At 42.0% G+C, this 72,089-nt stretch overlaps 1 protein-coding gene across 4 annotated transcripts; it reads left to right on the forward strand.

Annotated features, from left to right (window-relative positions):
- The first annotated feature begins 2,358 nt into the window (after positions 1 to 2,358).
- Positions 2,359 to 39,657, forward strand: DHX35 (DEAH-box helicase 35). 4 transcript variants are annotated; one of them, XM_033153388.1, is made up of 23 exons: positions 2,359 to 2,443; positions 9,303 to 9,436; positions 9,775 to 9,867; positions 10,608 to 10,685; positions 13,656 to 13,760; positions 14,234 to 14,295; positions 15,319 to 15,388; positions 15,996 to 16,055; positions 17,850 to 17,962; positions 18,184 to 18,411; positions 19,696 to 19,792; positions 20,606 to 20,764; positions 21,622 to 21,832; positions 22,354 to 22,478; positions 24,131 to 24,185; positions 25,438 to 25,533; positions 26,765 to 26,859; positions 30,873 to 30,950; positions 32,355 to 32,484; positions 34,732 to 34,813; positions 35,381 to 35,452; positions 36,264 to 36,402; positions 39,423 to 39,657. In XM_033153388.1, the coding sequence occupies exons 1-23, from the start codon at positions 2,404 to 2,406 to the stop codon at positions 39,465 to 39,467; spliced, it is 2,367 nt and encodes a 788-aa protein (XP_033009279.1). In that variant the 5' UTR covers positions 2,359 to 2,403; the 3' UTR covers positions 39,468 to 39,657. The 4 variants fall into 4 exon arrangements, with proteins under 4 accessions (XP_033009279.1, XP_033009280.1, XP_033009281.1 ...); XM_033153389.1 differs by having other exon boundaries at positions 36,264 to 36,375; XM_033153390.1 differs by lacking the exon at positions 18,184 to 18,411.
- Positions 39,658 to 72,089: the final 32,432 nt, after the last annotated feature.

Consider the following 72,089-nt stretch of genomic DNA (forward strand, 5'->3'; position numbering starts at 1 on the left):
TTAGCCTTCGGCTGCAATCCTATTCATGCCTGCAATCCTATACATACATAAATGCTTGAGACTAAGTCTCATTGACCAAGTATGACTTCTGAGCCACGAGCATAGGATTGCACTGTTTTATTTGTTGTATATAAGTGAACACTATTGATTGATGACAGTGCATTTCCTAAATGGAGCCCAGTGTAATTGACTGAATGAACAGCAAGCTGAACACTGCAACACATTTACTTGACTGGAATGGAATGCAGAGGGTTTGGCAGCAAAATTCTAGCTTTTAGATAATAAATAAGGAAAAGTGAATCGCAACAGGAGTTGTTACAAACTAAGCACATTCTGGTTTATTAGTGTGAAGTGTTGCTTGGGAATTCTAAGAAAGCAAAAAACAAAAAAAACAGTTCAGGTCTGAAAGGTTGTCTGCTATCTTGATTCAAAATGACATTCAACTGTATCTAAACATGGATAAATCTCCTTGATCTCAGGAAGCATTATGCAAAATTTGGCTATGACCAAATTCTTAGAGAACAGTCAGCCCCAAAATATAGTAAGTTATTAGAGATGAATGAAGGCTAGACTTATGCTAGTTCCAAATCTGTATGTCATATTCTGGTTGCTCTTTCTACCTGCTCTTCTCAAATGAAATTTCAGTGTTGAAAGCTGCAGAGCTGAGTGGATGTTGGTCAATGCCCTTTTTAATTACCCTTTCATTTTGCAGTGAGTTTATGCCTGATTCACAGCAGAAGTAACCAGAGGTGTGGTTGTTTGCAAAGTAAGAATCTGGGAAACTGTTTGAAACCACTCCCCCATATACATAGCTGGAGCAACCCTGTTGCACTTTATTTTTTTATGAAGCCCTCCTTTAGTTTGTTGAGAACAGAATGCTGAATTTAATGGCCCTTTGGCCTGATGCAGTAAGGCTCTTGTGTTATTAAACCAAGACATTATAGTGAACAATTCTAGAGTGGCCTCTGCTATGTTTGCTTGCTTTACACATGCTGGGAGATGTTCTCTTATGAGAAAAGTACAGTTATCCCCTTTGTGCTGTCTAAACCGCTGCATCCAGGAACAAGTTTCACCCAGTGGTGTTTTTTTTTCTAGAAAAAGAGGTGCTGGAGCTCACTGTGAACTTCCGAGTTCCATCTGGAAAAAAAGCCCCCACCTTGTGCGAACTTGGCCACACAGGCCTAGTTGTAGCCGCACCAGCACTATTTCTGATTCCTTCCCACACCTCCTAATTGAGCGCATCTGCCTGGGGGGAAGGGCCATAGTGCAGTAGCATCCACCATTCCTGCAGAAAGCCCCAGGTTCGAATCTTGGCATCTTCTGGTAGGGCAAGCCATGTCCCTGGCTGCCAGCCAGGATCGGCGTTCGGCGGTGCTAATCTTGATGGATCGATGGACTTGACTTTCCCCGAACAGTGAGCTCCTTGTGCTCAACCTCTCTGTCTTGTCTGAAGCCCGTGGCGTGGCTCGGCCAGCCCAGCTTGACTCAGTTCCTCTCCGCCTTCGGGTGCCAAAGAGGGAAGGCGCCTCGGGCTGCGATCCAAGGGACCTGTTAAACGGGACGCAGTTGCCAGTGCAGACGCGCCGGGTGAGGAGCGCGTGGGTTGCACGTGGGATGAGAAGGAGCGACTTGAACTCAGCGCTCCCGGATTGATGCAGAGGACGCCCGTCCATCCCTCCAACCTTAGCCAACTTGGGAAACTTGGGAGGCGAAGGGAGAAGCCTTCCAGCGAGGGAAGCGGGTTCAGGGCTCTAAAAATTCCCTGTTTAGGACAGTTTTTAATGTTTGATCGTGCTTTTAATATTCTGTTGGGAGCCGCCCAGAGTGGCTGGGGAGACCCAGCCAGATGGGCGGGGTATAAATAATAAAATTATTATTATAATAAATAAGAAGGGAATGCTGCTTGGGTGCCTCGCTCATGGCGTGCCAGTCTCACTGCCTGCCACGGGACTCATGCGCCGCAAAAGGTGGTGAAAAGGACAAAATAAAGCGGCTCCTGCTCTTTATGGGATGCAGAGAGAGCCCGATTGGAATTGGTTTCCCAACGGAGTAAAAGACAGAATGCAACCAAAGCAAAGCGGCAGAGACACCTGATCCTTTATTTTGGATATACAACTGCACAACAGGATAGGGCTTTTATTAGGGCCGACTGCAAATACCACGCAAGGCTTTGCATTTGTTCATGCAGCAACGTACAAAAAGCAAAGCTCCCGCTCTTCCCCCTCGCAGCCAGCCTGGCTGCTGGGAAGGAGGCGGCGGTGGCTCGAGCCTGAGAGTTAAAGCAACCATGGCAACCCCGCATCCAATAGCAAAGCCCTCCCCGGCCACGTGATGCGCACTCCGTGGCCGCGCTGCTGCGGAGCGGGCGGGCTCCTTCGCTTCCTTTTGACCTTTCACCCCAAGATGGCGGCGCCCGTCGGTCCGCTGAAGTTTTGGAAGCCGGGTAAGGGCTGAACCTCTTGGGGAAGGGCGGTGGGGTGGGGGGTGGAAGTGCAAGAAGCTGAGGGGGGCGCCGGGGAAAGCTTTGGCGGAAGCGCCTCTTCGCGCGGCTGAAGGGCTCGAGGGGACGGTGGGCGGGGTCCGGGATGCTGCGAGGCGCTTTCCTTGCGGAGGACGGAAGGGAGAAAAAAGCCCGTTTCTCTTTCCTCTGGCGCTGCAAAAGATGCATTGTCTGGGGGTGGGCGGGGTGGATAACCATATCCCCAACCCCACCCCAGGCCGTGTATTCGCGGAACAAACCAAAATAAAAACACTGCAGGCGTGTGAGGCTCCTTGGACTTAACGGTCCTTCCTCGGGAACGTGGCGGCGTGAGAGGGGGTACTCTGCACGTGCTCGAGAGCACCTTCACCCGGGCCATCCTTACGCTTTTGCCGCTGGTTTGAAAAAAAAGGGGGTGCTCGAGTGAGCTCTGCTGTAAACGGAGCTTATAGCGCTACTCCCAGCCTCCTGCTGGGATATAGATAGATAGATAGATAGATACAGTACTTTTTTCTAGGGGGAAGCATATCCCTAAACATTTTGTGAACCGGGTTTGGCCTCATTGAGGGGCATTATTTCAAGATGAGTAAGAAAATGAGAGTACCCCTAAACATTCTTTTAGAAAAAAAAGCACTGGATAGATAACTAGATAGGTATAGTACAGGGATGTCCAACCTGTAGATGGTGATCTACCGGTAAATCACCGGGGTGCTCCAGGTTTGATTGCGGAGTGATAGGAAGTGATCACTGAGAAACAACTCTGGCCTCCCCCACCAAAAAAAAAGCTAAACAATCCTTGGCAAATCTCCCCCCCCCCCCATTTAGTTGCCACCTTTGGTAGATCACTGCCAGTTTTTTTTATACAGTACTGGGAGTACATCACAGTCTCTTGGGAGTTGGACATGCCTGGTATAGTATATTGCAGTGAGGGGGAGGATCTGCATTGGAGTCCTCTTTCAGTTTCACTGCTTCCTGTTAATAGGTTCTCAAAACCGCTTTGAACCCCCCCCCCCAATCATATGGTATATGCTGTATAAGGCAAAAATAGTCCTCTTCTCTTATGCTAATTAAACAATCTATGGCTTTTTAAACTCGGGGGCGGGGGTATTGTGTTTATTACTATGTAGTGTATTTTTGTGTTAACTGCCCTGTGATCCTCGGATGAAGCATGGTATAGAAATTTCGTATGAATGAATGAATGAATGAATAAATAAATAAATCATACTGAGCCTAGACGCAGCTTGATAGGCAAAGAACCTCGTTCTGGGTTCCCATTCCGAACCAGGCTCATTATGAACTCTGTTCTGCTCAGTGGAATTTACCTTGGGGTAAATGTACATATGCCAAGACTACAATCCTTATATTTAATTGTCATACTTCTACCCTGCCACTTGGAAGAAAGCTGTATTAAAAACCATGAGACTTTTTCTGTTTAAACCTAGCAGTGATCGGATTTGTATCTTTTCTGCCTGCAGTTTATCAAACAAAAGAATACTTGTTTCAACAGATGTTATCTAGTGCTAATGCAATGGTTCAAACAAAAGGGAGAAGTTTAAACCATATATGTAATTTGTTGCACAGAGCTGTAATAATAATATGGAATGTTTCCATATTGATCTCTGCACATTATTTTAAAAGGGCAAAATGTGAAAACAAGGGACATCTGTGAACTATTAGGAAAAGCTTGTGTGTGACTGAAAAAGCAACAAGGTCAACATTTTCCTCTGGTGAAATTAGACCCGGTCATCATTGGCTCATGGCTTATGAAACAATACAAACTTAGCAGTAAAGGGTTTCTGCAGTGCTAAGCAATCTGCATGCTACCTCTTTGATATATGCATGATGCTCTTGAGATGATTGTCCTGGCGTGAAGGATAATTAGCAGACAGTGTTTCACTGCGTGGATGAAATTTTATAGGTCTATTAATATTTATTTAAATTAGAGTATTGCTCACTTTGGTGTCTGGAGCTAACTTGCCCAAAAAATCAAGAACAGTGTTTGTAATAATAGTTTCTTTTAGTGTATATTTCTTTGTGCCTAGTCACAAGTTAATACACGTATTTGTTTGCACTATTTCTATCATAAGAAAGTGCTGCACAGGAGTGTAAGTAATTGGGAGAGTTATGCTTCCACTTTGGTAGAACAAATATAAATAATAGCCTTTAGACTGCAGTCCTATACACACTTACACAGGGGCAAGACCAATTGAACACATTTAAATTTACTGCTGAGTAAACATGCATATGATTGCACTGTTAGAGTTCAGTTGAACTTAGTGGGTCTCTTTTCTGAATCAACATGCAGAGGATCAGTGATGGACTCTGGACTCTCAAATTTGGTGCCCTCACTTGCGCTCCGTTCTGCAGCATTGTTGTGGCGCTGCACCCTAAAACTGCCTCTGATAGGATTGATCTTCGAGCTAGGCTAGGAAACTTAAATCAGGCAACTACTGTCCTATATCAACATTCAGCTTCATTGGATGCCCCCAAATTCTAGTATTATGGTAGAGAGAGAAAACCTTCACCAGACCTTGCCTAATTTTATCATGACCTTTACTCACCTTCTGTCTAACCTAAAAATAATCTTTCTTCATCTGGGAGTTGCTCCAGCACTTTTTTCTTCTCCCTCTTTTCAGCACCCTTTTCTGTTTAATATCCTTTTTCAGGCATAGCAACCGGAAATGTGATTAATATTTCTAGGGCAGTCAACCATATATCTGTATGAAGGCATTATGATACTACCAGATTTATTTTCAGTTCCTTTCCTAAAGATCCCTAGCATGATAATTGAATGTTTATTCCTATTCTGTTTTCTGTTCTCTAACCTGTTGCTGATTAGTAAAGAGCATTTCTTGCTTCACATTACGTGATTGCAATTTTTTTCAGGAGTCATTGGTGAGGGACTTCATCAAAGGTTTTTTTTAGAAGTTCAAGTACACAATGTTTTTACCAGATTCCCCCCATCTACATGGTCACTAACAAACTCAAAAATGTTATTCAGATGCTAGTTAGCCTTGCTCCAGCAAGACCTGCTCTTCTATATGCTTGGTAATTTTATCTACACATATTGACTGGCATTGAGGAAATTACTGTTGCTTTTTGAAACTGGCTCTTTTGAGCATATTATGGATGGTAAATTGAATCTGAAACTATTTTTGTTAAGTATTATACTGCTGTTTATTTACCACAGGCAATGTTGCAAATTAAACCTTCCAACATTTATGACCTTGACTGCCATAGAAACTATAATTTGATTGGATTTTAGGTTCTACCAATTCTTTTGTTAGTTACTGACAAGAACATTGCATTTGCAGAAGTGATGTACATGATTCATGCCATATATATTTATGATGCATCTTTGGACATTGTGTTGCTTCTATTGATCACCAGCATGAGCCAAGTTTTAACAAAGATTGTGCTTGAACTCTCAGATACTTTTAATTGGAACTGACGAGAAACAGGCTGGGAAGTAATGGCTCTTATTGCCTCTGCAGGAAATTTTTAGAAGTGACCAATTACTTCATTATTGCCTGAATTCATTTTTTGTATACCTGTAGAATATGGTGGCAGATGTATAATGAATGTGAAACATTAGCTATCAATTATGAGTTGTATTCAATTAAGCCCTCCTCAGTGACCCATTGAAATTGATAAAACCAAAGGTAGTTAGGTTTATTAACTTCAATGGGTCTATTAGCAGGACAAGTTTTGAATTCTGCACTATACCTGTATTGTCCCAATGCTGATACCTTTCGCAAGTAAGATCTAGTTTGTTTGAGGAGTGCTGGTTTCTTTGGGACCATTTAGTGCTGCACAGTTGAGTCAACAATAAGCCATGGCAATGATTTGTCCTTGAATAAGAAATCATCCAGAGATGATCTTCAGTTTGTCCAAAACATCATGGAGAACAGACAATTGAAGCATATTGGCTACCAAATGTGTTGGGATGCTGATGCGTAGTGAGGAAAGTCTCATGCTTGTCATTATGGGTATGCAGTTCTGAACTACTTTTGACAAATGGACGAAATCTTTGAAGTTTCCTAGGATTAAAATTTGCCATCACATCTGAGCTTAATGAAGTAGCAGGTTGGGCTGTAAACGAACAAACTACTAGCATGAGTTTGGCCAAACTGCGGGAGGCAGTGGAGGATAGGGATGCCTGGCGTGCTCTGGTCCATGGGGTCACGAAGAGTTGGACACGACTGAACAACAACAACAACTGAGAAGCCCGTGAATGATAAAAAGTGCTACTCTACAAAATAACAACTTGACCATGATGACATATATAACCAGACATACGTATGTAACCAGACATACATGTTTATGCTAACAGAAAACACACTGTTAAGTTTTACTCAGAGAAGACCCATTGAAATTAATTGACCTAATTTAGTCATGTTCATTAATTCAGTAGGAGTACTGTTAATAAACCTAGTCAAATACCACCCCATGCAAATATGTCAGTAAAAACAAGTTTTGGAAAAACTGAGTGCATGGGGACCTTTCAAATTGTGATTGCAAGGATATATACACACACATGCTACTTGAGTGCTGCTCATACTATCCTGGAAATGTATCCTGACTGGGCCTAAGTCAGCCTGGCATAATTAAAGGTTTTCATTTATTGTGTTCTGCAACCATATGGCATAGCTCCTACAAACTGAAGGGCATCTCAATGAACTTGCGTAGGGAAAATGCAAATTATGCATATCCATAATGATGGGGGTGTTGTTGTTTTCTCCTTGGAACATCAGTTGCATGATTCAGCACTTACAGCTGTCAGTAGCTCTTTAGTAATCTGCAGCAAATCCACAAGGATTAATGATATGGTTTTGTAAGGTAAATTTATTTCTGACTAAATGTTTGTAGTTTGTTTATAGGGACGCGGGTGGCGCTGTGGGTTAAACCACAGAGCCTAGGACTTGCCGATCAGAAGGTCGGCGGTTCGAATGCCTGCAACGGGGTGAGCTCCCGTTGCTCGGTCCCAGATCCTGCCCACCTAGCAGTTCGAAAGCACGTCAAAAGTGCAAGTAGATACCGGTAAATAGGTACCGCTCCGGCGGGAAGGTAAACAGCGTTTCCATGCACTGCTCTGGTTCACCAGAAGCGGCTTAGTCATGCTGGCCACATGACCTGGAAGCTGAACGCCGGCTCCTTCGGCCAGCAATGCGAGATGAGCGCCGCAACCCCAGAGTCGGACACGACTGGACCTAATGGTCAGGGGTCCCTTTACCTTTATCTAGTTTGTTTATAGTTGTTGCGGGCACTATTAAGTGAGCCTTCGGAAAGATAAAACATCTTGAAACATGCATCCTATGCGGGATTAAGTCCTTCTGAGTTGAGCAGGCTCTGTCATCCTCGGAACACTTTTTATAGAGCTAAGCCATACTGGATTCAGTGGAATTATTTCTTAATAAACATACATAGAATTGCTGCCTTCAGGTCCCTATTCAATAAATGCATTTGAGATTGCGGCCTTGCAGTTGGTTTCTGTGCATGCCTATTCAGAAGTAATCATTAATGACTTCAATAGGGCTTACTCATAAATAAATGCATAATTTGTTAGAGTGTGGTGAACTGTATTCCATCATTAATAAAGAGAAATGAGGGAGTGGGGAGGTTCTGTGTCTTATAGTTAGAAAATGGCATGTGCTAAATATGCTGAATTTTCTCCTTTTTTATTTTGCAAGCTTTTAAATTAAGGCTTGCCAACTTACCTAGAAAACCCCGTCACCTCTGCTTCTGAGCCTTTAACAGCCATATAGTGTGTAGAAATTAGCTGGGGTGATTGTACGCTATGAGAACCTGCATGACCCTCTGCTAATGTCACTGAATACACTAGTTGTTACAGACAGAGCCTCATTAAAGACACAGGAGCATGATTAGGAAAATGTTGGAAAACATTTTTCTAACCTTACTTCAATTATTAAATTGGTCCCAATAGGCAATCCTGCTGGTCTAAATGGTGTCTTGCTTCTTTTTAATGTGGATATTTCTTCCCTTTTCTCACCAGTTTCTCATTTTCAATTTTAAGTTGAAAGAGTTGTAAGAAAAGCCCTCTCAGAATGCACCCAAATTCAAATAACTAAAACCTTTTGGTTTAACATGTCGTGTTTAAGAGCTTTCCATGTTCACTCAATCTCCAGAATGTCAGGAAATTACAGCTGTTAAGGGCCTTAACTGACACATTACTTGGCAATATTTATATGGTGTGATATCCTTTCCTGTGGATGGTTCCAGCTTCATAACTACCTTGGAGCTGGATGGCTGCCAGCGGCAGACTCCCAGACCTAAGTTCCAGATTTTTCTCTTCACTGGAGTAGACACCTGGATCGTTTGCAACGGAAATTATGATTCTACATTACAAGTACCCAACTGACAGCCAATACCATCCACATAGAGTGACAGTGTTGGAAGGCTCTATTTAACTCAGTAAAACCTGTTTATATATAAATGGGGACAAGGTTTTATAGGCCTTGCATTCCCCACAGAGACACACACCCTGGTTATGTATAGATACTCAATCTTCCCCATGGAAGATAAGCTGGGCAGTGGGGAAAGGTGGGTGGGACTTCCTGGGGCTTGGTGTGCTGTACTGAGACTGGCTAAGGGCCACAGGCAAGCTATGCCTGGTGGTTTAAACAAACTAATTTTGAATATCTTAGAATTCATACTGGTTTGTAATTCTCCCTTGCATGATAGCCTTAGATGTTACAAAAGCTACAGAGGTTGATTCTGATAAGCTTATCTGTCCACTTCTTTGCATTTGTCTAAAAGTCTTGTCATCCTATTAATAGTGACATTTATTTATTTGGTCATACAGGGACAGAAGGGCCTGGTGTCAGCCTTTCAGAGGAGAGACAGAGTGCTGGTGAAAGCTCTAGTGTTTCAGTGATCTATAATCCATATGTTTCCCTTTCTATTGAACAACAGAGGCAAAAACTACCAGTTTTTAAGGTATTAATTTCTTTAAGTACTTTGCATTGAATTATTGTGCACATGATCTTCTGTGTATTTGTTTTGCAGTATGAAAAGTGATAGTGCATTTGCAACATAGAAAGTTCATTTCTCTGACAAAATACTTTTTTAGAATGTTCAATTATTTTGTACAGTAACTTTGAGTGGATGAAAATGCACACACCCCACTATCAGTTTAGGCACATGTTGGATTCAGTGGGCTTTAAGGAGTATGTGCTAGGTTGCTGTTTTTGCTCAAATACTTCTCTCAATTGGTGTTTTGAACTTGTTTTCTTCAGCCATTCTAAATCACATTTGAATGTCTATTTTTCTTTCAGCTTAGAAACCACATCCTTTATCTGGTAGAAAATTATCAGACATTGGTGATAGTTGGAGAAACAGGATGTGGGAAAAGCACTCAGATTCCTCAAGTGAGTATGAAATAATTCATTTTCCTTCATCTGTAGGAATTTATGCTCTTACCCTTCAACCCAGTACAGAGGGTAGTTTGCAAGTACAATAAAAGCAGAAGAATATATAAAAGCAGCATAAATGCAAAGAACAAGAGTCCAACATTGTATATATGGACTTCTGCTCTAATAATGGGACCTCACCTTTCTTTCTCCTGCATGCAGTCCACATTTTCTCTGGAGGGTCCCCTAGCACTAAAGCAGATTTTGAGGGCACCTAGAAGGCTGCAGAGGAGAGATGAAGAAGCTGGAAGTCCTGTTGCATGAGCATCTTAACATGGACAGCATTGGCTGCAGTACAGCATCTACAAAATGGATCAAATTAAATAAAAAAAGTTATGTGATAATAGGACGTCTTCATTAGGTGCCTGAAAAGTCTCTCTGAGGAAGGCATTCCAAAACTGGGGTACCACCACAGACCTCCCCCCCCTTTATAGCCCTCACATTTCCCCAGATAGTAGGAGAGCTTGTGAAACTCTTATGAGGATCATAGTGTACAACAGGGACATGTGGAGACAGGTGATTCTTCAGGTACCCTGGCCCTAGGCTGTGAACTTAATTAGATAGATAGGAGAGGCAGGAAGGTTCCTTGTGCTAACAGGAATTGTTGCACAGGCTTCCGTTAGTGCAACTATTTAACTTAGAATATAACTTAGAATTTTTATACCATCTGTGTTAATAACTTTGTTTCCCCATTACAGTATCTAACAGAAGCTGGCTGGACTGCCGAAGGGAGAGTGGTGGGAGTAACACAACCTCGGAGAGTTGCTTGTGTTTCAGTGAGTGCCCTCAGTTCAAACTGTTTGTCTACGTATTATTCTTTTGGGGAATGATACATGTTTTAACCTTTTGTATAGCACCTTTTGGGACACGGGTGGCGCTGTGCGTTAAACCACAGAGCCTAGGGCTTGCCGATCAAAAGGTAGGCGGTTTGAATCCCCACGACGGGGTGAGCTCCCTTTGCTTGGTCCCTGCTCCTGCCAACCTAGCAGTTCAAAAGCATGTCAAAGTGCAAGTAGATAATTTCCGTGCGCTGCTCTGGTTCTCCAGAAGTGGCTTAGTCATGCTGGCCACATACCTGGAAGCTGAACGCCGGCTTCCTTGGCCAGTAAAGTGAGATGAGTGCCGCAACCCCAGAGTCGTCTGCGACTGGACCTGATGGTCAGGGGTCCTTTTACCTTTACCTTTATAGCACCTTTTATATCAACTTTTGACACAACCCAGTGCATAGCTAAGCATTCCTGAATCTCATTAAAATCCATGTGGTAATGGGACCTTAACTGGGCTCCATAACTGATTGTCTTCTGATACAGAGTCTGACAGATGCTGACTTGCTCAAGGCCCTATGACTATGTTTTCAGTGAAAATCTTTGCAATAGGGTGTTAGCCCTGTTTCCCCTCCTTCCTAATGATGTGTGTAGTAAGAATGAAGTAATTTGTTTCTTTCCTCATCACAATTGAGCATGACTTTTGGTGAAGAATTCCTTCTTGTTTTGACTGAAACATTGAGCAAGTATTGGTGAAAGCTTCTTTCTCAGGGTTTGCTGTCCTACTTCCAGTTTTTTGTTGATGGGTTTAAACTGCCACATCCTGCGGGTCTCAATAGAAGCCATTTGCTGGAATAACATCATGGTCAAGCAAAAGATTTTACTTTGTGGAGTCTGCAGTGCACAGCAGTTTAAAACACATCAGCTTAAAAGTAGGAAGTTAGGGAGGTGAGAACAGCTTTGTACAGGATCCAAAGAAGCATGTAACCATTAAAACATGGTTCATATCTTTGTTTATTAACAAGGGCTTGAAGTAGGGTACACAAAATACTTAACATTTTTGGAGCCCTTGTTCATTTCTTGTGTGATTGTTCTTCGCCAGAAGGGTAGTTGTTATTGTTACTTTACAAAATATTGAACTTGAAGTTATGATGTGCAGGGTTTTTTAAATAAATAAATAAAATCCGCTATATTACAGGCATTCAGTTTAGAGAGACTTTCTGTGCTCCAGGCTGTGTATTTACACATAATTTGGATTTGCATTTTTATGCTTGTTTTTAGTTTGTTTCAAGGCTGCATAGATTTACCATATGGCCCCTTTTGATGAACAAATGTGAAACGTGCCTGGATATTTAAGCCTTTGGCACAGAAGCCTTTTTATGGATCCAGTTTGTGCTTTCATTTATAGCACTATAACTAATTGAAATTGATTTTTAGAGTGGGCTGCTTATTGCTGATAAGAACATTGTTAGAGAAAGCAGTCTTGAAGAAACATAAGCATGACATGGGGAGGAAGCCTAGTTCAGTTTTTGAGTGGCTGCAGAGGATTCAATTTTCAGTTTCGAGTGGCTACTGCAGATTCAATTTTCAGCCTGCCATCTGCAGTTAAGGGAGTTCAGGTAGCTGAGCTAGGAATTTCCTCTGTAGGAAAGTTGTTGCCAAACAGAGCAGACAGTACTGGGCTAGTGGACAAGTGGTTTGGCTTTGTACAACGCAGTTTTTCTATTCATATGAAGTGTGAGGGGTTTTAAGCTTGTTAGTCTCTCTCTTCAGTAAGCTGGAAATATTGGGAGTGCAGGAGATGAAAATATATTGCCTGAAAACATGGAGTCAAGAAGAAAGGGACAATGGGAAGATAATGTACATAGAAAAGGCTTCAGAACTTTTGTGCAACTTATGCTTTGGAAATAGCCAAGCATTCTAAAAATAGATCTGTAGAAGTGGTTATATTAGTCTAGTGTTCCAAAACAGGAAAGTTCTGCAGCACTAAAAAATGGCATAAAATTTGTTGGGTAGACCCCACCTTTTTGGGGTGCTACAAACTGGTGGTGTGTTTCAGACCCTTATCCTTGAGCAATGGCCTTCTGGGTTGAAAAACATAGTTGCATATGTTCATGCATTTTAATGTTGAGACTTTTGCCATTCAAAATTTTGTCTTTTGAATTAGGAAAGTATGAAAATTGAGAGGGCAGAAAGCTAGCTGTTATTCCATATATCCAGGAATTAAGCTGACTATGTGATTCCACCTTCCTATTTCTAACCATTCATCAATCCTTTGTTTTAATTCACATAGGCTGACAGTAAGCCAGCACTGTATAGGTGGTTCCTGAGAGGAGATGTTTTTATCTGTGACCATTTGAGAAGTCTTGTGGTGCATGCAAAGCACTGAGGGATACTAGGGAAAGTGTTACTACATCATGAAGTGCCAGTCTAACTGCTAATACAATTGCAGGCTGTTAAATCCTGGGGCTACATCTGGCACAACTAAAATTCATCCAGAGTCAAGTGGTTGATTGTAATTGACAGAATACATGTATTATAAATAGCCTGCCTGCTGTATAAATAGATTCTTGCTACATTGGTGTTCCAGTGTCAGCTTTCTGAGTTTGATGGTGTTTATAAATAATAAAAATATTATTTCTTTATTACTATTACTGTTTGGGCAATCAAAACCTTATGTCGAGTCACTAATATGAGTAGAGTTTTCAAATATAGGGGTTGTGCTAAACTGGTTCATTGTAGTCCTTGTAGAAGCACAGTAATTGCAGCTCCACTGATCCTAAAAGACCTGTGTCATACGAGGCATGCTTGTGCAGACGTTATATAATTGTCCAACAGGATTAGCTCAGTTTAGCCAAATTAGCTGAACTCAATTTTTAACTACAGACACATGTCAATTATTATTAATGAGGCCTGGTTCAAGAATTAAGTTTTGTTTGATGTCTACAGTTTTAAACCTCCTCCTCCTCCTCCTCCCATTAGATCGCTGGCCGGGTAGCTGAGGAAAGGGGTGCCTTGCTGGGTCATGAAGTTGGGTACTGCATACGATTTGATGATTGTACTGATCCACAAGCTACAAAGATTAAGGTAACATCTTTGAAAAATTGCCCGTGACCCCATAGGTGCAGAAATTTGTGTCCCTTGCTTTATCTTCCTAATGATGTGAAATGTATACCCATTTTTTTATTCCATACATAGCACTGTAGAAAGTGAAGTGCCATTAGAGATTCATAGGCTGAGAAAAAGCAGTAGACGCAAGAGAAACCTGCAAAAATGTACATGTTGCAGCACCTCTTCAGTATTCCAGACAGCTAGCCGTGCCCTTTTGCCCACCTAGCTTTCCGTTGTTAGATAAAGTTGCTTGGCACTTCTACACAATTTGGAGTTCCCATAATCATGCTGGTACCTTCTTGTATGTGGATTCTGCTTTCCTGACTTCATAGGGATGCATTCTTGGCTCTGAACTTTGGAAATGCAGGAAATTGTGTATCTGTTGCTGGAGTTTTGTGCTGCTGAAGTTGCTGAACAAGTCGTCGATTGTTCTTGTATCTGTGTTTTAGTTCCTGACTGATGGGATGCTGGTGAGAGAAATGATGGCTGATCCATTGCTAACAAGATACAGGTTAGGCTAACAACCCTTTTAACTGCTGTATACACTAATGATGTAAGGCTCCCCCCCTTTCCCTTTTGCTCACATTTATCTTTAGTTTGGCAGCAGTGATTAACTTTTTTCATTTTGCTTATTGTTCTGTAATTTGCCATGGATACTTATGGAACTTAATAAAACAATAAATTCTGAGCACCACCTTCTGTAATTGTGCATCAAATTAGGAGCAGCACCAATGAAGTACAGTGCCCTTGATCCCAGAGGAATACCACAATTTGTGGCAGATATCAGGGTTGAAGAAACTCAGTCCCAGGGGCTGAATGCAGCTGTCTAGGCTTCTGCGTCCAGCTCTTGGGCCTCTTCTCAGGCCACACACCCTTGCACCAGTCCTGCTCTCTGCTGTCCTTGACTGCATTTGCCAGACGCAGATGTGTCATTGAACTGTGTTAATGCCTTCTGCTTGTCCGGGCGGAAGATGGAGGGGTGTGTGTGTGTGTGTAGAAACCCCTGACTTTGGTGTGGTTGGAATGTAATGTGCTGAGCCGAGGAAAGAGTCATATTTGTTGCTCTACCCACTTTTATTACCTAGCAGTCACACCAACTTGTACCTCTATACTGATGTGCGGCCTCCCAAAGGTTGCTCATAAGGAAATGTGGCCCTTAAGCTGCAACTGGTTCCCTGTCCCTGGTATAAATGAACTTGCACACCCAATCTCCAGGCCTCAAATTTTGTACTTTTACCGTAAGGAGTCATTGGCTTAAGAAAAACTATCCCTAGCGTTTCATTACCCATTCCATTTTTTTCTCCACAGTCGTGTTTAATTTATGGTTATTGCAGCTCTGCTGGAGTTTTAAATTCAGCTGAGTCATAAATGTGTGACTTTCAAGATCAGCTTGCATACTACTTCCATAATTATTTGAATTGTGCCTGTTATATAATGTGTTACACTTGGTAAATTGGAATTTTTCAGGTGGACTTAATTTCAGCTTTCATTGATATCTCATAATTGTAACTCTGCTGTTTTCCTTTTGATTCAGTGTCATCATGTTGGATGAAGCCCACGAGAGGACCTTATATACAGATATTGCCATTGGCTTATTAAAAAAGGTTAGAGCTCTCTTTGTGCATCCTACCTGCATTCCCCCACAGTTATTTAATTTCAGAATTGAGCAAAAGGTTATAATGTTTCTGGAATTATAACCTGCTCAGAGTGTCTATTCAGTTGCCTGTGTTTGTGAGCCGATTACCTTGGTCCCACTATCAAAGAGTTTTCTGTTCTGTTAAGCTTGCAATGGTGCTAATTATGAGTTGATTTTCATAATGGATGCTATTCTAGAAGGAACAGTTCTGATGGAAACAGCAAGATGAATCCTACCATACTTGTCAATAGTTTGCAGGGCTTTAAGACAAACAGGACTAGCATCATTTCATAAAACATTTTCCTAAGGTTTGTTTTAGTATATCTAAGCATGATACACTGGTGGTGAGGATTATTTTAGGGGTAGCATATTACTTAAGCTCATACACCTACATGATTTTCAAATGTGAGAATATTTGGCTTGATTTGCAATGCATGGACTCTGAATAGGATAAGTCATTTTCTGAAAAATAGAGATACTTGATTTTTGCTATTGTTTTTGTATGCATATGAGACCAATGTCTGTGGTGATTAACCATAATTGAGCATTAAAAAAACCCCTGCTGTGTCTCACAGGTTCAAAAGAAACGAGGAGACCTTCGCCTGATTGTTGCATCAGCTACACTGGATGCAGAGGTAGAACTAACATATTAGATTCAAATAATTTCCCTGTTTTATTTCTGATAGAAAATGAAACAATTATCATCTTGTATTTCATTCTATAGAAGAGTAATGGGGAGCCTGTGCCCCCCCCCGATGTTGACACCTCCCATCATCTTTTATCACTGGCTATACTGACTGGGGCTGATGAAAGTTAGAGGCTAACAACATCTGGAGGTTCTCCTCTTCAGTAGAGTGTGGGACATGGTAGCCTAATCAACACATTCATGCAGAGGCAGACCAAACCCCATCAGAATGGATGGCAGTTGAACAAAGTCACTGTTAAGATTTTATGTTAACTCCCATTAATTTAGCGGGTCTCTCTCCCTACCCCCATTCAGTTTCGGCAGGGGAACTAATTTCTTAACAATGAAAATTTTGGAGGTGGTTGAAGGGGCAAAGGGTTTTCATCTTGAATTTTAATCTCATCCAGAGAACTTTCACAGCCTTCCATTGAGGTGAACATTTATGAAGCCACTAAGATTTGTATTTCCAATCCAAGTAAAAGAAAATTTGGATTGTATTGCCTACACTTAATATGCTGGTACTAATGTGCATAAAGTTTAAGCTTAATTGCTGTTAGTTTTGGTTTACACTACATGCTATTTCCCTGAACCCTGTGAAATGATTCCTTTTTAGAAGATTCTAGAGCAGATAATACCCAACTTGTGAAATTGTGTGGTCAGTTTATTTTAAAAGGGATTAGATTTATTCATATTTATGAAATAGTTATTGCAGAAGTTGCAACTTTTGCGTTCTTTCAGTTTGATCTGTTTTTTTCTGTTTTTGATTTAAAATCAAAAAGCTGTACCGTTTACATTGGTAACACAACTTAAAACTTCTGTTGTCAGCCATATTGTCTCCAAAACATTTGATAATTACTAGATTAAGCAAATTAGGAAGAAATTACAAAACCAAGGACACCTAGACTGGTTGCTACTTTGAAAAATATTTCAGCACTAGTTATGGGGAAATGTACTTGTTATTAGGTTATATATTGAGGTATGTTTTGTAGCAGCATAAAATATCAGAAGTTCACAAAGATGGATTAAATAATTGCTGGACTGCCCTATGTTCTGGGCTGGGGTGGCAAATCTGAGCCTGCAAGCTGGGTCAGACCTGCCCAAGTCATTCTAAGTGGCCTAGCAGGAACTAACTTTAATTGACCACCACCAGCAAAATCTGTGTCAGAAGTCTTCTCCCTCTTTGCGCATCCTGTCACCTACCTGCTTGCAGCAATACATGAGGGATTATAGGTGTCTTTGCCAGGTTACCAGGGATGTTTTTTTCCTCCCAATCAAAACACTGCACTAGGAGGAAAAGTTCTTCTTAAATCCCAGGACCAATGTATGCCCTTCCATATGTATGCAGATAAGTAAATGAAGCCTCTTGGAACATAAATTGCTCACAGTAATTCCAGAAAACAATTAGTTGGTGGTATCCAACTAATTCGTTCCATCAGTACAAGGATTTCCACTTGTGCAGTGGAACTCGCCACGTGTCTCTTAAATTTGATCTGGGGGTTTCCCCGGTCCTCCAGAACAGATGTGAGGAAGGCAAGGAACACTCACAGGGAGATGAATGTGGGAAGGTCCATTGCTCAAGTAGAAATCCTTGCCAGTGACAGAACGAGTTAGTTAGGTCCCTCCCTATGCTTATATTTTGAAAGTGAAAAGTAGCAACACCCTGCCTTTGGCTCCTGAGTTAGGAACTGGACTCTTTTAAATAATGCACTGATTTTCAAAAAATTGTTTGCTATCTTTGCCCTAGAAATTTAGGGATTTCTTTAACCAAAATGAGACCAGTGACCCAAGCAAAGATACCAGCATGATCCTTACAGTGGAAGGGCGGACATTTCCAGTGGATGTCTTCTACATTCAGAGGTCTGTTCCTGTTTAATACTCGTAAGTGGTGACTAGAGGAGCGTGCATCTTGTGACACCCGCTTGTCAACCAAAAGTCTGGGCGGGAAAGGGAAGCATTAAACGGACCTTAGGTATTATTTTAAAGAGTTGTCTTTACACGGGTACCGGCACGTTAAGGATGTAAACCTGAAATCTTGCTTTCCAATTGAATGTGTCTTTCTCCTATTTTGTGAGCAACAGGCGCAGACTTCAGTGGAGGAGGGCTTCGGGAACCTTCCCCCGTCCCCTTCTGCACCGGCCAGCTGGAGCAGACTTCAGACGAGTGCTACGGGGACTCGGTGGAATCTTCATGCTTTTCCTCCCCTGGAATCTTAGTCCTTCCCTTCCCCCTCCACAGAAGGGATATGGGCAAACCTGGCAGCACCTTCATGCCCTCTCTCCTCCTCCTCCACAGAAGGAGATGGACAGGTCCGGTGGCAGAAGTGGCCTCGTTTTTTTACCCCTGCACACACAGTGCTTGCTTTTGTGCTTGCGCTGGGCAAGGAAATGTGGGTGTCATAGGCGGATAATCATGTGCTTTGTGAATCGTGTGCCTTTATTTTCTTGCGACCTTACTATGTTTGTGTCAGGAATTTTTGAGGAATGCTCGAGTGATAATGGCAAAGCATTCTGGGAGAGTAGCCATGTTAGTCTAGGGTAGCTGAACCAGCAGACAGTCTTCAGGGCTTATTATATCATTAAATGCATGAAGCAGTGCGTATATATGGTTGTATTAATTTAGTCCTTTGTTTTTCATTCCTTAAACACTGTATGAGGTGATTGTGTATTATGCAAATATTAGAGGCTTGAGTTTCCCACCTCCCCAATTTTTATTTTAATATTTTTCAATATACAAATTTCCATTCCTTTCTGGGGAAAACGAGGGCAGCTATTTGATATTTGTTTAAAAAACAAAACAAAAACCCGGCTACTTACTAGTGCATATAGGGCTGCCTCATATGTGCATGTACATAATTTGATTCCTATATGCTTGGTCCTACCAGCTGACTTGGTGCACTGATTTCACTGGAAAGCTTTTGTATGATGTGGTATGGAAATTCTGTTGATGGCGTTGTATCTGTGATGACCCTCTCACATATGCAAGATCACATGATGCAGGCATTGAGTATTAAGCTTCCATGTGTGATCCAGTCCATAGATAGATGTAAATTTTCATATAGGGCAATGCCATGTTGAACGCCTTCTCTGCATGTTAGAGGCCCCTTACAAAATTTCCTTGTAGTGTTAAATTGGATATTGCAGGCCCTTATAATAGATGCATATAATTTATTTGGGTAATAGGAAGCAATTTTGTGTGTTTGTACAATGCTGAGTGCTTTGTAGGCAAATATTAGTACAACTGAACTGTTTAAAAAAGTAACTTGTTTAGATGTTGAAGCAACATATTGATTGAATTGTTTTTCTGCAATTGTGAAATAAATTATTGTGTGTGTATGTGATATAGAGATGGAGGACTCTAGATACAGACATTCAGGATTTGTGATAATGTCAAAGAAACTAGTGAAGTTATTTTAAGTGACTTGTGAAGAATTCAGAAAGGTCCAGCTAGCGCCAGGATTAATTTTTAGGTCATGTATCAAGCATAATTCAAGTATGTGAGCTGTCTAACTATATATTCTCTTTTTTATCCTGGTGATAAGAGCAAGTTTTGCCTTCCTTACTTGAAACTCATGTCTATGCTTTTTCCAACAGTCCTGTTCCAGATTATGTGAAATCAACTGTGGAAACTGTTATGAAAATCCATCAGACAGAAGGTGATGGGGATATACTGGCATTTTTAACTGGCCAGGTAGACACAGAAGAAATGTTTGTCCTGTTGAAATTGTTACTTTGGTATAAGATATGTTCACTTTGTGCTGTGCAAGAATTCTGAAAACATTTTTAAATGCAGAATGTGTGCGAGAGGGAGCAAGGCTATAAAATGGTAGTTTCAATAATTCAAGAATTTAGGGTTGCTGCATACACCTGTTTGGGGTTATACTAAACTGTGAAATACCACTGTGGTTCTAATCTGATTTGAGAAGCTTCTAAGTCACCTGCTTTCATGTGCTAGTATGGTTTTGCTTCAACAGCCATATTTCAGTTCGTTCAATAAGTTGTATTTCAGTACAGCTTGAACTTCCCACTTACTCCGCAAGCTACTCCTATTGTACAACAATACCATGCAAATTTAGCATTCCTTTCTGTTAAGATCTTCAGATGTGGTCCTTTCCATTTGCTTTTCCTGCCTTGAACATGTCTGAGCTGGTTCCTGGGCTCTTTGGCTTTAATTGATCATAGCAGCAACTTGTGAAAGTAGTAACGATGATGTACAGGAGAGAACTACACCAACATTATGCTTCCTCCTCTGCAAACCATGTCCACCATGTATATTTCTGTCTCTAACACAGAATGCCATCCTTGTAGCACAGATACAATGTAGGTTGTAGGGACAGGAGATGCAGTGGAGCTCACTTGACTTTGCAAATCACAAGTTTTAAAAATTTCCTAAAATAATTTTGACAACGTAGAGGGAATTTGGCCTGTGTGTTTCAGATGTTTGGAAGCTGATATTGGAGCTTAAATGCATTTTGATCTGTTGCTTATATTGATGCTTTTCTAGGAGGAAGTGGAAACAGTTGCTTCTATGCTGATAGAACAGGCCCGTGTCCTTGCTCGCACAGGGATGAAAAGACACCTGCGAGTTCTTCCAATGTATGCAGGATTACCTGCTACTGAGCAGATGAAAGTGTTTGAGAGGGTATCTCCCAATGTTAGAAAGGTAAATTTGCTTCCATTGTCATAAATGAATAGGGCACTGTGCTTGCGAATTGGTGGCATCGCCCACAGTCGATTAACGTTTTGCCACATCGCATTTGGTAACCGCATGGTAACAATGCATTTCCCCACATTACGTTTGGTAGCCGATGCTGTAGGGTTTTCTGTAAGTCCCCCTCTTGGGATCAACTCCATGTATCCTGTTTGATAAACAAGAGTTTTTACTCATTTTTATATTGCTTAGAGCAGCCTTTCTCAACCTTGGGCTCCCTGATGTTGTTGGACTACTGCTCTCATCATCTCTGACTGCTGCCCCTGCTAGCTGTGGATGATGGGGGTTGTAGTCCAACAACATATGGTGATCCAAGCTTGAGAAAGGCTGGCTTAGAGGTTAATCATCTCTATGCTTTGCGCTGCAGTTCATGGTAGCTCGTTTACTTCCCTCAAAATTCTGAATGCAAGACTACAACCCCTGCCCGGCAACAATGCCCACCCAGGTTGTTTGTAGCGAATATGTTGCTTTATTTATTTTATCTTATTTTATTCTTTGAAGACTTTGTGCTTTTCTTCTCTGCTCCAGAGTACAAATCTGCCCTTATACAAATCAACGGCTCTGTTTTTTGCAGCACCTTCAGGGTTTTGTGCGTGTGTGTTTAGTTCTTTTCTTTAATGCAGCTTTTCAGGCAAGCATCACTGCTGCTAGCCTAAACACTCCTAGAAAACTTTGTGAATTAGAGTCCCATTATTGTGATTCCCCACCTTATATCAAACTTTTTCTGCTTTTATTTTCTGAAATTTAGCTAGTCAGGAATCAGCAAGCGTAATAAATCTCAAACAAACTGGCTTTCTTTATTCTTTCAGGTGATAGTGGCCACTAATATTGCAGAAACGTCCATCACAATCAATGGAATTTCATTTGTGATTGACTGTGGCTTTGTGAAACTACGTGCGTATAATCCAAAAACAGCTATTGAATGCCTTGTGGTTGTCCCAGTATCAAAGGCCTCGGCCAATCAGAGAGCGGGTCGTGCAGGCCGGAACCGCTCAGGAAAATGCTACAGACTTTACACAGGTGAAGTGTGTGTAACACTTAAAGCTTTGCTCTTTTGTTTGTGGCTTGGGTGGCACTGTACTTAAAAATCTTTCCTCTCCTTCAGTGGGGTCCCCTGACCCATCAGCTTGCTGTATTTGGGGTGGGGGCACCAGGGATTGCCCAGGTGAGAAGGGATGGGAAAATCCCTTTCCATCAGTTTCCATCTGTTTACATTTCTCAGAAACATTCACTTTGCAGGCCTGTTTCACCTGATTCAAACCCCTCCACCTCTGATTCTACATGCTTGACACGTTCAATACTCACTTTTGCATTTAGATAAAAATTCGCAGGCACCAGATTCTGCAAAATTACCTTCTTCAAACACCTTTTTCCAACATCGTCTTTTTTAGTTAAGTTGTCTTGTTTATCTCAATTCCTTACTAAGCATAATTGTTAACATTAGGAATGCCTTGTGTGTTTTTGTTTTCTCTCAAGTTCAGGAATGTTGTAGAGGTTTGACTTAAAGGATTTGCATTTTAAAACGTTTGCCCTCTTCACAGAGGAAGACTTTGAGAAGTTGCCACAGTCCACCATTCCCGAGATGCAGCGCAGTAACCTGGCACCGGTCATCTTGCAACTCAAGGCTTTAGGAATTGACAATGTGCTTAGATTTCCTTTCCTCTCGGTAAGTATGGGATTCTTCTTTAATTTTTCTGTGATCTATGGTTTGTCAACTTTGTCTACATGGTATAAGCCATTTTACAAGGACTGCAAGGTCTGCTGTCCTGTTGTGTTCATGTGGACCATATGCATATCTTCCTGTTAAGTGCCAGATTAAGAAAGAATAACGGCGTTCCTTTGCTTTTATCTTCCCTTTTGTTTCTGCATGTCTCATGGCTCTTTCTGAATAAAGGTTCTAAATGTCTGCAGGCTATAAGAGAGGTTAAAAAGAGCTTGTAAGTCTTGAATGTTCTCTGAATATTACTAGTAGGTAGCAGACTATCAGAGGTCAATGGTTCATAGCCTAGTAACTATTGCTCTGAGACCCAGGAAGTAGGATTGGGTGGACCTAACACCAAGGTTGAATGTTTGCCTAACTGCTTCTGAAGAGCACTGTCTTTAATAAAGAAAGCAAGAACCTCGGGAACTTCCACAGAAGAAAATAAAGCATCCATTTTCAGATGGCTTTCCAATCCAGTGCTCCTGTTTTGTTTATTTACGCAGTGGAACTTACCCTACCTCTTCCCTGCCCTGCAGCCCCCCTGGAAAAGACACTGTTGGTGTTATTGGCAATAGACTGCTTGGTGGTTTTTTAATCGTAAACTACTTTGAGATGTTGAATAGCTGAGAAAGCGGTATATTACGATAAATATCTGTTAACTAGATTTCGCATTCCCTTCCCATATTTAGCTTGTGATGGAATGTTATTTGCTGAATGGGGATATCTAGGGGTCTTCATGGCTACTAACATGCTGCAGCATGCAGAATATAGAATAATCTGGGAATGAATAGCTTTTGGTCACAGCAGCGCTGTTCAGGTCCCACATGCCCAGAGCACTCTGTCTTGGAGCAGCAGCACCCTGGACTTGTTCTGACCAGGAACCATTGAAATTGCACTGAACAAATATACAGTGGTACCTCAGGTTACATACACTTCAGGTTACATACTCCGCTAACCCAGAAATAATGCTTCAGATTAAGAACTTTGCTTCAGGATAAGAACAGAAATCGTGCTCTGGCGGTGCAGCGGCAGCGGGAGGTCCCATTAGCTAAAGTGGTGCTTCAGGTTAAGAACAGTTTCAGGTTAAGAACGGACCTCCGGAACAAATTAAGTATGTAACCAGAGGTACGACTGTAGTCAGTTCCAACAGAGAGAGTTTTTGGTGCTGTAGCATGGAAAGATGTTGCATCAGTCTAGCACAGTTGAGTTGTGCATTGTGCCTTTGTGGGCAGCTTTGGCAGATGATTCACTAAAATTTAACTTTGCTCTGATTCCGTCTCGTACAAGTCCAGTGTCTCTTTGCTTCCTGATTCTTTTCATCCCAGCCTTCAAAACCAGTCTCTGGCCAAAATATTGGAGTACATGGTTCTAGGTTTTGCAATGTTCCCCTGTCATCCCTTCAACACACTCCAGCTGTCACAAGGAAATACCTAAAAAACAAACAAAACAAAAAAAAACCTAGAAAAGTTTTTGGCCGTGAAATACGTACAGGCATAAGTGGTTCCTGGGTGAGAGATCACATGGGAGCCCTTAACTGTGTCCCTTGAGTTCATTGTAATGTAATAAATTTCCATACAGTAGGCAGAACAAATGTTATGTATGTGTTTTTCCCCCAGCCTCCACCTGCTCAGTCAATGGTTCAAGCTTTGGAGCTGCTCTATGCATTAGGAGGTAAGGTTCCTCTGCTGATTTCCGTCATATTTTTCAGCTGAATTGTGCATCATTGCCAGCAATGCTGTTAAGTTCATTAAGGCCCTGCACCTTTAGACTTCAAAATGTCAAAAGCAAAAGTGAAATGTAATAGTAGGCTTTTATTGTTAGTATCTCATGAAGAGCACGTCAGGCTTTTGAGATGCTGGGAGATAATGCATTTTCTTTAAACAAGGTATTGTGGTTTCAAGATAGTCATTTATCTCTACAATCACTGTCTGAGTCGGGTTTCCACGCTCAGATTTTCTGTAGTTGCTTTCACATTGTGTTCCCATAATAATAATTCTGTTTGGTTCATATGGAGACACATGTGCAAGGCAAGCCGCTGATGGATTTTCATGGGTGGTTTGCAAGTACAGACATGTGAACAAGCCTTTCTCATTATATTGTCCATTGGAGTAATTGAGAATTATAATAAGTAAAGCAGTCCTTCAAGGTGTGGGGTTTTCATTAGAACCCTCTCTTTCCTATTCTCAGCCTATATGGATATTGACTATATAGTTTTTATATAAAAGAAGGCACTAACGTATGTAGCCAAGTTTGGGAGTGATAGCTAGTCCCCTGTCTGCTAATAGTAGCTTTGGCTAGATGCTCCAGGAGCCCTCTTTGTCCTCTGTGATAATACCTATAATCTGAGGTTGCTATTAGATCTATTTGCAAAGCACACATAATTAAATACTACAATAAAAGAAGTAAGGGTGTGTTACATATGTGCCACTACAAGATCAGAGACCACGTGAGGCAGCTACCTTGTGGCAGCTGGGAAGATACGGGTCTGGTCAGTAGCTGAATGGGAGACATCATGGGAATACCATGTGTACCACCTTTAGCTCCATGTAGTAAAATAAAAATGCATCTGCTTTGCCTCATGGATGAAGTCAGTAGTGGTATTCAGGCTGCTGCTTTTGGCTTACTGGTGGAGTTAATAAACAGCAGCTTGTCTGTAATCCCATGGAGTGCCCACAAAACCCATCTTGCATGCTGCAGAATGGCTTGTCTCTGATTCTCCCAGTAGCTCACAGTTTCTGCTTTTTAGGTGCAGGAATAAATTTTAGCTAGAATTTTAGTTCCGCAGAATAGTACATGCAGTATCGCAATACCTCTCTGTGGAGAGAGTCGTGCCTATAATTAATTTGTTTTGAAATACTTTATAACCCTCTGTTGAGTCATCAGTATATATTTGCATTTTATATTGCTGCTGTTTTTCCTGCAGGGCTTGATAAATATTGCCGCCTCACTGAACCTCTTGGAATCAGGATAGCTGAGTTTCCTTTGAACCCAATGTTTGCAAAGATGCTCCTAGAATCAGGTAATGCCAGTGTCACTCAACTGTAAATCAGCTTGTGTATAGTTACCAGCTTAATTAATTTACTGCAAGTCTCCCAGTGACTTCTGTGTTGTGGTACGTTGCATACAAGTGTCATAAATAAATTCACCTCTATTGTGTTTGTTTTTGTTGCCATAAACTGATTATTTGTTGTTCGAACTGGATACCATAATGTGAACAAAAGAGTCTTTGAATGCCAGATGCAGCAGAGAATAGTGAAGAAAGTATTTTGCATACCTAGGTTTTACACTGAGCTGGAAGTCTTTAATCCAGACACCCCCAAACTCGGCCCTCCAGATGTTTTGGGACTACAATCCCCATCATCCCTGATCACTGGTCCTGTTAGCTAGGGATGAAGGGAGTTGTAGTCTTAAAACATCTGGAGGGCCGAGTTTGGGGATGCCTGCTTTAATCTATTGCATGGCTCTGGAGATGCAACAGACGACTCCACAGTAGATGGTATTAGATTGCTGCCAGAATTTCAAGCAATATGGGATTTTAGTTGGATTATCTTCTGTGTGGTTGCTAGTGATGAGCAGACATCCTGCGCTCCCTGCCTCAACTTGATTGAGAACTGAACATGTGTGTTGAATAAATGTAGTCCATCAACAGCTGCTGTTCTGGTATTTGACCTGCTATCACTATGTTAGTGTTATTATTATTTAATTAAATTTATATACTGCCTTTTATCTGTAGATCACAGGGCTGTTTACAGCAAGTTCTAATCTAGAAAATAGCTGTTTCAACAAGCATTTTGAAATGACATTTAGAGCTTCTGTTCTCCACAGCAAAGCAGAAGTGAAATACTAGGATTGTATCCAGGGATAGAATCCGGGGTAGCGAAAGTTTTCCGCTTGCACAAAGTGAGGCACTCCATTTCCGCCAATCCCCCGAACCCATTGTGGCCCTCTATGCTCTATCCCATACAGTTTCAGGGGGTCACCTAGCCTTTAGGGAAACTTTTTTTCGGTGGGAAGAGGGACTGTATTAAGTTAGAGGGATTGGTGAAAACTGGGTGCCCCGCCCTGCAGAAGCACTTCTCTTGGATGGAGCCACCACTTTATATAACCCATAGTGTTTCCTGTCATATAGTTCTGTGAGAGCTGCTATAGCTATTTTTAATCCAGCAAGTGTGAGGAAGATAAAATTTTCTTTGTGCTTTGTGTTGTCAGTGTAAAAGTAAAGTTCCTTCTCCCCTAAACTCATTTTTCAGGGAATTTTGGCTGCTCACAGGAGATCCTGAGCATTGCAGCCATGATGCAGATCCAGAATATCTTTATGATTCCTCCAAACCAAAAGTCACAAGCTGTAAGTGCCATTTCTGAACTCAGCTCTGTTACATTGGTGCTCAGCCACTGGAACTCACTGTCTAGGAAATCTGTTTGCCCTCACTGCTTAACTAGTGTTGCAATGGAAACCGAAAAAATGTTGTTCCAGCAGTTCTGTTGCCTTGGCATATGATGCTTCTTGCTTTGCATTTTAATTGTGATTGTTATTTAATTTTGTTGCTGTTAACCACCTTGGGCATATTTTGCAAGAAGTGGAAAAGTGCAATATAATTTTTTTTTTGAGTAAGCTACTTGCTTTCAGGGTGTGGGGAAAGGAATTTCAACTTTTTCTGAGAGGTTGGAAAACGAATGATTTAATAGCCAAAGAGATTATTCCACTGAAAAAAAAATGTTGGACAGACACACAAATTATGTCTAAGTTGAAAACATTGCATTACATTTATTTGTACATACCTTGTAGTTGGAAGTGGTGAGCATGAGAATCTTACAGTATGTTTAACTTTCCCCCAAAGATTTATTAGAAATACGTAGTAGTTTTAAACGCTGGGTATGTGCGGTATTTCCCTTAAAAATGCTTTTAACAAAATAATGTTATTCATAGAAGAAATTGTAAGTACTAAATGTGGAAAGGAATAAGCAGTGAAGGTAGATGCACTGAAAATTTTAAAGGTTGAGGGTTCTGTTCTCAAATTTGTTCATTAATGGAGTCCTATTGATATTGCTGGATGTTGTTGTTGTTGTTGTTGTTGTTGTTCAGTCGTTCAGTCGTGTCCGACTCTTCGTGACCCCATGGACCAGAGTACGCCAGGCACGCCTATCCTTCACTGCCTCTCGCAGTTTGGCCAAACTCATGTTAGTAGCTTCAAGAACACTGTCCAACCATCTCATCCTCTGTCGTCCCCTTCTCCTTGTGCCCTCCATCTTTCCCAACATCAGGGTCTTTTCTAGGGATTCTTCTCTTCTCATGAGGTGGCCAAAGTACTGGAGCCTCAACTTCAGGATCTGTCCTTCTAGTGAGTACTCAGGGCTGATTTCTTTGAGAATGGATAGGTTTGATCTTCTTGCAGTCCACGGGACTCTCAAGAGTCTCCTCCAGCACCATAATTCAAAAGCATCAATTCTACGGCGATCAGCCTTCTTTATGGTCCAGCTCTCACTTCCGTACATTACTACTGGGAAAACCATAGCTTTAACTATACGGACTTTTGTCGGCAAGGTGATGTCTTTGCTTTTTAAGATGCTGTCTAGGTTTGTCATTGCTTTTCTCCCAAGAAGCAGGCGTCTTCTGATTTCGTGACTGCTGTCACCATCTGCAGTGATCATGGAACCCAAGAAAGTGAAATCTCTCACTGCCTCCATTTCTTCCCCTTCTATTTGCCAGGAGGTGATGGGACCAGTGGCCATGATCTTAGTTTTTTTGATGTTGAGCTTCAGACCATATTTTGCGCTCTCTTCTTTCACCCTCATTAAAAGGTTCTTCAATTCTTCCTCACTTTCTGCCATCAAGGTAGTATCATCAGCATATCTGAGGTTGTTGATATTTTTTCCGGCAATCTTAATTCCGGTTGGGGATTCATCCAGTCCAGCCTTTCGCATGATGTATTCTGCATATAAGTTAAATAAGCAGGGAGACAATATACAGCCTTGTCGTACTCCTTTCCCAATTTTGAACCAATCAGTTGTTCCATATCCAGTTCTAACTGTAGCTTCTTGTCCCACATAGAGATTTCTCAGGAGGCAAATGAGGTGATCCGGCACTCCCATTTCTTTAAGAACTTGCCATAGTTTGCTGTGGTCGACACAGTCAAATGCTTTTGCATAATCAATGAAGCAGAAGTAGATGTTTTTCTGGAACTCTCTGGCTTTCTCCATAATCCAGCGCATGTTTGCAATTTGGTCTCTGGTTCCTCTGCCCCTTCGAAATCCAGCTTGCACTTCTGGGAGTTCTCGGTCCACATACTGCTTAAGCCTGCCTTGTAGAATTTTAAGCATAACCTTGCTAGCGTGTGAAATGAGTGCAATTGTGCGGTAATTGGAGCATTCTTTGGCACTGCCCTTCTTTGGGATTGGGATGTAGACTGATCTTCTCCAATCCTCTGGCCACTGCTGAGTTTTCCAAACTTGCTGGCATATTGAGTGCAGCACCTTAACAGCATCCTCTTTTAAAATTTTAAATAGTTCAGCTGGAATATCATCACTTCCACTGGCCTTGTTGTTAGCAAGGCTTTCTAAGGCCCATTTGACTTCACTCTCCAGGATGTCTGGCTCAAGGTCAGCAACCACATTTCCTGGGGTGTATGAGACCTCCATATCTTTCTGGTATAATTCCTCTGTGTATTCTTGCCACCTCTTCTTGATGTCTTCTGCTTCTGTTAGGTCCTTTCCACTTTTGTCCTTAATTGTGGTAATCTTTGTACGAAATGTTCCTTTCATATCTCCAATTTTCTTGAATAAATCTCTGGTTTTTCCCATTCTGTTATTTTCCTCTATTTCTTTGCATTGCTCGTTTAGAAAGGCCCTCTTGTCTCTCCTTGCTATTCTTTGGAAATCTGCATTCAATTTCCTGTATCTTTCACGATCTCCTTCGCATTTTGCTTGTCTTCTCTCCCCCGCTATTTGTAAGGCCTCATTGGTCAGCCACTTTGCTTTCTTGCATTTCTTTTTCATTGGGATGGTTTTCGTTGCTGTCTCCTGTATAATGTTACGAGCCTCCATCCACAGTTCTTCAGGTACTCTATCCACCAAATCTAAATCCTTGAACCTGTTCTTCACTTCAACTGTGTATTCATAAGGAATTTGATTTAGATTGAATCTTACTGGCCCAGTGGTTTTTCCTACTTTCTTCAGTTTAAGCTGGAATTTTGCTATAAGAAGCTGATGATCTGAGCCACAGTCAGCTCCAGGTCTTGTTTTTGCTGAGTGTATAGAGCTTCTCCATCTTTGGCTGCAGAGAATATAATCAATCTGATTTCGATGTTGCCCATCTGGTGATGTCCATGTGTAGAGTCGTCTCTTGTGTTGTTGGAAAAGAGTGTTTGTGATGACCAGCTTGTTCTCTTGACAGAACTCTATTAGCCTTTGCCCTGCTTCATTTTGATCTCCAAGGCCAAACTTGCCAGTTGTTCCTTTTATCTCTTGACTTCCTACTTTAGCATTCCAATCCCCTATAATGAGAAGAACATCCTTCTTTGGTGTCATTTCTATAAGGTGTTGTAAGTCTTCATAGAATTGATCAATTTCGGTTTCTTCAGCACTGGTAGTTGGTGCATAAACTTGGATTACTGTGATGTTAAAAGGACTGCCTTGGATTCGTATCGAGATCATTCTATCATTTTTGAAGTTGCATCCCAGTACAGCTTTCGCCACTCTTTTGTTGACTATGAGGGCCACTCCATTTCTTTTACGGGATTCCTGCCCACAGTAGTAGATATGATAGTCATCCGAACTGAATTCGCCCATTCCTGTCCATTTTAGTTCACTGATGCCTAGGATGTCAATGTTTATTCTTGCCATCTCATTTTTTACCACATCCAGCTTACCAAGGTTCATGGTTCTTACATTCCAGGTTCCTATGCAATACTTTTCTTTACAGCATTGGACTTTCCTTTCGCTTCCAGGCATATCCGCAACTGAGCGTCCTTTCGGCTTTGGCCCAGCCGCTTCATCAGCTCTGGATCTACTTGTACTTGTCCTCCGCTCTTCCCCAGTAGCAAGTTGGACGCCTTCCGACCTGAGGGGCTCATCTTCCAGCGTCATATCTTTTATATGCCTGTTGTCTTTGTCCATGGAGTTTTCTTGGCAGGGATACTGGAGCGGCTTGCCAGTTCCTTCTCCAGGTGGATCACGTTTGGTCCAAACTCTCCGCTATGACCTGTCCATCTTGACCTGTCCATAGCTTGCCTGAGTAATTCAAGCCCCTTCGCCACGACAAGGCAGTGATCCATGAAGGGGATTGCTGGATGTGGTTCCTGTCTAAAGGGTGTCTCTGGGGTTTTGTTGTTGCCACTTTACCAAAATGTTCCTCCTTTTCAGATCAGAGAACACAGAAAATTTGCTGTGGAGGAAGGCGACCACCTCACTATGCTTAATGCTTATGAAGCCTTTATAAAAGTAAGTAAGCTCAAAAGGAGGTATGAGATGTGCAGATTTTAGCGGGGCTTGAATCCAGTTGTTGTGGATGTTAGACTTTTGGGGATAACATAGTAATTAACAGGATCAGATGTGTGTTGTGAGCTAAGCAAAGTCAGTTCTAGTTTTGATGTAAGCAGGGAGTAGTGCTCCACTTAGTTTGATCAGGGAATAAAAGGTGAAGGAAAAGGGGCCCCTGACCATTAGGTCCAGTTGCAAACGACTCTGGGGTTGCAGTGCTCATCTCGCTTTACTGGCCGAGGGAGCCGGCATACAGCTTCCAGGTCATGTGGCCAGCATGACTAAGCCGCTTCTGGTGAACCAGAGCAGCGCATGGAAACGCCGTTTACCTTCCCGCCGGAGCGGTACCTATTTATCTACTTGCACTTAGATGTGCATTTGAACTGCTAGGTTGGCAGGAGCTGGGACCGAGCAACAATACATTCTGAAGTTTATTTTGCAGTGAAGACTGGGAACTTGTGTGTATGTTGTGATATTTAAAACAAATGATGAGGCTCTCAAGTTTCACACACACGCCGTGTCCTCTGCTAACCCGTGACCTTGTAGAATATTTGTTTACCATCGTGTTTGCTTACACTTGGAGTGTAAAATCATCACCATCATCATCATGCTTTGACTGCAGAATTCCCTCATCTATAATGGCTTTGTCAATTAAAATTTAGATTCAGAATGCAAAGAAATTTGATAGTGGCACACATAATTCCCCACAGCATTAGAACCTAGGATCATCCAGTGAAACTGAATATTAGTTAACTCTTGTCTGTCCTGAATCTTCTATGTCTACACAGAACATATTTAAACTCTGGAATTTGCTACCACCAGATATGAATGACTTTGAATGTGGTTAAGACAAATTCACAGAGGACAAGGCTCTCAATGACTACCAGCCATTATAATGGTGCTGCCTCTGATATTGGAGGCAGTTTGCTCCTGAATACCAGTTGTTGCAGATCATAAGTGGGAAGAGATCTGTTCAGCTCGTGTCCTATTTCTGGCCTTCCCATAGGCATCTTGTTGGTCACAGTGAGAACAGCCTACTGGCCTAGATCTGTCTTTTGTCTGATTCAACCAGGCTCTTCTTAACATTCTTAACATGAGATTTTCCCAGGATCAACTGATGTGTTTGAACTGCAGGAGTAGCTAAGTACCAGAGTCTCCTTTCCAGATTCTGGCCTTCAGCATGACCTGTTCTTGCCAGGAGAGTTGTCGGATTTTAGACTGACCTGTTGCAAACTGATTTTTGGCTGGTGTGTGCATCCCCACTCCCATAATATTAGGAAAAGAAACCTGGAGATGGAAGTCAGAGCTAACACCTTTATAAAGCAAGCTGTTTAAGTCGTTTCAGCTGTTCCTTTTTCTTTGCAGCACAACAAGAGTTCCCAGTGGTGTCAGGATCACTTTCTGAATTATAAAGGTCTTGTCCGAGCCACAACTGTGAGAGAACAGCTGAAAAAACTTCTTGTCAAGTTCAAAGTACCAAAAAAGTCCAGTGAAGGTATGAGCAAGAGAGAAGAGATCTTAGCAATTTCTTATTTATTGCCTATACTCTGTTTAGTTAAAAAAAAATTAGAATTACCAACTGTGAGCTGCATGGGAGCTTCACAACATTTGTAGCACTGGTTTCTTTCCATTGTGCGTTAATCCAGTGGTGGCTGTCTGCTGATGGAAGAGAATCCATTAGCAGAATGTGGCAATTTGTGGTGGTCTCCCAATCTTCCTTTAGCCCATGCCCACTCTAAATCTGCTCCAGACAGCTGCAGACTTAGTGTGACACAGGGGACTGAGGGAATGGGTAGGGGTGCCACCAAAAATTACCGCCTCCTGTTTTGCTGAATGAAAGCCTTCCATCAGTGGACAGCCACCACTGGATTCCACTCTTGCTTTTTTTTTTTTTTTTTTTTAGCATGACCTTCTATTATCCATTTGCTTTACACTGCTTCAGTGATGTATATTGTATTTTTACTAGTGTAAAAGCTATCTAATGTACTAAGTGTAGAGTACCTCTTCCTCACTTTTACATTCATTTCAGTCTTAGTATAACAAGACAGAATATTTATTTAAACCCATGGGTTCTGGAAACTGGAATAGACTTTATTAGCTTTGCAGACAGCCCTTTTGGCATCTGAGACTTCCCTCTTTTCTGCAAAGTCTATTTATGTTTGACTAGATTATATGTTGCATTGGGGGGGGGGGGGCGGGGAGCCAGGCAACAGTATAGTGTATTGTGGAAACAGAAGTGAACACACCTAACCAGAAAAATTGCTTATGTACCTTAAGCAGGAAGGTGCTTATTAAAGAGAGCACAAAATCAGAAGCATGCTCGGCATAAGTTAAACGCGTACATACCTTGGTTCCAGGTGTGAGTGACTGTAAACATAAAGGGCATAAATGATAAATGTAATCATAGGCAAATTGTTACTAAGATTTATTCTTCACCCTTCAATTAAGTTATCAGGATAGCTAACAAAAATCCAGTTCCGTAGTACAATACAATAAAAAGTAACCTGCCGTAGTACTTGAAGTTCAGTGTATTTTATAACTACTGAAATTGTAGGTGATATTCAACTAAGTTTTACTCAGAGGAAACACATTGAAATTAATTAACGTGACTTAGCGTGTGCTATGAGTAAAACTTACTTGGATACCATCCTACGTATGTAAAAACAAAACAAAACAAAACAAAAGGTGTCTGGAAGAATGCTTTCCTCTTCTTCCTTTTGTTAAACAGTTGCCACAGTAAGGAAAAGCTTAGGGCAGATGCATGTAGTGATTTTTGTTGTTTTAATGGAAAGCAGATGTCAATTTCAGCAGATGAATTGTGTGTGTGCGTGTGTGCGCGTGTGCGTGCATAAAGAAGGGATGGGAGCTTAGCCACTTTTCATCTGGCTCCCCCCCCCATTCACTCCCTCCGCTCCTTTTTCACCTATGTAGAAAACGATATGTGCCTCTATTATTTCCCTTTGCAAATGGAAGAGCAGCTGGGGGGGGGGGATGGCGTTGAACAGAAAACCAGCAGTAGGGAAAGGTTAAGCATCCCCTCCCATTCTATTCTCAAAATGTCAGCCTCCTAGAGCTGGTTTTTGTTTAAACATTTTTTTAAACCCAGACAACGTGTTACATGTGTTTGCCATGTAAAATTTAGTTTGGCCCTTCCAGAAGATGCCTGAGATCTGTCCCATGAGTCCCAGAAAGTTATTTCCACAGATAAATGATCAGCTCCACCTATTTTATCTGGTTGTGATAACAATTCAATCATCCATTGAGTTGATAAGAGATAAAACAGCTCTGTGATGCTTAACACCCCAATTAAGTGAGATTTTTGAAATAATAATAATAATAATAATAATAATAATAATAATAATAATAGTAGTAGTAGTAGTAGTAGTAGTAGTAGTAGTAATAGTAATAAATTTTATGTATACCCTGCCCTCCCTGACCATACCGGGCTCAGAGTGGCTAACATCAAAGTATATGATACATTAAAAACATAAATCAAACAATCAATTAAAATACAGCTTAAAATCAAATTTAGAATTCAGATGGAAAATTTCTCCAAAGTTCCACTTTCCCCCTTCCTTGTTTGTGATCATTTGACTAGGCAGTTAATTTGCTCTTGACCATTGGCCACACTGGCAGAAGTTGGTGTGAGTTGTAGTCCAAAACATCTGAAGCACACAGTGTTGGAGAAAGCTGGTCTGTCTGATGAGCTTTGTGGAATGACTGGTTCATTTCCTCCTTTTAGGAGATCCAGACCCTGTTCTAAGGTGTATAGTTTCTGGATTCTTTGCTAACGCAGCCAGATTTCACTCTACCGGAGCATACAGGTAAATGTGCGGTTTATTGTGATAAACATCCCAAAGTGAACAAAAACACTGTCCTGGCTTTACTAGTGATAATTATTGTAGTTCAGGCCTCTGAGAATAAGGGGAAGGTGAAAGGGAAAATAGTGGGGCCGTATAAATCAGAATTGTCTTTAAATCCTTAACAAAGGGCTCATTGGAAAGCCAGTAGCCATAAAAAAATAATGATGCTTCCTTGTCAGTGCCATCAGCTGGTAATACGTCAGGTTGAAACAAATTGGCATTCTGTCTCCTGGCTTAGTTGAGCTTCAACAGCTGAGAAAAAACTTGAAGCAGTCCACTAAGTGGACTGAACAGTATTTCAGGCAAATAAGAGGTAAAGAAAGGTATTTCAAAGGCACCAATAAATAAACAAGCTTCCAGGTCTGTTTTCAGCATCCTTTGAAAGTTTTACTTATCTATGATCAGGCTTATAATTGAGGGGGGAAAGGTGTCTTTCTGGACACAGTCCCATTGCTTCCTTGCTTTGGCACATCATGGAGTTGTAATGAATAAATACTGTAAGTCTAAAATAATTGTTGTTCTTTCAAGGACTATTCGCGACGACCATGAACTTTATATACACCCCACCTCAGTGCTGTATGCAGAGAAGCCTCCTCGTTGGTACGTTGAGAAGGTTTTCATTAGCGTGCTGGTTGAGCTTGACACTCTACATCATTGAGAGTTGCTTATTTCACAGAACACAGCCCATCTGGTAGATTGTGGCTTCAGAATGCCCGCTGTACTCTTCATTCCACACTAAACTTACATCAAGAAAAAGCGATAAAGGTAGATGGAGCACTACCAGCAACAAGTTGTAGAAGTTGTTACATGACTGGGAAGCCAAGGAGCTGGTTTTCCCCCTCCCAAACACCAGCATCAAGAAGCTTGTGATCTAAGAGGGTGTAAACATTTGCTTCCATGAGAATGGGGAGGTTTGTGATGCCTTTACGAAGGCATGCATGTGAAATCCAGCATATCTTATGCATATCCTCCAATTTTGAAGGATGATGCAAAGAGCAATAACCGGTAGTGCTGCCTTTGCGTTTTGATTGTGGTATAAAAACGTACACTTGCATTGGATGGTTTTCTAAACATTGGGAATGACATTCCAGGCTGGCTAGTAACCCAGTCCACATCATGTCATAAGGAGAAGGTAGACAACAGAGAGAGGGATCTTCTATACAGGGAATTGAGGTGGGAACATGCAAAAAGATAGTGGGAGGTATTCATATTTTATACATAGTAAACCCATTGAAATTAATGGACATGACTAAGTCAGGTCTGCCGTCGGTGAAACTTAGTTGAATACCACCCAGTGACTTTTGGATTAAGGCTTTGTGTGTAGATGTTGAAACCTTTCCAATGCAATAATAAGTGGGAATGTATCCAATTGTTCTCTTAGTGGATGTGCCTTTTCTTGCTAAATTTTTAGGGTTGTCTACAATGAAGTCATGCAGACCTCAAAGTATTACATGCGAGACGTTACAGCAATTGAATCTGCTTGGCTATTGGAACTGGCCCCTCACTTTTACCAGCAAGGAACGGTACGGACTCGGCATAGCCTCCAAACGGTACCATTGCCGTATTGGCAGCTCTTGTTATTCTATGCTTTTCCCCGTATTTGCGAAATGGGTTTGCATAAGTATATCCCCTCTCCTCACTACCCCAGCTTCTGCTTGTATTTAATTGTTTGACAGTTACCAATAATTAATACAACTCTGTTCCAGATAAAGATTACTTGATATCGCAATATTATGCAGATAAATTAACTTAAAATCACAATATTTCTTCTTGCAGTGCCTCATGGGATAAGTAGTCCAAGTTGTAGTGTAGCTGTTGCCCAAAGCTCCGACCAGTTGTGCACCACAGCTATCGCAATACAGTGCCTCCAACTGGTCTGGAAGAGTTTGATGATCAATTGTATCAAAGGTTTTGAGAGGTCTAGCAGTACGAAAAGGATCGTGCTCCCTCAGTTGAGTTCTCGGTACAAATAATCCACCAGAGCAGTTTCTGTTCAGAACAGTGGCCTGAAAAGCTAAGTGATAATGGACCTAGAAAAATCAGTTTCACACACATACCTGCTGCTTGCATTTTCAATGTTATACAGCACTACAGTAACCATATGCAGCCCGGTACACAAAACCTGTATGCTTGGGCAGTGTGTGAACCCATCCTGAAATTATTGATATTATCTGCTTTGTGTCCTGTAATGCATTCAAATTGATTGTGCTGCAGGACATAAAAAAGTTCTGGAAGTGGTTTTGGCCACTTGTTAACAAAAGTGTTTCAGTTATGGTTTGAGAAGGAAATGAGCCAACACCACAATTATATTAAATCTTCTAGGAATCCGGTATCTATAATTAAGTCAGTTGATAGCACTAAAATATTCCAATATTGTGCCTCCCTGTGTCACATATAAAGTGGTGCCTTTAACTACACAGCAGTTATGCAAATCATTATTCCATTACTTAATCGAAAGTAACTGGCAATTGCTGTAGTAATTGCTCATAATTATCATAGCTTCATATTATATGACTCCATAGGCATGTTGTGCCTTCTTGTATGACAAGAAATTCTGGCAGAGACTTCTCAGTGAAAAGTCTGGCGCAATTTAAAAATAATATCAGTTATGTGTGATTGGTCAGAATTACACAAATATATGAAAATTTGTTAAATTGATAATTTGTTCAATATTAGTTATATGCAGAGTAGATTCATTTAAGTTAATGGAAATTAAGTTAACTTAAGTCTGTTGTTTTCACTGTGTCTACTCTAAATATCACTTAATGGATGCAACCCAGTGTTTTGGGAGATGGGGGCAATCTATTTTTGACTGCTTTTGTCCAGATTGGAAAATAATAGTCATATCAGCAGGAAAACTTCTCCTTCTCCTTCCATCCTTGGACAAAAGCTTCCACCCTTGGACAAAACACAGTGAACAACGGAAACTAGGAGGCTGTTCCACAATGCAGGAACTAAGGATACCGGGCTCTGTGAACCATTTGATGCAAACTCTCTAAATTGTGAGACTTAGTGGCATCTCCAGATATGAGAGCTCAGGTAGAAATTGTGTGGAGCTGTATCCTGAGTTCCTACCATATTGGGATGCAACTTCCTATTATGAAGCTTGAAAAGTAGAAATGTGAGTAATTCACATACCTACTTTTTACCACTTCTAAGAATGCGCCAAATGACTTTAAAGCTGTCTTTACTTGTAACCTGGAGCAGTGTGGTTGGTGCCAAATTGTTGTATCCCACACCACTCTGGCAGTATAAGGGGTTGTTTTTTTGCAGAAGTTATTTGGGCACAATATCAAGGCAGTTATTGCTGCCATGTTGTGTAGATGCACTCAGATCTATGTACAGTGGTGCCCCGCTAGACGAAAATAATTCGTTCTGCGAAAATTTTCGTCTAGCGGGTTTTTCGTCTTGCGGAGCGGCAATGACAGCCGCGCTCCGCAAAACGGGGAAAAAAAAAAAAGACGAAAATTTTTCGTCTTGCGAGGCAGCCCCATAGACTTTTTCGTCTTGCGGGGCAGCCTTCCGCTAGATGAATGCCTTCGTCTAGCGAGTTTTTCGTCTTGCGAGGCATTCGTCTAGCGGGGTACCACTGTAACAGGCGTGATCCAGCATTTTATACCTTAGGGAGTAGTGTTGGAGCAACCATAAGATGGCAGAAGCCACATTTCTGCATGTAAAGTGCAAAGCAACCCTAAGGCGTACCTGCTAGTGCTAAAAGCTGGAGGTTGGGTAATAGTATGCTTCTGGAGACAAAGAGGGAAGAGAAGGAATAAGAGAACCCCTGTAAATAGCTTGATCTCACACCACAAGCATGCACTGGAATGCAGAAACCCTCTTCTTGGAAAGACTGGTTGGGTTATAATGCTAGAGTTGCTGGTTGGTGTGATAACCTGTTGTCTTTGCAATGAATAAAGGCATTACCCTGACAACATTAATACTGAAGAAGTGTGCATGCACACGAAAGCTCATACCAAGAACAAACTCAGTTGGTCTCTAAGGTGCTACTGGAAAGAATTTTCTATTTTGTTTCAACATTAATACTGTTATGGTAGATAACAATATAGCAGCTGTTTTCCTTAAGACAAGTTGTTACAGAACTCAGCAATGTTGCCGGTGGGCAGGGGTGTTTTTTTTAAAGAACCAGGCAGCCAAGTCATCTATGGCTTTTTAAATAGCACTGATTCCTATACTGGCAATGCTGGCTGGCTTGATGTGTTGTGAGACACACCCGGTACACTTTGAGCATAAAACTAAGAAACGACAGCTGATGAAGAATAAACGAAACAGGGCCTTGTCCTGGAGTTAAAAATCATTGCAACTGGAATTTGTTTCATACAACAAAAATAGAGGAAATCGTTGTTTATTTTTGTCTTGGCCTGAGTCCTTGCAACCTTTCTATTTGATGTGTTTTCTCGGCTATTGCAAAATGACATTTTAGTTGGCGTTCCTAATGCAGGACAGAATTTGTTGCTAACATGGAGACTGATATAGTTTGGAATAGAAAAGTATATTGCTTGGAGCATTTATGAATTTTACGAAAACCAAAAACGATGCTTTCATTTCTTTGCAGCACCTTTCCCTGAAAGCCAAAAGAACTAAAGTGGATGATCACTGACTCTCTGTGGCTGTCGAACTTTGCAGCGTGAGACGCAGAACCTGCCGCCAATTTGAAACTGTGCTACTGTCCATCCAACAATTAGTTGATTAGCAACCTGACCCCACATCAACTATTAACTGTTGAAATGCCTGCCTGCCAGGATCCTGTAGGGATTTTTGCATGACCAATACATTGTAACACTTAAGTAGAGCTTGCATTGTGGATATTTTTTTATCCCACAGTCCTAAATGTGATGACTGCTCCTGTTCCCCAGGGCAATTTTGCTCCTTTTAAACTAGGTAGTTTGAAACTAACAGTACAAAAGAAGACATAACAAAATTGTAGGGAATTTTGCAATATGTGGGTAGCAACACTTGAATCCCTTGGGGAGGAAAGGGGAGGGCGGGGGGGGGGGGAAACGACACCCTCAGAATGAGGAGGTGGCGCTCAGGATCCTTTAGACCACTGTGAAAGCTGTTGGTCATCCTAGACCTGCCTGCAAATTGTAGACAGATTTCGGACCACAAGCAAAGCCTTGAAATACCTTAATGGGTTGCAATGAAAACCTTGAAACTGTGATTGTGCCTAACTGCTGTGATTTTTATTTCTTCTTTTTTGCTGTCAAGCAATAGGTTTCTAATACTTTACTGACTTTCCCTTCTTTTCTCCTTCACATTTTTTCCCATGACTTGCCTTCAAGCTGAACCTGTTTCCATAAACATGATGTGTTAACGTGCACCAAAGTTTCCCACCCACCCCAAAGTTTAAGCTCTTTTAGAGAGGAGTTTAATTGGGCAGGATGTACATTATGTCCACAAGCAAGGTTGGATGCAAGCTGCTTGCCTTATTGTTTCAGAACGAGGTATAACTTGAGGGGCAGCCTCTTGCAGAAATAATCTGGTTGTATTACTAACTTGTTTTTGATCTTGTGGATGTTGGAAAAACTGCTGTGCTGGATCTGTAGTCTTGCAAATCTTGCTTTGTAGTGAGAGTCATGATTGCCACTACCAGACAGTTGGTAGTTGTATATTTTGTTGTTGTTGTTCAGTCATTCAGTCGTGTCCGACTCTTCGTGACCCCATGGACCAGAGCACGCCAGGCACACCTATCCTTCACTTCCTCTCGCAGTTTGGCCAAACTCATGTATATTTTACAAAAGTATAAACCTCTTTGCAGCCTGGAAGCCATCAAAGTAACGTATAACAAAATAGATGGGGTTGGGTGGGGGGAACCCACAGAAAAAAAAGTGTTGACTGCACACCAGTGAGGAGGAGTACCATCATTAGACAGACACAGGAGGACCATCTTGAGAGGAAGTTCTATTTTGTTCTCCAGACTGTGGAGGAGGAAGTTGAAGAGGTGCCTTTCACCAGGAAGCCGGACAGTGGCAGGGCCACTTGGACCTCCCCTGAGTGTCCTGAAGATACTTCCTGTTATTTCCACACCATTCCTTATTCTGCTTCTGATGTCACTACAGTATAAGATTGAAAGATGATCTATCAGGAGAAGTTGGGTCTTCTCATCTCCTTATGCTTCTTAATCCCTTTCCTTGAGTGCAGATTCCACTTGCTTCCATCCTGCATAGAGGTAATATCTGATTAGAACGAGTGCAATAAGTTTTAAGTTCTCAGCTTGCAATTTGTAGAACTGATCCGTTTTCAGGAAAAGTTCCTGTTGCTATGTGAGCTAGTGAAACCTATCTGATGGTGCTGCCTTTAGGTCAGTGAACACCATCGTGCTTCCATGAACCCTGGAAAAAAATGCATATAGCATACATGGTGAACTTAGTAGCTGTTACGACTACCGTCCTCAAAGGCGAAGTGTGGTCTGTGTAGCTTGCACTGGTTAAACTGCAGTTGCTGCCTTTCCACACAAAAACCCCTTTGTTGCATCTGCAATATAGTTTCAGATAAGTAAATATTTATTTTCACATAACATTTATTTTACAGTGATGTGGTTTCAGTGCGTGGGTTTGGTTTTAGAACATTGGGTTGTTATTGTTTTTTGAATGCCTTGTTCCTTCCCCTCTTTTTAAAACACGTGTAAATGACAGCATTTGATTTTTTTTTTTTACACAGAATAAGGGTCTTCCTTGCCCTGGATGTGCATTAAGGGCCACTTTTTCAGATCTTCCCTCCCCATTCTGCTCCCCACAAACCTGCAAAGAAGCTTGTTCTGTCAGAATGTGGTCCACTCAGTGTCTTTGTGCTGTATATATTAGCTTAACAAAATTTCATTCCTACCCCTGGAATTCTGATGCAACTGGGTTTGTCCCTCTCTTTCTCTCTCTCTCCGTATGTGAACTCTGTAGAGCCGGGGTTGTCCTTTTATTTTTATGTACTGTGTGGTGTCCAGAATATTGTTGACGCTCTGTTATGGGCATCTGAACTTGTATCTAAAAGCTGTTTTCTCTTTCAAGGAGCTTACAAAGACCCGGATACAAAGTGTGTAAATTTCCATGTTGCTTTGTCCTCTGGTATCATACTTTATAGAGAAAAAAAATAAAATGAAGCTGTGGAATTAAGAAATATTTGATTGTTGTGCCTATTAATGCTTACTGAGTTGCGAAACCCCTTAAGTTAACTTTCTGCATTACTTATTAAGACATTCTATAAAAGATCTCAAAGTAGCTGTCTTAATACAAAGGAATTTCAGAAATAGACTGGAAAGAGAAGTTGCTGAATTGCAACTAATCACCAAACTTAAAACCATGGAGAAACCTGGTCTGAACAAAGACATTGGATTCTTATCTCATTATACATGACAAAGCTATCTTTAGCCATCTCACCCCTTGCCTTTCCCTGTAAGACCAATTGCAGCCGTTAAGAGTCGTCAACAGCTTTTCCACACCTATCAGCTGATCACCCATTCGGACCACCCTTCTGAGTAATACCCCTCCCCACTCCCTCACTATATTTAAGGGTCTGGTGACTTCCGTTTCAGTGTATCTGAAGAAGTATGCATGCACACAAAAGCTCATACCAAGAACAAACTTAGTTGGTCTCTAAGGTGCTACTGGAAGGAATTTTTTTTATTTTGTTTTTACTTATTAAGACTTTGTGTTATTATGGACTGGTGGGAAGTTGTTTTGGAGAATGAATTTGCTGTAAATATATCCACTGGGATTGTCATGTTTACAGTGGTACCTCTAGTTACATACTTAATTTGTTCCAGAGGTCCGTTCTTAACCTGAAACTGTTCTTAACCTGAAGCACCACTTTAGCTAATGGGACCTCCCGCTGCCGCTGCGCTGCCAGAGCATGATTTCTGTTCTTATCCTGAAGCAAAGTTCTTAACCTGAAGCATTATTTCTGGGTTAGCGGAGTATGTAACCTGAAGCATATGTAACCCGAGGTACCACTGTACTCTGCAATTTAATCAAAATCATCTCTCAAGAAAAACTGTGAATACATTTATTTATCATACTTACTTATTAAACTACTTTAACTTTGCCATTGCGTTGCCTCCCCTAACCCCACATGCAGCTGTAATTTCATTAAAAACAAATTTAAACAACCACACACACACACACACACACACAATTACCAACAGTTCAACAGCCACAAAGAGTCACTGAGTCACCAAGAGATGAGGCCCAAAGGTTTGTTGAAAGAATCCAAATCCTGCTCATTGTAAAATGGGTTGGTGAAGTTGCAAAGCAGGATACTTTGCGGACCACCTTTCTTGGTACAAGCCGAGCCTAATAAGATTTGGGAAGATCTTGATGTTCATTCCGCGGCCAGCAGTTTGTCACTTAGTGGGCCTTAACATAAGGTTACCAGACGTCCCTGTTTCCCCAGGACAGTCCCCAGATTTACACATCAGTCCCCATACAAAATCCATTGAAGTTGAAAAGTGTCCCTGGATTCATTGGGGGGGGGGGAAGTCTGGTAACCTTACCTTAACTCTCTGGAATGCCTTCCCTCAGGTCATTCATGAGGTGGAGACAGTTATTCTCTGTAAATGCCTTTTAAAAGCTCTTTCCAGGTCTCTAAACTTTCTTTTATTATTTATACATTGCTCAGTTTCATTTTTATTTGAGATATGCACTTCTGTTTTCTTTTTATCCAATTGTTAGATAATTTTTTGAATGTCGGGATTTTTTATTATAAACTGCTTGGGAGGTTTTATTGTTTTAATAATATGTTTATAAATTTTTTACATTTAAAAAAAGAATTAATGAAGCAGGCCTCCCAAAGGAGACCATTCCAAATTATGTACTTTAAGGTTTGTACATTTTTCTTTATTTCTTTTGCGCAATTCTTTCATTGGCTGGATGAATCCCAAACCGGAATTAAGATTGCCGGAAAAAATATCAACAACCTCAGATATGCTGATGATACAACCTTGATGGCAGAAAGTGAGGAGGAATTGAAGAACCTTTTAATGAGGGTGAAAGAGGAAAGCGCAAAATATGGTCTGAAGCTCAAAAAAAAAAAAAAAAAAATGACCTACACTGTAGAGATACTCCTAGGAAAGCAAAATTTCAGAAGATTTGGTGCATGGGCTACAGGGTTGTGAGAAATAAAACGAAAACAGCTTCAGGCTTGTGTTCTGCTCAGCTCGCACCAGAAGTCACAGAAGCAAAGCTAAGATTCCATCATCAGTGCAAGGATTTCTCCTTGCTGGGTGGAAAGTTCTCTCCTCCTCCTCCCCCCATGTATCCTCTACATTTGTTTTGTGGCTCCCCCCAACCCTCCAGAGGGGATAGAGTAGGGTTTGTGGGCGGAGGAGGAGGAGAGGGAGGGAATCCCCTTGCATTATTAGCACTAACCTTTGTGCTAGTGCAAAAATTTAGTTGGATATTGCCTTAAGTTCATAGCTGATTGGACAGAAGTGGGAATGTAGCCATGCCCAGCGTTTTCCAAGCAAGCACCACTAGCAGAAGTAGGAAAGAGGATGGAACAGAGAAGAACAAGCTGATAAAAATTACTTCTGCACCCCTTTCCTGAAAGTGCTGTGATTGGAGAGAAGGTGATAAAAATTACTTCCGCATCCCTTTCCTGAAAGTGCTGTGATTGGAGAAGCCTGGTAAAACCATCCCCACTGATGAGAAGCTAGACTTGTCAGACAAAAACAAGGGGAACTAGGACCTGGGAGAACAGGGTTCAAATCCTCACTCAGCCACGAAGCTTGATGAGTGACCCCAGACCAGCCACTCAATCACTCACTCACGCACTCACTCACTCACTCAATCAATCTACCTCACAGGGTTGTTGTGAAGATAAAATGGGGAGGGAGAGAACTATGCATGCCATCTCAAGTTCATGCGGGGGGGGGGGGGGAAGATGGGATATAAATGTAAAAACAGGGATGCTAAATGGTAACATTCCCCTTTTAGCCACCCATCCACATTTCAGAGCCAAAATTTCTTTGGACAGAAATCTTGGCTCAGTTCCAGTCTGTTTCCAGATCCAGTTCAAGGTGCTCATGTTGGTGTTTAAAGCCCTGAATGACTTAGGTTCCAAATACAGTTACAGGTGGGTAGCCGTGTTGGTCTGCCATAGTCAAAACAAAATCGAAAATTCTTTCTAGTAGCACCTTAGAGACCAACTGAGTTTGTTCCTGGTATGAGCTTTCGTGTGCATGCACACTTCTTCAGATCTGAAGAAGTGTGCATGCACACGAAAGCTCATACCAGGAACAAACTCAGTTGGTCTCTAAGGTGCTACTAGAAATAATTTTCGATTTTGTTCCAAATACAGTCGTACCTCAGGTTGCGAACGCTGTGGGTTACATTTTTTCGGGTTACGCTCTGCGCTGAACTCAGAAGTACCGGAATGGGTTACTTCCGGGTTTCGGCGCTCACGCATGAGCAGAAGTGTCAAATTGCATCATGCGCGTGCGCAGACGCAGCGCTGCGGGATATGAACGCTGCGGGTTGCGGACGTGCCTCCATCACGGATTACGTCCGCAACCTGAGCATCCACTGTAGCTGAAAGACTGCCTCCTTCCCTATGAACCCTTTCAGGTGTTAGAGATGAGCACAGGGGACTCTCTTGGTAGTTCCACCACCCTCCGAATCTCAGGGAGCAGGTGGCCTGAGATCTCTGTGGCAGCCCCTAAATTGTGGAGTTCCCTCCCCGCAGAGTTTCCTCTGGCACCTTCTCCATGCAGTTTTTTTGCTGTATGTTGGAGAGACTGGTCTTTGGCACTTGAGATGTATGTTTTGGGACCCACCCTATTCTTGTGACTGCAATTTATTTTAAACTTTTATAATGTTTTATTTATGTGTTGATGTATAATGTTGTAGCCAACCTTAGAGTGAAAGGTAGACTAATGATAATGATGATGATGATGATGATATAAGCCTACTTTGGGCTAATTTGGGTTGGGGTGCCAGGTTCCTTTTTTTTGTATCTTTGGTGGCCTTGCTGGACCATCTCTGAGGATGGCTCCAGCCCTTTGTCTTGCCAAACCAAGTGAGAATCCAGGCTAGCTTGGCGAAAGTGGAAATTGGACGCTGGGATTCTGACGGGAGACAGCCGAGCTTGTAGGCGCTCAAGTAACAAATTGAACAGTGAATATCTTAAGACGGCTCTGGTTTATTGTCCAGATCAGGTCAGCGGAAAAAAATATTGGGAGGCTGAACAAAGAGATGGGCTCCTTTAGCAGATAAATGGGCTGATCATTTCATATTGAGGAACAATCTCTAAAACATAGTTTACTGCGCAGCTGAGGGCTGAAGCATTTGCTGATGCCGAGAGCTCCTGCTCTGACCCTAGGCGCGAGCGGAATTAAATGGTGCGCTGTTTTTTGATGGTTAAACTCCCTGAAGAAGACACACCATTTGTTACCGGGGCTCTGATGAAGTAAAGTGTGGTTTATATGTACAAGGCCGGCCTTCAACTCATCTCAGAATGAATGGAGAGGTAAAATTGAATTTTACACTCCTGCTGCTATGATTAATGTTCGGGCTGTCAGGTGCCGCTTTTGACCACAAGGGGGCGCTGTGGTCTCACGGTCTCGGATCTTTTGCCCACTTATGCAGAGAGACGCCAAATGGAAGGGAGTCTGCATAAATGAATAAAAGGTTGCGAGAATAAACCTGTTACAGCAATAAATTCCCTGCACGCCCACCTCGGTAAAAATCCTTTGATACGAGGCAGTACCTGACAAAGGAATAAACTTGTTAGATGAATAAAAGAGGCTGTGTATGTTAAATCACAGCTTTTAACACTGCAGCCCACAGCGACAGAGCTGTGGTCCAAAAGCAGACTCTCCACAACATTCACATTGCATCTGGTGAGGGAGGATGCAATAAAACTGGGCAGGATAAAATATTAAATATTATTAGCCCAGTGCATGTTGCACTGTCTGGTAATTTCACACACAAACACACGTATTCAAATTTATATCACAATATATTAAATCATCCATTTATAACCTATCATAAATATACCCCCGAAAAGAAGAATTATAACCATAGCTTAGCTTGAATTAAACCCCTGAGTCCTACAAGATTCCTAATAATTTATTACCTTACCCTTCCTCCAAGTACCTCGGGGTGGTATATCTACCTTCCCAGTTCATCCTCACAAGGCTCCTGTGAGGTGTGGTAGACTAGGACGCGGGTGGTGCTGTGGTCTACACCACTGAGCCTCTTGGGTTTGCTGATCAGAAGGGCGGCGGTTCGAATCCCCGCGACGGGGTGAGCTCCCGTTGCTCTGTCCCAGCTCCTGCCAACCTAGCAGTTCGAAAGCACACCAGTGCAAGTAGATAAATAGTCACGGCTGTGGAAGAAAGGTAAACAGTATTTCTGTGAGCTCTGGTTTCCTTCACGGTGTTTTGTTGCACCAGAAGTGGTTTAGTCATGCTAGCCACATGACCCGCAAAGCTGTCTGTGGCTCCCTTGAAGTGAAAGCAAGATGAGCGCCACAACCCCATAGTCGCCTTTGACTGGACTTAACCGTCCAGGGTTCCTTTACCTTTAGCTTTACCATTAGAGGGAGAAATCATGACTGGCCCATAGTTACCGAGTGAGCTTCATTGTTGAAAGAGGGATTTCAATTCAGTTTCTAGCCACTATACCACACTGTGTCTCTCTCATGTAGGCTACTCCTTCTTGCATGGTAGCTGAGTAAATTCAGTGTTTGCCTACTGGAAGACTTCATCTCTGCACTTGCAACAATTTTGCCATTCAAGTTAAAGAACAGGATGGTGCCCCCCCTCCCCAGAATCTCACTGGGGACAGGGCACCGCACCCAAGGTCAATAGGCAGCATAGGGTAAGCTGTGTTTTCTAACACCTTGCTGCCATTGTCTGCTCCCCCTGCCCCAGCAGCATCTGTCACCCGAGGCAGATTCTTCCCTCTGCCTAATGGTAGGGCTTGTCTCATCATAGCTCAGCTTTGTTTCCAACTTGCAGAATAGAACATAATCATTTGTTTTGGGAGCTGCTCAGAGAAGTGTGTGGAATTGCTGGCTGTGCTTCTGGCTAACATAATGGAAGAGCAGGGGTTGGCAACCTAAGGCCCATGGGCCACAAGCTCAGTGAGTCCCCGCGCGCTGTGCTAAAGCGGTGCAGCGCGGTGTGGGGACTTGCTTCCGTGGCGCTGGAAATAGCGTCTGCGCAGACGCAGACACTGGAAATCGGAGGCGTGCATGCAATCCGGCCCACGGAGTGATCTCCACTGGAGTGAACCGGCCCAGGTGAGGTAAACCTTGCCAACCCCTGTGGAAGAGGGTTTGCACATCTCACCTGGGGCAAGATGTGAGAATCCTTCCCTCATATGTTAACTAATTAACGACCCTCCCTTCACCCTCAGGTCCCAGGGCAGGTCACAGCATTAAAAACAACATTACACTGGCTGTATAGCATTAAAGCACATCCAAAGCACACATTTCCCTCAAAGAATTCTGAGCTGTAATGATTCTTTTTAATGTGGTTCTATTTTATTGAAAGTTTTCTGTGGAGAAAGAAAGCGAAGGAAAGGAAAACAAGGCAAAAGAAAAAGAAAAAAAGTGCTTGAAACAGAGATAACAATACGATATATGGGTATATAAGTACCTAGCATGATTGTTCCAACAAATATAAAATTATTCACAAGTCATTGTTGCTTTTTATACATGCGTTCCATTCTAAGCTGCAATAATGTTCAGTGTTGAAGATACATTTGGGAAATGTCTTATAGGGCTGATGGGCTGAGTGGAATTGTAGTCTGAAGCATCCGTAGGGCAGAATTTGGGGGAAGCTAATATAGGCTTCCCCCAAATTCTGCCCTACAAAATTAATATAGGCTAAGGTAAAGGTAGAATCATAGAATCATAGAGTTGGAAGAGACCACAAGGGCCATCCAGTCCAACCCCCTGCCAAGCAGGAAACACCATCAAAGCATTCCTGACAGATGGCTGTCAAGCCTCCGCTTAAATACCTCCAAAGAAGGAGACTCTACCACACTCCTTGGCAGCAAATTCCACTGTCGAACAGCTCTTACTGTCAGGAAGTTCCTCCTAATGTTTAGGTGGAATCTTCTTTCTTGTAGTTTGAATCCATTGCTCCGTGTCTGCTTCTCTGGAGCAGCAGAAAACAACCTTTCTCCCTCCTCTATATGACATCCTTTTATATATTTGAACATGGCTACCATATCACCCCTTAACCTTCTCTTCTCCAGGCTAAACATACCCAGATCCCTAAGCCATTCCTCATAAGGCATCGTTTCCAGGCCTTGGACCATTTTGGTTGCCCTCCTCTGGACACGTTCCAGCTTGTCAGTATCCTTCTTGAACTGTGGTGCCCAGAACTGGACACAGTATTCCAGGTGAGGTCTGACCAGAGCGGAATACAGTGGTACTGTTACTTCCCTTGATCTAGATGCTATACTCCTATTGATGCAGCCCAGAATTGCATTGGCTTTTTTTAGCTGCTGCATCACACTGTTGACTCATGTCAAGTTTATGGTCTACCAAGACTCCTAGATCCTTTTCACATGTACTGCTCTCAAGCCAGGTGTCACCCATCCTGTATTTGTGTCTTTCATTTTTTTTGCCCAAGTGTAGTACTTTACATTTCTCCCTGTTAAAATTCATCTTGTTTGCTTTGGCCCAGTTGTCTAATCTGTTAAGGTCATTTTGAAGTGTGATCGTGTCCTCTGGGGTATTAGCCACCCCTCCCAATTTGGTATCATCAGCAAACTTGATCAGGATGACCTCAAGCCCATCATCCAAGTCATTGATGAAGATGTTGAATAAGACTGGGCCCAAGACAGAACCCTGTGGCACCCCACTAGTCACTTCTCTCCAGGATGAAGAGGAGCCGTTAATGAGTACCCTTTGGGTTCGGTCAGTCAGCCAGTTACAAATCCCCTGAATGGTAGCATTGTCTAGCCCACATTTTACCAGCTTCTTTACAAGAATATCATGGGGCACCTTGTCAAAGGCCTTGCTGAAATCAAGGGACCCCTGATAATTAAGTCCAATCGCAAATGACTCTGGGGTGGCGGCGCTCATCTCGCTTTACAGGCCGAGGGAGCTGGCGTTTGTCCGCTTCCGCAGACAGTTTATCCAGGTCATGTGGCCAGCATGACTAAGCCGGTTCTGGCGAAACCAGAGCAGTACCTATTTATCTACTTGCACTTTTTGGCATGCTTTCAAACTGCTAGATAGGCAGGAGCTGGGACCGAACAACGGTAGCTCACCCCGTCGCGGGGATTCGAACCGCCGACCTTTCGATCAGCAAGCACAAGCGGCACAGTGGTTTAACCCACAGCGCCACCCGCATCCCATTAATATAGGCTACCTTGTTTTATATCAGGGATTTGAAGCAAAGATCACATTGTAGACGCTGAAATGCCTGGCTTTCCCTGCTCACTGTATTGTATTGACTTAAATCACTACCCAATATTTCCCAGACAACTAAAGCACAGTGCAGTACATTTCTAACCCCTTCTGTCCCCAGGGACAACTTTTTTTAAAAAAACATGTTAATAGAATTGTGCATAATTGGATCAAAGAAATGGAAAGATGTAGTCCAGTTTAGGTCACAGGGCTCCTTCCTCTTCATACATGCCTATCAAGATCTCTTTGCATCTCTGGCGTTTTTAATCGATATCTCTTTTTCACACTTTGAATAATGATGGTGCGCTACTCCCTCTGCAAAGACAAATGTGTATTTCCAAACCTCTCCATTTAACCCTGCCCCCAGCTTCCCATTTATAAATATTGCATCCAAGGCTGAGCTGTATTCTTGTATACAAAGTTTAATTTGTTAGTTTCTGAGTGGAGAGTGAGCTTTTGTCTAAGGGTAATTACCTATAGGTATCTCCTGATTTCTCTAGGCTCAACCAGTCCATGAAACAGTTTAGCCCTGTTAGGAGGAAGATGTGATCTGAGAAATCAGTAATTAAGTATGGTGTGGGGAAACTAGATGGAGAATTTTTGTCTCCCTCTCTCATAATATTGGAACTTGAGGCCATACAATGAAGCGGATTGCTGGAGGATTCAAGATAGACAAAAGAAAGTATTCATCCAGCTCATGCCCGATTGACTCAGAAATTACATCGATTTGGCTCATTTCCATATCTTTTTTCCTGGGGGGGGGGCGGTGAGGCAGATGGTAAAGCCCACCACCTAAGACAATAATATTTGCCTGAGCACATGTGTGTGCATATATACATACACAACCACACACACAATCTCTTTTTATTCCACGGGTGGCTAATCTGTGAACCTCCTGAAGTTGTTGAACTGCAGTTCCCACCATGCCTGCCCATTGCCCATGTTGGATGGAGATGATGGGATTTGTAGTTCGACTTCCGGAGAGCCACACAGGTGAGTCGCCCCCGTTTCATTCTGATTTCATCCATTTTATATGATTGTACTTCCCCTGCCCCGTCTCTGCTGCTGTAAGCTCCTTTGAACAAGAGGTGGCAAAGTGGGCTAGATATATTTTGAATAAATATGTCTGAGGATGGGCTCCATCTGCTCTGCCACCCTGGCTGGCACAAGGCCTCTTTAATCAAGTGGCTTATCAGGGGATGGGGCAATGAAAATACAGAACAGAAACTTCAATTTACAGTGTCCCTCTCCCTTTTGAAATTGCAGTGATCATCATCATGGGGGGAAAGAGAGAAAGCAAGAATCCCTGCGACAGACAATAAATGGCTGAAGGCTATCAATGAGTCAGTTCCCCTCCAAAAGGAGGAAATTGTTTTTTTGACAATCTGCTGTTGTGGTGGAGGGAGGGGTGGGGGGGAAAGGATCCCTGCAAGAACAAGGAGTTTGTGTACAAGGGGATAAGTTACCATTAAATGGGCATCCGGTGACAGGAGAGGAAATGGTGAGACAGTTGGAAATGCAGAAAGAGAGCTGAGAAAATCGATACAAGATAAGCGTTCAAGGGGTAGCGCTGTTCATCAGGTGACAAAGTTAAAGGCAGCAAGGCACTAAAAGGGAGAAAATATCACTGACCCCCTGCAATATTGATCAAACAGCCGAGACACCCAAGGCCAAACTCACCAATAAAGTGAGACGTATCAGCAAGAAGGCTATGAGATCAGATTGAGCTGGTTTGCGAAGGTCTTAAAAAATAAGGGGAGGGGGAAAAAAAAAGGCTTAGCTGTGAGAGTTCTTGTTAACCGTCTCCTTTGTCTTGCGAAGCGCAAGGGCTGGGCAAGGTGGAGGCTTAATCATTCCTTGCACATCAAAACTTAAACTTATGTTGAAACGGATTACCTATCGGAGCTCTTAAGTGGGCAGAGACGGCATGCAATGCAAGCGTAAGGCTTGGGAATTTGGTGAGAAAGTAGGATTTCCTTTTTGCGACCACACCCAGAGAGATGCTCGAGGCGTAAGGAAATTAACAACATAGTTGATTATGGGAAGTGCGCAACTTGGATGGAAACAGGTTTCTAGTTCTAATCTCACTAACTAATTTAGAGAAGACAAAAGACATGCTTGTGCCTTTCCCCCCTCAGAGGATAGAGTCAAGATGACCTCTCGTTTTGAGGTCCAAAAGAGAAGTGTGAGGAGGTTGTAAACAGGATGCAACCTAAGATGTATCAGTCTAAACTTCAAGGGGATAGGGAGGTCAGCAAAGAGGTCAAAGGCACAGGGATAGTTTGGGAATCTGGAGTTCTCTTATTCTATCTGTTTTAACCCCATGCAACCCCCTCTCAGCAAACTGAATTGCACCCAAACTTCCAGCTATTGTATATGGATGATACCTGCACTTACATCAAAGACTCTTGCAGCATCTTAAATATGAAAACATTGGTTGCAGTAAATATTTTTGTGGGCTGGAGAGCTCTTGCTCCACTTGCTGTTGACCAGTGCTCTGCCCTACCTGTCCCAAGAGGCACCAGCTACCTGTGTTTCGCATGCTGCATCTTCTCCTGATTTCGGTAGTCCAGTTTCCAGCATCTCCCTTTCAAGCCCGTTAACTGAAAGCAAGTCGGTCTTATCACTCACGTTTTTTGGGCTGGGCTGCCTTACAGCTGGCCTTTTACATAGTCATTATAAATAGAGGCAAGTGTCAGTGTGTGTGTGACAGCCTTTTCTCTCTCTTTATCACAGTTGAGATTGCCTGACTCGACAGACAGGAAGAGTGGAAACACAATCCGCAAGCTCAGGCTTAATCTTCTATTAATAGTGCAATTGTATCCTCTGCCAAAGCTGCTTGAGTGAATAGGATAGAATAGCACTGCATTTAAGTGCCAGTGTACCATTTTACACTCGCACGGTTACAGTGGATGCTGCATCCTGCCATTTATGATTAGGGTTGCCAGGTCTGCTTCCAAAAAATAGTGGACAAGCGGGGTGTGTGTGTGTGTTTAAATTAAATTAAATTATATATTTTCTTACAAACATTTTAACACGTATTAAAATACCATTTCATCATAAAGTTTTTGAATTAAAAAAATGTCCACTATGTTGTGAAAAAAAATAGTGAACATAATGTGAAAAAGTGGACTGTCCACTCAAATAGTGGACACCTGGCAACCCTATGCAGAGAAAGGGCCATGTAAGTGCACCAGACATGAGCAGAGCAGAGAGGATTTATTTTTTTATGTATTTATAACCTGCACCTTCAAAAAATATGCATTCAGGTGGTATGCAACATAGCAGAATAAAATCAGCAAAAAACCCACAAACACCCTAATTATAAACACCAACAAAACAAATATTGTTTGGTTAAAATGAGAAAAATTATATTTCAAAGGCCTTTCTGAACAATACAGCTTTCAAAATAAGCCTGAAAAAAGAGGGAAATGGAAGGTTCCTTCCAAACCTCTCCTGGCAGGGAGTTCCACAGGAGCCACACCAAACTTCAGGGGCACCGGAAGTGCTCCCTGAGAAGGCCCCAGCATCCTTAAGGTACTTCAGCCTAGTAGCAAATCGGCAACCTGTGCACCTCCCTCAGCAGCAGACTATCCTGGGTTTTTATGAAAATAATTTGTTTATAGTAAGAGGCATGCTTGATTATTGGTGCTCCTGATGTCACGTGTGGAGACTAACAGATGATGACCTGGCCAATGTTGTGTTCAGGAGTCAGAACATGAGGGGATTATAAATAGGATGGCCTTAGTGGGACCGAACCTTTTTGAAGGGTGTTTGTGCTTTGACCCGTGGGGAGGGAATGGCTGCAGAATGAGCAGCTTTAGAGCCTAAGGTAGAGATGGAAAGAGTACAACAAGAATCAGATTGTGACCATGGAGTGGCTTCAAGGTTACGGTAAAAGGTTACTGTGGGTGGGGAGAACTTTTGACCTGCCAGATGTTGCTGAACTACAAATCCCATCATCAGCCCCACCAAGCATGACCAATGGCCAGGGATGATGGGAGTTGTAGTTGAGCAGCATTTAGAGGGGCAAAGGTTCTCCACACCTGGGTTACTGCTTGGTCTTGAAGTCTCAGTAGAGAAGAGTTACAGGAGAGAAAGAGGGGGGAGGGTGTCCTGATATGAAGAAAAATTGTCCCCTCTGTGACATTTGGGTCCCAAGAGCCAATTGCCAAAATGTGGTGATTAAAAACTCTGAACTGCCTCACTTCAGATGGTGGGAGAGAGTATTTCTGACTGCTCCCACATATTTTTTTTAATTCACTGCATGTAGAAGTAACATATAAGACTACTATTTCTCTCTCTCTTTGTATTGGTTTGCTACATGCAGTAAATTGCTCGAGCTTGTTTATGTGGGAGAGCATTAAAAATACGGTCTTCCTACCTGGAGTCTGAAATGGTTTAGTCCCGAATTCTACCTGCACCCCACACCATCCCAATAACAAAACCTACTGCTTTATTTTGTGTAAAGTGTACATTGATTCTTACTCATCTGTCTTGGGTTGAATGCTGCATGCATGTTTCCTGTTATATATCTCCAAGACAAACAGGTGTTTTGCTTTAAGATTCAAAAGATGCACAGTGGTGTTGCTATCTTTTTGCTCACTCATATTATACAGAGCATTCGGGTGACATCATTTCCAAATAGTTGGCTTTCAACTCCTTGTCTTTTCTGTATACCCCCTCCTGTTTTCCCCTCCTTCCCAGATGTAAATTTTTGATTGATTGATTGAGCTTACTTATACGCACCTTTTCCACAATGAGTCGTGCTCATGGCAGCAAAGTCTATGGTACACTACTAGTCTTCCTGCACCCCAAGGAGTCCGGCTTAAATACAGTACAGAAGGGAGGGGGTCCTCTCACCAGGCTAGATGACATACAGGTACAGCTGGCTCCCATATCCTTATTGCAGGGAAAGCTTATAAGCAGCAAAAGTCTCCCCACCCTCCATTTTTGCTCTACATTGTAAGCTGCTTAGTGAACCTTTATCACGAATTGATCCAAACATAACCTATATGAATTACTTTTTAAAAAGTATTTAATTTTGCTACTATGGCCTGTATCTAACATAGCTCTAAGCTGGTGCAATGGAACCTTCCCCCATCTCCTCCCTGCCCCAATGTCCCCTAAATCTGTTCTGGGATTTTCCCCAAGCCCCTGGAGCAGATTTGGGGCAATGTGAAGGAAGTCATTCCACTGCAGAAGCATATACCCTTGCACTAGCGGAACAAGTGTGTTGGATACCACCCAATCTATTGAACAATTAACTTTTACACCTGACTGCTCTTTAGCTTCTTTGTTCGCCCTCCCATGGACAGTAAGAGGGCATTCTTAACTGAATCAACTCTTTCCTGCTGCAAATCTCTGAACTAGGCGGACCTTGTAGTTGATCCAGGAGGGCTGTTCCTGTGCTGCCGCTGCTACTAACAATATTTATTTATTTAGCACTTAATGAAAAGCAGTAGTTTCCCTTGACTTACACTGAAGGGGCACATAGTCCCGGGCAACGTTTTGTGTTTTTGAGAGGCCAGACCCAAGTTGTCGGATAACGGATGATGTGCCACTGCTTGAGCGCCTCCAAGCACTGTTAGATCAGCACTCTGCCCGCCTGTTGGTATGGTAACGGCCCTTTATTTAGTGGGACACGCCATCCATATCGCTGTCTGGCTATTTGTACTTGTCTAATTATTATTACTCTTTGCATTTTCTTCCAGTGGATGAGTAATGGAGGAGGGTTAGAAGGAAGGGAAGGTGCGGAGGGAAGGGAGCAGTGATTTGTGGAATAGGTATCTTGTCTCTGAGAGGGGAACATTTATCTTGTTGAGCTTCAGCTATGAGCAGAAAGCTGCAGATAGGAATATGTTGTACACACACACACACACACTGGCTGCATGTGTGTACTGTACTTGCATGCATGCACCTTACAACTCTATGGTTGACAACCTGTTGGGATTAAGGGATTACTTTTTTCTGATAGGACAGCCCAGTCCTGTTCATTTCAACTGGTCTTGTACAAAACAACATCCCAGTTCAAGCTGATAGTTCAAGCGGTAGGTGTGGATCTAAAGAAGACTATGGCTAGTTCAGTTTCAACATGTGTTTTTCAAACAGAAGCCCTCTTCATGTCACATGGAAAACGCCTTTTGAAACTGAGGCTGTGATGTGGTGCAGGATCCACTATATGGTTTGGGGAGTTGGTTTATTCACTATGCATTTGGATACCCAACCAAATTTTGTACTCCTGAATCAAGAGCAGGTTTTTGTCTATGTTCACTTACAATTAGACACCATTTGTCAAGGGGCCAGGAGTCAGCTTCACCTGCTGAACAGCAGCCTGAAAGGGGAGAAAGCAGAGTAACTCCACCTGCAGCTGATCAGCCTTCAAGGACACAGAGGAGAAGGCAGTGATGAGAACCAGCTGGCTTCAGCCTTCTTAAGCAGAGCTTCCAGCAGCAGTCAGATACTGGAAACAACGCTTGTCATTCCTGCTCCTACCTTGCTGCTTCCTGCTTGTCTTGACCCTTGACCCCATGATCATCAGATTCCCTGATCCCTGGACCATCTGACCACACAGATTGCTGTTCTTCTGACCCTAGGACTGTACCTGACTTGGGATACTTTCTCTGCCTCCAAGCTAATACTCCTCAGAGATTCTTCTGGTTATCTGTCCTCCCACTCCACTGAGCTCTGCTCATTGTTGCTCAGCAACGAGACTAGGACACCATTTTGATTCAAGATGGCCAACTGTGAACCTTTCAAAGCTGCACTGGTTTTAATCAACTTTTATATGATGGTTCCTGAGATCAAGGAGTAGAGTTTTGGTTATGTTTGGATATAACTAAACATCATTTTGAATCCAAGTGACTTGTGGAAGCTTTCAAAACTGCACTGGATTTTTTTTTGGGGGGGGGGGGTTCCTTACAATTCCTGAGCAACAGGAATGATATGATAGCCATCTTCAAACATCTTAAGAGTTGTTGCATGGAAGATGCAAGTTTATTTTCTCCTGGTCTGGAGGGTAGGACTCGAACCAATGGCTTCAAGTTACAAGAAAGGAGATTCCGACTAAACATGAAGAACTTTCTGATAGTAAGAGCTATTCAACAGTGGAATGGACTCCCACAAGAGGTGGTGGACTCTCCTTCATTGGAGATCTTTAAGCAGAGGTTGCGTGGTCATCTGCCATGGATACTTTAGTTGTTATTGTTATTTTATTGCCCTTCAGCAGCAAGTCCAAGCATGGGCCACAACAATTTAAAATTCAGAATTACGAACAGTAAAACAGATTACAGTCAAAGGAATAGGGTGGGCCCCATCTCTCCATCTCTGTCCCTTTTCCTGAGACACTCAGATCAGTATTTAAATGTGACAACAGCCTTGTGAGGTGGCCAGGCTCGGAGATAAGAGTGATCTTCATTGCAGAGCCAAGGCCAAAACTGTAGCCACTGTCTCTCAATGACTCTGCTCAACTACATAGGTACAGTTTCAGCTTTAAATTGCAGTGGCTGCTTCCATGCAGTAAAAAAATATGATTTGACTGGCTGTATTAGTGGCATCCAAAGACTATGGAATTCCCTTCCATATGGGAGATCTGCTTGCCTCCATTGCTTGTGGCTTATTGCAGGACAGTTAATGACTTGCCAACAAATATAACCCCCAACATATTATTATTATTATTATTATTATTATTATTATTATTATTATTATTTTAAAATTGGTATACCGGTCTTCATCTGAAGATCACAGGGTGGTTCAAAACATAAAAATACAAAACGAAAACACAAAATACATAATGAAACAAATGCTATTTGCATAATACTCCTGGTGTGTGTGTGTGTGTGTGTGTGTGTGTGTGTGTGTGTGTGTTTTGGTTATGTGTTGTTTATAAAACAGTAGGCTACATTCAGACAGTTAAAAAACAACAATGCTGTTTTTTATGCTGTTTAATGAATAAAACACATCATCTGCTTTGATTATTCCCCATAGGAAAATGGATAAAAATGCTTTGAAATGAATTAACTAAGCCACACTTCTACAAGTGATGTGGTGACAAAAGGCTCTCCTGCGTCGTGAGCCGCTTCAGATGATTGACTCACCCACCAAGGAAGCAGCCACCATGGAGAAGATGAAGAGAGAGATATATATTGAGATTTAGGAACGACCAGCAGAAGCAGCTCTCCTGAACCTAGGTAGCCATTTCCATAGCCTTCATGCTAAGTGCCCACATCCGCTATGTGCATGTTTTTTTTAAAAAAACAACAACAAAGAAGTTCCAGTAAATATATTTAGAATGAAAATAATACAGATTAGTGGCTTTTGCAAAGCAGCTTTAGGCTAAAATAATTCTGTAGGCTGCATGTTTTGGCACTGAGCTGAGGATGCTTGCCAAGGAAGTGGGAATGGTTTCTGCTATTGCGAGTTGGCTTTGGTCAAGCTTGTAAGTTCATCTGTTCAGGAGGCAGGGGGAGGAATTGTGCTGGCCCATCTCTTTCTGCGCAAATGAAATGATGGATGATGCATGGCTGCTTGACTCTTAGCCTGCTTTTATATGCCTGGAAAAACAGACTGCAGTATGTTTTGCATCTTATTGATTCTGGAGGGCCATTATTTCCTATTATGTAAGTGTGACAATTATTGAGTGAGAGAGAACTGGACGTGTGGAAGAAGGAAGGCTAGTGCTGATGTGTGTGTATTTTCATCATGCCACAATCACACCAAACAGACCTAGAAGTCAGGGCCTGCCCAATACCAGAAACTGGTATTAGGCGCATTACACAGCAGTCGTGGGTGCTGTATACTTGTATGAACTGGTGTAGCATAATGCCAAAAGACCGAGTTGTAATTTAGCATCTCTGGTTTGGGTTTGAATAGCACTAGCCAAATTAATCTCAAAAGTTAAAGGCTTTGGCAATCCCACTTGCTATTGAACACAATGTGTTTTGACTGGCCCTGGGAGTCCTCATAAGGAAGTTGTGCCTGGAGGAAGAACTGTGAGGGGAGAGACTCCATCAGGCAAGGCCTTCTTTCACCTGCCTTGCCCCACCCTCCAGTCCCCCCTCCTCAATTTTTATTGTGTTATTTTATGCACTGTGGCTTGCTGTCTGATTTATTGATTGTAGTTTAGAAATAATTTATTGTAATTGTTAAGAATGGAATTCTGTTTAATTTTTATATGCTGATATTAATTATTCCATAGTATTCTAATGATTGTTGAATGTTACTTTATTTGATGTAGGTTGTTTATTTTAAAGCTATGTTTTATTATCACATTTGTGTATTGCATTAGATTGTTGTAAGGTGTGCATTCTTCGTTTCTTCAGCTTGTAAACCGCCTTGGGTATTGTAAGATAGAAAGATGGTATACAAATTAAAAGTGATGATGATGATGATGACTATACTCGATTTTGCCTTTAGGTGTGATACCTGGAATGGTAACCCCTGCATAAGTTGTGGGCTTACTGTGGACTCAACCACATTACAAGGTGGTCAAAATACAGGGTTATAAATGCATTATAACATTGTGACACCAGATGGTGCTGTATAGCTGAAATCACATCTCAGTGATATTTTCAATTGTGAGCTTTACAACCTTTTTTTCCCTGAGCATATTCAGAGCGGGGTTTTTTTTTTAGCTGTGTAGAGCTACCCTGTATATGCAGAAACTGATTGCATGGGTTTAGATAACCGGATAGCTTTCCAATAATTATCACCTATAGATGGTTCCATATCAGATTTATTTGTGATCTTTAAACCAGCCATGGTACCAGTTGCGCTCTTAATTAGTTCAACGTATAGTTTAAATTCTAGAGTAGACCCTGTTCAGAGATATTGCTTGCTTATAAAAAAAAAATTCAAAATGTGGTGTGCATTCATATTTTACTGTGTGGATGCCAAGTACTTCTTCTGCTATGATAAAGTTCTGCAAGTTCTGCTAGTAAAATGGGAATAGGTAGGAGAGAGAATTTCCATGGAATTCTGTTTTAAGCCAGCGATTCCAATCCTGCAAGGTGTGTACTAATGAGGTGGTGGAAGAAGAGCCTGTTTTAGCAAACTCACAATTTACAGTAAAGCTTATCTTGACAATTATCTTGCTTAGGAGGAAATGGCACTGAAGATGAAATTGGGTAAGTCACTGAATATCAGAAGAGGGAGCTAGGAGATGAACTTGAACCAGGTGTTTCCCATTCAGAGCTGGTGAGTCTGCAGTGAAGTTGCCCCATTGCCCTAGTGGACCATGGTTGTAGACTAACTATGCATAGATATATATTCCACTTCTGGGAATCCCAGCAGCAAAGACAGGTAGTGAGTAAAAGGTTGCAAATCTATATCTAGGCTGTACCACTTGCAGGCAGGTGCTCAAATTTTTAAATATTCCACCACAGGGGAAAAAAATCTATTCACATACAAAATGAAATCTCAAGGGGAAAGATTCCAACATAGCCCTCACACTGACATGCTAATTGTCTTTATATTGCAAGAATATTCAATCACATGAGCCTCAATGTTCAGTCTGAAGTTCTATAGTCTAGATTGGCTCCTTCATTGAAAACTAAGCTATTAAGTTGGAGTAGAAGACTTATGTGCTTTTTATTCCTCTAGATTTTTTATTCTTCAGTCGCAGTCCATTCCGACCAACAGAATTCTTTTCTTAATACGAAATCTGTTTTAACAGTATCCAGTCCCTGTGCGAAGAAACCTCTTGTTTTTAGCTGGGCCAGGAGGAATATTCTGTATAGCAAACTGATACTACTTTTTGCAACAAAAAAATTGCCAATGCATTGGATCATCATATATGCTTATATATCATTTGTTGGCTGAGTTAGAAAGCAATTGCAACTTATGTAACTGTGAGCAGAGAGTGTGGATTGTTTAGAATGATGTAGGATCCATTTAATTTTGCCTCCTCTTAACTCTCTGTGCCCCCAGCAAACTTCCGAATAGTATGAGGAAGGGCGTGTGATGAGGACAAAAGACCTGAATCGAAAAGGCCTTAGTATAAGTTCATTGTGGGGCAAAGTGTGTGAATAGCCAATTATGATGTTATTATGAAAGATGGCATTACAGCACTGAGAATATTGATTGGGCCTATGGCTATGGTGAAGCACTGAAGGAGATAAAGAATGAGGGCGAGATCAATATATGCATCTTTAGACCTATTTATTGCTGGGTGATTTCTCCATTCCCCTTTCCTGTTCAATCTGGCATAATTTACCTTCATAAAGTGTTCAGCGTCAGGGGTCCATTATCAGAGTAATCAGTTTTGATTAGTAGAGAAAAGGGTACAAAATTGTTTAGCCTCTAGATAGAACTGTGAAAAGTGAGTAAACTATGCTTGACAGCACCTAATGCAGTTAGAATGTAGACTTAATTTGATTCCAATTCTTTATGGCTTTCTGTGATTTCAAGCATCTATTGGTTTGTTAGGGGGGAAAATATAATAGGAAATGGGCCATGGCAGGTGGGAGGAGAGAGATAATTTAGATTTGCAGGATGCAATTTTCCTCAATATAAACATTCTAATGCAATTCGATGCCCGCTGTGTTTTGGTGTGCTCGGGCAGGAGCGTTTAGCCTTCAGATTTATTTTTAGAGAAGCTGAAATGTGTACACAGGATGACCAAGGAAGCAGTCTTTGGCTCCACATTCTCACACTCCTTGCCAAGCTTTTAGGAATTCTCTCCTTTAAAAACAATATTTATGCACAGATGGAGCCAAAGGGTTCCGAGATCCAATGTGATGTGGCAGAAAGAGAATTGGCTTTGGATGTGGGAAAAAGAGAAGAGGTGGAGGCAGTATCAAAAGGCAAAGCAGAAGAGAAGGTAGAGCCTGGAGAGGGTGCTGAAAAATCCATCTTGGATGTTGCCTTGATAGGAGGACCTCAGTGGTGTTGTGCCCTTGAGGAAGGTAGTTTCAGCACTCCTTGCTGCTGCTTTTGCTTCTGTACAATATAGGAAACTCAGATTCCCAGCTACGAACGCCTATTCCAAATGGCAGCCTCTGAAGTTCTTACAGTTACTGGATTTATGTTTCCGTAATCACAATGTGGCTCATATTCCTAGAACTTGGGGCCATCCAATGGAGCTGAAAGTTGGGAGTTTCAGGACAGACAAAAGAAAGTACATGGCACGTGGAATTCATTCTCATCAGAGCTGGTGATGACTACTAAGTGTCAAAGTGTTGGTGCTGACCTTTAAAGCCCTAAACGGCCTCGGTCCTGTATACCTGAAGGAGCGTCTCCACCCCCATCATTCAGCCCGGACACTGAGATCCAGCGCCGAGGGCCTTCTGTCGGTTCCCTCACTGCGAGAAGCAAAACTACAGGGAACCAGGCAGAGGGCCTTCTTGGTAGTGGCGCCCGCCCTGTGGAACGCCCTCCCATCAGAAGCCAAGGGAATAAACAACTCCCTGACATTCAGAAAAAACCTGAAGGCAGCCCTGTTTAGGGAAGTTTTAAAACTGTGATATTTTAAATGTATTTTAATGTTTGATGGAAGCTGCCCAGAGTGGCTGGGGAGACCCAGCCAGATGGGCGGGGTACAAATAATAAATTATTATTATTATTACTAACTTAGATGGCTTAAAAAAGAAGATCAGTCATATTCATGGAAGGTATCAATGGAAAACAGCTATTCTGGACATGTTCCACCTCCTCTGCTGATGATAGGATGCCTCTCAATGCTAGTTGCTGGGAATCGCAAATGGGGAGAGTGCTGTACATTTAGGTCCTGCTCCTACAGGAATCTGGATGGCTCTTCTTTCTTTATGCTCTTTTACATGATAGCCTTCAGTGCTTATAAATGAACAGACCCACCAATCCTAGTGATGTCTCTGCAGTGTGATCTGAAGCACATTTAATACGTTATATCCCAGAGCAAATATACCTGTACTTGGGACCTCAGCCATAATGAAGAACTCACTTACCCATGATCCAACCCAGACATGCAGCACCAATCAATAATAACCTGACATGTGATAGGGAGTACATAAGTTACACCAACTTTTCCCGGGGGGGGGGGGGGAACTTGGTGTGAATATGCCACCCACTATGAACCCTTGGGACAGGGTGTGGAGACAACCAAATGTATACACCCCAGCATAAATATTTGGAGTAAGAATTCTTGTAACCTATTCTGAACTTCTCCACTGAGTAAAGCCTGTGATCCTCTGTGGTACTTTTATCCATCTGTAAACTGCTGGGCTACTAAGCGGAAGTCAGCAGTACAGCTTAAAGTACAGAATTTCAAAGTGAGTTATTGGCAGGATAGCATTTTGGAACAGAGAATTTCTGTACCAACAAACAGCACACCCCTTTGCAAAATTTCCTCTTTATTTTTATGGCCAGCCGATGTTTGCAAGGAACTCATACTGACTGATCAATGTATTTATTACACCCTGTTTCTTGAGTCCTCAGAAATCGCCAATTGCATTGGTGTAGCGAAGGCTGATCCAAAGAACTGAGCTGCCTCTTTCTTTGCCTAATTTACAGTGAATGACTCATTTACACATATGCATATAGAATCTTCCCTGTAACGTACTTGGCATATGATAAACAGCAAAATGTAATCAGTATAATGGAATGACTAGCCTATAATTGTCAGAGGAGGCTGCAAGATGGGTAGATGGGGACTATTAAAAGAGCTTTCATATTATCCACTGTATTGTGAATGTGGCGGGGGAAAGTTGAGAGCAGAATCTCCTTTTGGTGTTTTGCCTCTTCTGATACCATCTTGCCCTCAAATAGGAGGAACTTCCAGTGAATGGAATTCGAAGTCAAGAGCTGGTTAGTTAATTGCCTTTGTGTGCAGAATCTTTTCCTTCTGCAGCTTTGGATTCTTGGTACAACTTGATGCAAAGCAGGGCAGTCAGTAACATTTTCTGATAAGGGTGTAATAGCATTGCTAGTTCTTGGGCTGACCATTCCATCTGCTCTAATGCTTAGCTGAGGAGAGGCGCTTTCTTTGTTGAAATTGATAAGACGTGTAGCTATCATTTCAGGATTCAAAGATTAGGTCTATAAAGCTGTACAGTGGCTCAGGAAATCCATACCTTATTAGATGAGTTCCAGCCTCATCCATCCCGTTCCCTCCTTCTTACTGTAATCTGACATGAGGATTTAATTTCAGCCTTGCTTTAGATAAATAATCAATTATGGAGAGAGGTAGCGAGGAAAGCCAGAGCAGCTGGCAGGTCAGTTTGAACACGCTTGCTGTGTGAGCAGTGGCAGCGTTCTCAGAGGTGTACAGGGTCACCTGCAGCTGTAAAATTTTATGTCATTATAAAATTGACAGTAAAATCTGGGCACACAGGACTTTCCTTATATTTAATCAGAGCTTTAAAGCTCCAGTTCCCGACACCCATACCCTCTTCCCTTAAAAGCATTCGGCAGCCCAGTGCTAGGGACGAACGCAAGCTGTCAAGGTGCAAATGACAGTTTAAGACATGTCCTGTTATTTGGTGGGTGGAGCCGAGACACCCAGCTTTGTGGCAGCCACCATTAAAATCCACCAGGTATTAGTGGTGCATGACTGCACCCTTCATCTTGGCTCTTGGGTAAATAAACAGCCAAGATAGAGGCCCATCAACAGAGCCACCCACTCACTTCTTCTCTATGTGCTCCTCCCCTGGAAAATTATCCTTGTAGATGGAGCTAGATGACCATTTGGGTCCCTTCCAACTCTACAGTTCTATGATTCGATGCACAGGTCTGCAGTTTTCAGCCTCCCACCCCACCACTCAAGAAAGGATTGCGTTCAGTGTGGTGATTTGTGACCATCCCCTCAACTGTGCTTTCTAGAGAGAGGCAGGCCCTTCGCTTATGGTAGGCATGCGGCCTCTACACACCACAAACGACGTAACAGCTTGTTCACACCTGTTTTGTGCTGTTACAAAGGCTGCCTGTATTTCCCAAGGGTTGACAATGTCTTCTTTGACTGGTCTCAGCACTTGCACCCTCAATAGCAACTTGCCATTAGACATGTAGACGTCAGTAGGTGATGGTACTTACTTCCCTGCTTTCCCACTACAAATCCACTAGATCACTCTTAAACTTCTTTATCAGTCATAGAGATTCCTGAGAACTACAATTTCTTCAGGGTGCTGGGAATGGTATGTCTGTGAGGTCAGCACCCTTAACAAACAGCAGTTCATTGGATTCTCCATGGCTGTTAACACAGAATAAGATTGCTTTAAAGATGTTGGTGTGGATGTGACCTTAAGAACCAAAGTAATATGTACTGATTGGCAAGTAGTTGACTCTTGTGCAGTTTTCCTATCAGAAAATAGCTGATACATATGGGGAAACTGGATCAGGACCCTGGCATGAGGAGAGTAGGGTGTCTCTTCACCATGGTCCCAATTCAGATCAGTCCTCCCCTATAGGTGCTATTTGCAACAGGAGGAAACTGGTGCCAGCAGGAATTTTATTTCCTTTGCGAGTAGGAGGGTGTGTGTGTGTGTGTGTAGGGATTCAGATCAGGACCATGAGAAGGGAAATGAATTAAAGCATCTTTCCCTCATACCATGGTCCTGAACAGCACCCCATACAATGACTGGTTTTTTTTTAAAAGGTCAACTTTATGAGTGCAAACAACATGACAAACATTGTGGAAAAATTGTGGTGACTTCTGTTTCAGTGTATCTGAAGAAGTGTGCATGCACACGAAAGCTCATACCAAGAACAAACTTAGTTGGTCTCTAAGGTGCTACTGGAAGGAATTTTTTAATTTTTAATTTTGTTTCGATTGTGGAAAAAGATAGGTTGGATACGCCCTATGGAGTACACTAGCAGTACTCCATAACTCTAATTTTTGCTGAACCAATGCAAGCAAGGCAAAGAGTCCTGAATAACAAGAGCCTCATAGTTTGCTTCTATTTAATCTCAGAATAAATGACCATGCAAACAATAGTGTTGCTTTTAGCTCAGGAATGAATTGTGTGAGTGCAGGCTAGAAGAAATTGCAAACAGGAGTTGACGTGACTTACTGTATTTATCTTTTACAAAACTATACCCCATTTATACTGCACAATGGCGTTGCTCAAAGCAGCTTAGTAACAAAAAGCAAACCTAGGAGAAGCAATACAAGTGCAATACAACAAACTCAAAACAGTAGAAAAAGCAAAAACACAAGTTTTGTTAGAGCAGTGCTATGCTAACAACCCATACAACCCAAGTTCTAATGGTCCAGTTGCATCACAGCTTTTAATCAGATGACTTTCTGGTGACCTCATTCCCATTGCTTGCCCCTCCTTCCCCCCAAAATGAGTTATGAGCTCCAACTTTACGTGGATATTACACTCTACACAAAGAGTACAAGTAAGGAAATGTATTTTTATATAAAAAATAAAGAAATAAAAAATACCAGAAGACCATATGCATCTTTCATTAGTTCGTCCAACTTTTATAATAAGACTTGTGGCATTTGGATAATAAATCCATGATCTTAAAGACCTTGTAATCAAGTTCAAGAATTCAAGGGAAAGCACTAATGATGTAGATACAACAACCTTGGGGAAGAAACACATTTTTCATGTAACATTTTTCATATACAAAAGAGCAGCCATCTGCAAGGGCAAAATGACTTAAAATTAATTACCCTGAGCTCTTCTGGATTGAACAGACATATAAACCCTCCACTAGTTAGAACTCAAAGAGTTTTTGCTGGAGGCAGCCAATCTTCAGCCCCCGCCTGCCCTGGTTTATGAGTCCAGAGGAACTGAGGTCATTGAATACTGAAGAGGAAGAATGGAGGCTTCATGTGCATGTATGTGCAGGGTGGCGAGGGAATGCAACTTCGAATTCTTCCCCAGGTAAAAACACTGCCTGCATCTAGAAAAGCAACACAGCAGGAAAGAAGGTCCCTGGGTAGCTCAGTTGGTTAGAGCATAGTGCTGATAACGCCCAGGTTGCAGGTTTGATCCTTATATGGGACAGCTGCAAATTCTTGTATTGCAGAGGGTTGTACTTAATGATTATCATGGTCCCTTCCAGCTCTACAATTCTATATTCTAAGGCAGGCATAGGCAACCTTCGGCCCTTCAGATGTTTTGGACTACAATTCTCATCACCCCTGACAACTGGTACTGTTAGCTAGGGATCATGGGAGTTGTATCCCATGATCCATAGCTAACATGTTCTAAGGGCTTGTGTGTTGTTGTTTTTTAACACGCAAACGGAGCATTCTCAATAATGGTATTCTCCACCTGCAGGCTAAAAGCAATAGTCCTACCACCTCATTTCCCTACAACACTGTCCCTACATTCCGCAAAATAAATATTTTTTTTTAAAAAAATTGTCCAGTAGCACCTTAGAGACCATAGAATCATAGAATCATAGAGTTGGAAGAGACCACAAGGGCCATCCAGTCCAACCCCCTGCCAAGCAGGAAACACCATCAAAGCATTCCTGACAGATGGCTGTCAAGCCTCTGCTTAAAGACCTCCAAAGAAGGAGACTCCACCACATTCCTTGGCAGCAAATTCCACTGTTCTAAGTTTGTTCTGGGTATAAGCTTTCCAGAACTAACTTAGTTGGTATCTAAGGTGCTACTGGACAATTTTTTCATTTTTTAAATTTATTTTGACGTGTTTCAGACCAACGTAGCTACCTACCTGAATCTACATTCTGCAGTTGGCAGACACATTAAAAAAATGCCTGGGATAGCTTGACTGTGGTAATGCAGGCACTGGAAGCTTCATTGTTGGATTACTGCAACACTCTATGTTGGGCTCACCTTTTATTTTGGTCCAGAAGTGCAGAATGCTGCAGGACAATTGAACACCCCTTCTGGGAGATCTGCATTGGCTCCTGATTTGTTGCTGGGCCAAATTCAAGGTGCTGTTGGAAGCATATAAAGGTCTCAACAGCTCAGTGCCAGTTTATTCCCAGGATCACTTACCCCATAAGTGTGCACTTGACTGCTTAATTTTTTTTTGAAGCCCTTTGATCTTAGGCAGGCTCCTTCACTGTTTTGTTTTCAGCGCCTGCTAAAAGATTTACCCCCTCTAAGAAACCCTACCCAGGCATGTAAAGTTATCGTGCAATTTTAGCATGTGATTCTAGTTAGTATAATTGTTTTAAAATACTGTAACTGGTTTCATTCATATTTTACTTTTCATGTACTTGTTTTTAATGGGTGTTTTTATGAAGATTTCAGATTGTCTTTTGTAAACGGCTTAGAGGTATCTTTGAGTAAGTAGCATAGATACAGTATTGCTAAATAATACAAAGAATCGCACAAAAGAAATTCCTTGCCTAGTGACAAGAGCTAGGGCTGCCATATGTCTGGCATTACTGGGATTTCAAAGGCGGAATTGACGTCTGGGAGGAATTTCCGAAAGGTGGCGCTTTGTCCTAGATCTTAGGCAAGTCAAGCAAAAATATGCGGGTATTTTTTTTGGGCATTTTTGTAAAAAAAAAAAAAGTGCTCAACAACTTTGGGGTTTGTCTTAAAAAAAGCTTAACGATTTTGGGGGTTTCCTTAAAAAAAAAGCTGCCAATTTTCAGGGTGTTCTGGTTTTTACTTTTTGAAATATGGCAACCCTACGAGAATGGACCCTGCCAAATCAAGATTCTGTCTCAGAGTCCTCTTGGCTTTGCTCATTTTTCAGCTGCAGGAGTTTTGTGCATAGCTGTCAACTTTTCCTTTTTCTTGCAAGGAATCCTTTTCGGAATAAGGGAATTTCCCTTTAAAAAGTGGAAAGTTGACAGCTATGGTTTTGTGTATGTGCATGTGTGGTTTTTTTCTTTCAGGGAAGCATTTTAAAACTCAGCTGCACTCTGATCTACTCTATCATAGAGTTGTAGGCTTGGAAGGGATCATCTTCTAGTAGTCCAACCCCCTGCAATGCAGGAATCATGACCAAGGAATCCCTGATGGATGGCCATCAAACTTTGGTATAAAAGCCTGCAACGAAGGTTGGAGTCCGCTACCTTTCAGGGGAACCCGTTTTGAACTCTGTCATCTCATTCTGCTACACGTACCAGTCCTGCTAGGTTTCACTGCTGTTCCTGGGAGCAGCAGTCCTGCCTGAGGATGGCCAGGGATTGGAAAACTGTGACCTGCTGGATTGTAGGCAGTGACTCTGAAGGGAACAGGATGCTTCCCTTCCAACTGGAGCATTGCTGGATGGGGCTGGAAATGAGAGGGCGAACAGGTAGCACACACAACATATTCTGCCAAAATTGTAAAGGTATTTTGGGGGGTGATTGTAAACAATTAAGATGTCTTTTATCCGACCAGCGTTCAGTTGGCATTTTATGCTGCCCCTTTATAGTTCTTACACCATTTTAATGTTTATTTATTGTGTTTTAGTGTTTTATAACTCACGTTGAATGCCCGTCTGAAAGCAGGAGGTATAAACTATGCAAATAAAATTGTAACGCAGAAACTATTTTTTCCTGCATGCTAGGGGAGCTTACTAAAAATATGTGACATGTAGATTGCCAAATATTGCCAGCTATTATTATTGACCTGCCCACCTAGCAGTTCGAAAGCACGTCAAAGTGCAAGTAGATAAATAGGTACCGCTCTGGCAGGAAGGTAAACGCCGTTTCTGTGCGCTGCTCTGGTTCGCCAGAAGCGGCTTAGTCATGCTGGCCACATGACCCGGAAGCTGTCTGTGGACAAACGCCAGCTCCCTCGGCCTATAGAGCGAGATGAGCACGCAACCCCAGAGTAGTTCACAACTGGACCTAACGGTCAGGGGTACGTTTACCTTTACCTATTATTATTGATAGGGATGGATGATTTGGTCAGTTCTGGTTTCTCACCATTTGTCTCCCCCCCCCCCAATATTAACTTCATGTTATCCACCTTTCTGTATCAGTTTACAATTTTAAAAATAAAATAAAAAAGTCCTTGCTAAAATCTATTAGTATTTAACTGTGCAGTTCTTCTTATATAGACATGTTCGTCTGCCATTTTGCCTCATATTCACATTTTTGCCAGTAATTTCCCCAAATATGATGCATTTTTTAAATATGTCATTGTCGTGAATTGCTGCATATTTGTGCACACTTTGCCCTAATATGCACATAATTTGCACACATTATTTGGTTAAATTGATCTGTTAGGCAGTTCTTTATCTCAGCAGGCATTGCAGCTGTTACCCTGCTGTGGTTTTTTTTTTTTTTTTTTTTTTTTTTTTTTTAAGGGTGTGAGTCTTGGCACAGATCCTCTTCTTGAACAGATCCTGGGAGATGTGATAGTGTTGGCCCTCGGAGTAGCATTGCCCATCTGCTTGGATGGCAGGAAGAGATATCTGCTTCTTTCCCCCTTCCACATGACATTGTATATTGGCATTGCAGTAATTCTCCTGGGCCAGCACATGAGAGCGGTGATGACCTGCTCTCTCCGGAAGAGGATCCTATTATCAATACAGCACAAAGGCCTCCTTGCAATGATGAAATTTCAGAGCTGTGGGTAATCCAGGAATGTGCCTTGTTAATTTTGGAATGGAAGGGAATGGCTATTTTCTAATATCTCATTCACTGTTTGCACAGCAGCTGAAAGGCCATTAGCTTCACTTGGCTAAATTTCCTGATGGTAATACGCAGTTTCCTGACTCCTTATGGACGATAGGAGGCGATGAACTGATAAAATCAAGGGTTTTCCTCTCAAGATTTCAAGACAGGTTTTAATTAGCCATGGGAAGTTAAACCTTATGTGGTAATAATAAACACACTCTGCTTATCATCTCTAGAGCTCAATGCTGCCATGAAGAATAGACTTCTCAGCCCCAGAATATGAGTGTAGGGAGAAGGGAATGAAAGAAGGAACTATAAACTTATGATGGGTGCATTAAATTGGAATTCGGAAACTTATTTAAAGCTGAAATGAGTTTGCCTCCATAATTCTTGTTCAAAAGTCTCCCCTGTGACTTTTAAAAAACCATTTTAAGATTTGCAGATATGGTATATGATGACGGCCTCAATTCAGCTAAGTTTAATCCTGACAGTCCCATTGAAAGCAACAGCACAGAAAATAATCACAACTAACTTGTTCCATTGGTTTCAATGGATCTTGGTTTCACAGAGGCCTTCGATCCCATTGTTCATTTATCTTATTTGCACACTGCTTTTCCACACAACCCCCCCATGCTCAATACAGTGTACATTTCAAACAAACACCACAACAACAATTTCACAATGGACCAGACTTGTTTTCTCCTACTCCAGAGAGTAGGACTGGAACCAATAGCTTCTAATTACAAAGAAGGAGATTCCGACTAAATATCAGGAGGAACTTTCTGATTGTAATTGCTGTTTGACAGCGGAACGGGCTCCCTTGGGAGTGGTGGACTCTCCTTCCTTGGAGCAGAGGTTAGATGGACATCTGTCATGGATGTTTTTCTGAGATTCCTGCATTGCAGGGGGTTGGTCTAGATGACCGTCAGGGTCCCACCCAACTCTACAATTCTGTGATTCTAGGCAAGAAGTGGAAATGATCCTGCTGCACATATTCCTCATGTTTCTGGTTTGTTGATGTGGCAAGTAGTAAAAATAGGGTTGCTAACTTTTTGTTTCTGTCAAAATTTATTTGCTGCTTACTTTGATGTGCCCAGTAATATTGCAGCAGGTGAAACTCCACTTGCTATCTCTGTATGGCCATCTTTGGAAAAGCTTCCTGCTAATTTTCTGCCACTTTTTGCAGAATATTGAAAGGACAGAAGCCCAACCAGGAAAAAAAAACCAATAACCCTGATAAGGACCCCATGAGTGGGATTCACCTAACGAACCTCAGCAGTCGAAACGCTCCACTAGGGCTTCTGCTTGAACAGCAGGGCGTCCTCCCTCTCCTCTCCCTCTGTGCCCCCCATGTCCCCAAATGTAATGAACACTGTGAGGGTTTGCAGGGACCAGGCTCTGG

The sequence above is a fragment of the Lacerta agilis genome, chromosome 6 (genome assembly GCF_009819535.1).
Source record: "Lacerta agilis isolate rLacAgi1 chromosome 6, rLacAgi1.pri, whole genome shotgun sequence".
Lineage (NCBI taxonomy): Eukaryota > Metazoa > Chordata > Lepidosauria > Squamata > Lacertidae > Lacerta > Lacerta agilis.

Coding starts and splice junctions, on each gene's coding strand:
- DHX35 (XM_033153388.1), top strand. CDS start 2,404: ATGGCGGCGCCCGTCGGTCCGCTGAAGTTTTGGAAGCCGG. Junction 2,444..9,302: donor GCTGAAGTTTTGGAAGCCGG/GTAAGGGCTGAA, acceptor TTGGTCATACAG/GGACAGAAGGGCCTGGTGTC. Junction 25,534..26,764: donor AAAGATGCTCCTAGAATCAG/GTAATGCCAGTG, acceptor CTCATTTTTCAG/GGAATTTTGGCTGCTCACAG.